The sequence below is a fragment of the Trachypithecus francoisi genome, unplaced genomic scaffold (genome assembly GCF_009764315.1).
Source record: "Trachypithecus francoisi isolate TF-2019V2 unplaced genomic scaffold, Tfra_2.0 Lachesis_group5, whole genome shotgun sequence".
Lineage (NCBI taxonomy): Eukaryota > Metazoa > Chordata > Mammalia > Primates > Cercopithecidae > Trachypithecus > Trachypithecus francoisi.
In genome coordinates this window covers 91,691,371-91,762,935 of record NW_022681470.1, presented here as the reverse complement: position 1 = coordinate 91,762,935, position 71,565 = coordinate 91,691,371, and the positions used below count along the sequence as shown (strand labels likewise).

The window sequence follows — 71,565 nt, the reverse complement described above, 5'->3', positions numbered from 1 at the left end:
AGTGATCTGCCCACCTTGGCCTCCCAAAGTGCTTGGATTATAGGTGTGAGTCAATGCACCTCTCCACTCTTCTTTTTTTTTTTTAACTATATGTACCCCTTCAGGTGTCCCCATCCCCATTCACTCAGATGCTTAAGCTAGAAACCTGAAAATTATGTTTGATTCTTTTCTATTATCATTTCCAACTGTACCATTGCTGTTTGATAAAATTACTCTTGATTCCTTTCATTTCTCTTTTTATTGTCGTGGCCCTATTCCAATCTCTCACTACCAGTCTATTCTTTTTTAAGGCTTTTTTCTAAATGTAATATATATGTACAGCGTAGTAGGTATAACAAAAGCATTTAGCTTAATTATTGTAAAGCAATCACCCATATAATCACCACCCAGATCATAAAATAGGATATTACAAGGATTCTAGAAGTCCTTGCCTGCCTCTTCCTCATCACAACTCCCTACTTCCCGGGTGTTAGCTTTTATGGTAATTACTTCACTTTGCTCTACCCATTCCTAATCAATATTGATTAGTTTTGCCTGTTTCTGAGCTAGATATTCATTTAATCAAATTATTCATATTCTTTTGTATTTTGCTTGTTTCATTCAACATGATGTTTGTGAGATTTATTCACGCATTCATTCTAGTTTATTTTTATTGCTGTGTTCTAACTATTTATTAAATTCATTCTATTGTATGAATGCATTACTTTTATTTGTCCATTGTACTGTTTATGGCCAGTTGAGTAGTATCAAGTTTTTGCATTATTACAATGATTTTCTGCATATTGTGAACATTTTGGTATATATAAGCACACACTTATACAGAAATTGAATGTTGGGTCACAGGGTAGTATATATGCACGTCAGCTTTAGTAGATGGTGCCAAAAAGTTTTGCAAAGTGGTTGAATCAATTTACATTCAGCCTCGTTCTCATTGCTCCACTTAAATTTAGCCATTGCTATCCGTGTGTAGCAGTAGCTCATGATTTTATTTGTTTTTCTCTTATTATTAATGAGGTTGACCATACTTTTACAGGTTTTTTGTCTTTGGATTTTCTTTTTTTGTAAAGTGCTCAAGTCTTGTGGTGATTTTTCTATTGAGTTGTTTGTCTTTTCTTTATAAATCTGTAGTTCTCTATGACTTGTAATTTTGGATACAAACCCTTTGTTGGGTTTCTGTAATGTAAATATTTTCTCTCACCCTGAGGCCCTGCTTTGCACTTTCTTCCTTGTTTCTCTGGATAAAGAGAAGTTCTTAATTTCAGTGTAGTCAAACTTACCAATCTTTTCTTTTATCTTTGCTGTTTTGTTTAAGAAATTTTCTCTACTCTAACTTACAAAGATATAGTACTAAGTTATGTTTTAAAACCCTGTTTCTCTTTTCTCATTTAGTTTTATGGTTCACTTGAAATTATTTTGTGTGGCTTCCATATGTAGTAATGAAGAGATTAAAATTTATTTTACTCTATCTTGATATTTAATTATCCCAGGATCAGTCATAGAAAGTTCTTCTGTTCTCTGTACTACATTTATTTTTTAATTTTTAATTTTTATTTGTCGTGGGTACACAGTAAGTGTATATTTTTATGAGATGCCTGAGATATTTTAATATAGACATGCAATGTGTAATAACCACATCACGGTAAATAGGGAATCCATCACTTTAAGCATTTATCCTTTCTGTTACAAACAACCCAATAATGCTATTTTAGTTATTTACAAATATACACTTAAATTATTATTGACTATAGTCACCATGTTGTGCTATCAAATACTAGGTCTTATTTATTCTTCTAACTATTTTTTGTACCCATTAACCATCCCTAGTTCCTCCTCATACCTCTACTATCCTTCCCAGCCTCTGCTAACCATCTTTCTACTCTATCTTCAAGAGTTCAATCGTTTTGATTTTTAGCTTCCACAAATAAGTGAAAACACGTGTTTGTCTTTCTGTGCCTGGCTTATTTCACTTAACATAATGACGTCCAGTTCCATCCGTGTTGTTGCAAATGACAGGGTCTCATTCATTTTTATGGCTGAATACTACTCTGTTATGTATGTGTATCACATTTTCTTCATCGATTCCTCTGTGATGAACACTTAGGTTGCTTCCAAATCTTAGCTATTGTGAACAGTGCTGCAACAAACATAGGAATGTGGATAGCTCTTTAATAAACTAATTTCCTTTTGGGGGTGATACATACCCAGCAGTGGGATTGCTGGATCATATGGTAGCTCTATGTTTAGTTTTCTGATGAACCTCCAAACTGTTCTCCGTAGTGCTTGTACTAATTCACATTCTACCAACAGTGTGTGAGAGTTTCCTTTTCTCCACATCTTCACTAGCATTTGTTATTGCTGTCTTTTGGACATACGCCATTTTAACTGGGGTGAGATGATAACTCATTGTAGTTTTGATTTGCATGTCTCTGATGATCATATGCCTGTTTGCCATTTGCATGTCTTCTTTTGAGAAATATCTATTCAGATCTCTTGATTATTTTTGATTAGATTATTAGATTATTTTCTATAGAGTTGTCTGATCTTCTTATATATTCTGGTTATTAATACCTTGTCAGAATGGGAGTTTGCAAATATTTTCTCCCATTCTGTGGGTGATCTCTTCACTTTGTTAATTACTTCCTTTCCTGTGCAGAAGCTTTTTAATTTGATGTGATCCAGTTTCTCCATTTTAGCATTAGTTGCCTGTAAAGCTCACTCATTCTTTGCTCTGTTTGATCTGTTCTGTTATTAAAAGATGCTGATGTATTCTTCCACATGCTGATTGCATTTTTCAACACCAGAATTTCTGCTTAGTTTTCTTTTATTATTTCGATCCCTATGTTAAGTTTACCTGATAGAATTCTGAATTCTCTCTTTGTTATCTTGAATTTCTTTGCGTTTTGTCAAAATTGCTATTTTGCATGATCTGTCTGAAAGGCAACATATCTCTGCTTCTCCAGTATTGGTCCCAGGTGCCTTATTCGGTTCATTTGGTGATCATGTTTTCTGAGATGGTTTTGATACTCACGGATGTTCCTTAGTGTCTAGGCATTTAAGAGTTAAGTATTTGCTGTGGTTCTTTGCAGTCTGATCTTGTTTGTACCTGTCTTTCTTGGGAAGGTTTTCCAGGTATTCAAAGGAACTTGGGACCCAATCCCAATAGTGCTGTGGTTCCTGCAGAGTCATAGAGGTACTGCCTTAGTGGTCTGGGATAAGTTCCAGAAGACTTCCCTGGATTATCAGGCAGAGACCCTTGTTCTCTTCCCTTATGTTCTCCCAAATAAATGGAGTCTCTTTTCTGTGCTGTGCAGCCTGGAGCTGGGGGTGACATGATGCAAGCACCCCTAAGGCCACCACCACTGACTGTGCTGGGTCAGATCTGAAGCCAGTCCAGCATTGGGTCTCACTCAGGGTCCACTGTAACCACTACCTGGCTACTGTTTATGCTCACTTAAGGCCCTAGGGCCCTACAGTTAGCAAGTTGGCAAGCCAGCCAGGTTTGTGCCTTTCTTGCCCTGGTCAGGTCCAGAGATGCTGTCTGAGAGCCAGGGACTGGAGTCAAAAACCTTAGAAATGTAGCTGGTATTTTATTCTATTGAAGCTAAGCTGTTCCTTGGTCCACAAGACAAAGTCATTTCCGCTCTTCCCCGCCCTTTCCATAGGCAGAGGAGCCTTTCTCAGTGGCTGCCACCATGGGCCCACGGGTAATTCTGTCAGGCCATTGCCAATACTCACTTAAGGCCCAAGGGATCTTCACTTAGCATGCTTAGCATGTGGTGAAAGCTTCCAGGCCTGGGACTCACCCTCCATGGCAGTGGGCTTCCCTCTGGCCCAGGGCAGGTTCAGAAATGCTGTTTAAGAGCCCAGGCCTGGACTTAGGGTCCCCAGGAGCCCACTTGGTGATCTACTCAACTGTAGATGAGCTAGTACCTAAGGTGCAAGACAAAGTCCCCTTTACTTTTCTCTTTGCTTTTCTCAAGCAGAAGGAGTCTTTCACCATGGCCTCCACAACAGGGAGTGTACTGGGTCCCATTGAAGCCCGGATGTCTCATAGTCTCACCAAAAGCCCATAGTGTATTGTCTGGGTATTGCTGCTGGTTATTGAGGGCCCAAGGGCTCTTTATTCAGCACGTGATGAATCTTGCCTGGTCTGGGTCCTTCTCTTCAAGGCAGCAGATTCCCTTCTGGGCCATGATGTGTCTAGAAATGTCATCTGAGAGCTAGGGCTTGGAATGGGGGACTTACAACTCTGCTCAATGCCCTACCCTACTGTGGCTAAGCTGCAAGACAAAGTCCTCTTTACTCTTTGCTCTCCTCTCAAGCAGAAGAAAGGAATCAATTTCTTTGCTACAAGCTGCACTGCCTGGGGTTTTGAAAGGGGTGATGCAAGCACTCCCTTAGCCCACTGGGCTGGTGTCTCTCTGGGTCACATGCTACCCTAGTTCCCTGGCTCTAAGCCCAACCCAGCACCAGGACTTGCCTAGGAATTGCAGTCCTTATGTCCTAGACTGTGTTTCAGGCCTATCTAGAATCCCAGAGCACTTTAACCCAGAGTGACAAGGTTTGCTGAGAAACTCAGGTTCTGACCACTGGGATGGGCTATTCCCCTCTGGCTAGGGCTAGTCCAAATGTTCCCTCCATGGGTGGGCACTGGCTGAACCCAGCGTGGTTTTTCTCTCAGTGTTATGACAGGGCCACACTGAGTTTAATGCCAAGTTCCCCAGTCACTGTGCTTTCCCTCTCGCAACTGCAAGGATTCTCTCTATGTGCCACCCAGCTGCTGCCAAAGAATCGAGGGGGGTGATGTTGGCAATTCAAAACCGTCTTTCCTACTCTCCTCAGTGCCTCTTTCAGTAATATAAAGCTAAAATCAGGTACAGTGATTGCTCACCTGATTTTGTGTTCGTGTGTGGTTGTTGAAATTTGCAGGAGGGATGATTGGTGAAGGTTTCTATTTGTTCATCTTCCTCTGCCTCCTCCTGTACTATATTTATTATAACCGAAGTGTATGCATATATATAGATCAGTTTCTGAATTACCTATATGATTACATTGATTCATTTATCATTGTAACTGTATCACCCTTTTATAGCTTCAAAATATATTTGAATCTGAAATATTTTGTCTTTCTCTTTTTTTTTCAAAACTATCTTGCTATTATTTGCCCTTTGCATTTGTATATGCATACCAATTTTAAAATCAACTGTTAAATTCCATAAAAGATAAACAAAAATAAAATCGTTCTAGGATTAAGATTGAGATTTCATTAAATTAATAGAGCAATTGGGAAAAATTGAGGTTATCATATTAAACCTTTAACTGCTATTATCATATTAAAACCTTTAACTGCTAAATATGATATGTTTCTCTATTTTCTAGCTCTTCTTTAATTTTTTCTAATGCTTTTATAATTACCTTTGTAGAAGTCTAAAATGTCTCTTCCTTATTCTTAGGTATGCTACCAAAAATAATATATATATATATATATATATATATAGTGCGTTTCATTTTTGTTGATGTGATAAAGACATTTACTCATTTTTATATACTAATTATTTTTATTCAGCAATCTTTCTAAACTCTTGTGTTAATTCCAACAATTTATCTATATATTCTTTTGGATTTGCTACATTTGCATTCATATTATTTGTGAATAATACTTGTTCTTTTACTTCTTGCTTACTCTTTGTATTTTTTTATTTCTTCTTCCTGTCTTTCTGCATCAAAAAGGGCCTCCAGGTACTGTTGATAAGAGTGCTGGGCCACTGTGATGTTGTGGATTTGTTTTTCTTTTACTCAGATTTCTCCTTTCGAGGTTTACATGGGAAGTTATTATTATGTTTCAAGACACAGACCAGAGTCATTTTATCTATGCCAATAGAATATAAATTAAAAGTCACCTATGGATATTTGCCATCTTATTGTGAAAATTAACAGCTATTGAATCATGATATCTAATCAAAACTGCATTTTTTCTTTTTCTTTTCTGTTAATCAGTCTTGCTAGATGTTTGTTAATTTCATTAGTCTTTTTATGGAAACAGCTACTGGTTTTGCTGGTTCTCCTTTTGAGTTTTTTTATTATTCTACTATTTTTTATTATTTCTTTACTATTCCCCCCATTTGGAGGGAAGAATTCTGTAGTTCCATTTACAAGCTTTTTGAGTTCAATGGTAGGTCCCTTGACTTTTTCTTTTTTTATTAATTCAATAAATAATTGTTAATTAATTCAATAAAATTTCCTCTCAGTTTTGCTCTAGCTGTATTCTATATTTTTTCACATTACACTTTTACTATCATTTTCTTGTTTTTTTAATATTCTTTATTATTTCCTCTTTAATTAAAGTATAATTTTGAGTAATTTTTTTCCTTTTGCAGATGAGACTATTTTTACTATCTTCTTTAATCAATTTTGAATTTATTGCGTTGTAGTTCAAAAACTTATAATGTTAGCTTTTATTGAATTTATAATTGACTCATTTGAATGCTCCATCTGTACTCCTAAACAAAGTGAATTTTTGGTTCCACGTAAATGTATCTATATTTGAATGTATTACTCACATCCATTCTTTTGTTTAGTTTTATTTTATCTGTTGGTTTCCAGAAAGGTTACATTAAAATATTCAACTACAATTATTGATTTAAATTTTCTTCTCCTGTGGTTCTGACTTGTTACTATATATTTGGAGACTATATTGTTACATGAGTATATAAGCATAATATACGATGTTTTTTGGACCCTAATATTTACTTTGAATATTGGTTCCTTATATTTTTTTATTCAACTTTTCAGAGTGTTTTAAATGTATAACAAGTGGTTAAAATAAAATTTTTGATTAGATATCATGATTCAATAGCTGTTAATTTTCACAATAAGATGGCAAATATCCATATGTGACTTTTAAATTATATTCTGAGATGTTCCATGACTCCTAAACTCCTCATCTGCTTAAGGAATATAAAAGCGTTCAGAGAGAGAGAAAAGAGATTGTTAAATGCACTTCCTTGGGCAGAGTTTTTGTATTGGATTTCTTTCTCTTATCTCCACTACAAGAGGACTGGTTTGGGGTGATAATTCCGGAACTTGCCTTGGCTCTGATACTCTTTCAGACAACTTTGAAATGTGTTTCTTGTTTTCAGAGAGCACAGTGGACTCTGATCTGACTCCTTTCTGAGAAATCTAAAGGGAAAGAAAGGGCAGATTAAGTGTTTTGATGATGGGCCTGGGAGACAGCTTTCTACCAATTAGAGCCTCCAAAAAAAGGAAAGACAACAGTTTTAAATACCTATATGCCGGCCGGGTGCGGTGGCTCAAGCCTGTAATCCCAGCACTTTGGGAGGCCGAGACGGGCGGATCAAGAGGTCAGGAGATCGAGACTATCCTGGCTAACACGGTGAAACCCCGTCTCTACTAAAAAATACAAAAAACTAGCCGGGCGAGGTGGCGGGCGCCTGTAGTCCCAGCTACTTGGGAGGCTGAGGCAGGAGAAGGGCGTAAACCTGGGAGGCAGAGCATGCAGTGAGCTGAGATCCGGCCACTGCACTCCAGCCTGGGTGACAGAGCAAGACTCCGTCTCAAAAAAAAAAAAAAAAAAAAAAAAAAAAAATAAATAAATACCTATATGCCTATGTCATCAGAAGCCTGAGCTTTTCTAATCCTGCCTTCCTATGCCAAAGTTGTTGATGCCAGCTGGAGGGGCAAAATGGAGAAAAGAGCTAAAATTAAGCACATTTTTACTCTGTTTTTACTGTAGGTTTTTTTGCATAAAATAAACTTAGGCTGAGAGAAGAGGAAGTTTCAAATTTTAGTTAATGCCTTGAACTTAATGTCCTAATTAGCCAATTGAGAGTTCAATATTTACCTTACCTATTACCTAAGAGTGAGCATAAAAACCATGGAACCTGCTTAAATTTCTAGGAGAAAGAGAATTTTATTACCACGACATTCCTTTTAATGGTAAAATGAGAGACAAAAATAGCTTCAGTTAGAAGTAGTACCCCAAATAGTATTATTTCAATTGAATTATATTAAACTAAATTGATATTATTTGTTTGTTTAGTGTTGTTATAGATATGTTTCTCAATGTATTGTTGGATTTCTAAAAATACAATCTAAGAGTCAATTCTTTGTTATTGTTAAGTTTAACTCATTTACGGTATTGTAATTACTAGGCTAATGGGACCTAATTTCTGCTGTTTTATTTGGTCATTTCTGTTTACCTATTTAAAAATGTCTACTTATGCCTACCAGTTTTTATTATAGAGTTTGAATTTTTAATATTTTATTTAAATTTTATTTAAGTGAAGTTAATTATGGCATTTGAAGGGGAGAATCTAATTCCACACAAAATGGAAGACTCTAAACCATACTCATTAAACTGTTAAGAAAACAAGTTGGTAAGAATATAGCAGAAGTCCACTTTAGATTATAAGTGTGATTACAACCACAGAGACCCTTCCAGGCTTGCATTCAGTGTTTTTGGAAGCTATTTCATTCTCTGATGCAAGGACAATAAAACTACAACTTGAGAGGAAATTAAGTCTTTGTAATAGTTCGTTTGCACATTGGTATAAAGAAATATCCAAGACTGGCTAATTAATAAAGAAAAGAGGTTTCATTGGCTCACAGTTCTGCAGGAAGCATAATGGCTTCTGCTTCTGGGGAAGCCTCAAGAGGCTTTCAATTACAATGAACGGCAAAGGGGGAATGAGATGTTTCAGATGGTCAGAGCAGAAGGAAGAGAGAGACAGGAGAGGTACTACACACTTTTAAACAGCCAGATATCCTGAGAACTCAATCACGAGAACAACACTAGGAGGATGGTGCTAAACCACTAAGCCATTAGAAACCATCTCCCACCAGGCCCCACCTCCAGCATTGAGGATTACATTTCAACATGAGATTTGGTGGAGACACAGATCAAAACTGTATAATTCCACCCCTGGTCCCTCCAAAATCTCATGTCCTTCTCACATTGTAAAATACAGTCATACCTTCCAAACAGACCCCCAAAATCATAACTCATTCCCACATTAACTCAAAAGTACAAAGTCCAAATTCTCATCTCAGACAAGGCTAGTCCCTTCCACCTATGAGACTGTAAGATAAAAAAACGAGTTAGTTACTTTCAAGATACAATGGGAGGTATAGGCTTTGGGTAAATACTCCCATTCCAAGAGGGATAAATTAGCCAAATGAAAGGGGCTATAGCAAGCAGGGAAGCCATTAAATGTTAAAGCTCTAAAACAATCTATTTTGACTGAAGGGGTGGCCTGCCCCTCCACACCTGTGGGTGCTTCTCGTTAGGTGGAACGAGAGACTTGAGAAAAGAAATAATACACAGAGACAAGGTATAGAGAAAGAAAAGCGGGGCCCAGGGGACCGGTGCTGTGCTTACAGAGGACCCACACCGGCACCGGTCTCTGAGTTCCCTCAGTATTTATTGCTCAAAAGATAAGGGAGTAAATCAGCAGTAAGACATACAGATACACGGAGATGTTCCATTTACCCAGGGGTAGGCAGGAGACAGATGTTTTTTTTTTACTGAGATTTAAGAGAATGGCACCGACCTTCAACCACAAGCAGGCTTTAGGCATTTGTTTAACAAAGCGCATTCCTTACAGCCCAAAATCCTTTAAACCTTTCATCACCACAGTGATGTCTCTTGCAAGGACAAGGTTGGGGGTAGGGTCACAGATTAACAGCATCTCAAATACAGAGGCAAATGGAGTCTCTTAAATTTACTTCTTTCTATATAAACACAGTAACAAGCTGACCTCTCTTTTCCCCACATTTGACTCCATGCCTCACCTCCAGGGCAGGCTGGTGCAAGGAGTGTGCTCCCAAAGCCTTGGACAGCTCTACCTCTGTGGCTTTGCAGTGTTAAGCCGTCACAGCTTCTCTATGGACTGGCATTAAGTGCCTGCAGCTTTTCCTGGAGCATGGTGCATGCTGTCCATGGATATACCATTCTAGAGTCTTGAGGATGGTGGCCCTCTTCTCACAGTTCCACTAGGCAGTGCCCCAGTGGGGACCTTATGTGGGGGCACCAACCCCACATTTCTCCTCCACATTTCCCTAGTAAAATCTCTCCATGAGGGCTCCATCCCTACAGCAGGCTTCTGCCTGAACATCAAGATTTTCCAAAGATCCTCTGAAATCTAAATGGAGGCACCCATGACTCAACTCTTGCACTCTGGAAGAAGGTACCCACAGGCTTAACACCATGTGGAAGCTGCATAGTCTCATGGCTTGCACCCTCTGAAGCAGTGACCCAAGCTGTATCTGGGGCCCTTTGAGCCATAGCTGAAGCTGGAGTGGCTGGGATTCAGAGAGCAATGTCCCAAGGCTGCACAGGGTGGCAGGGTCTGGACCCTAGACCACAAAACCATTTAGTCCTTCTAGGCCTCTGGCCTGTGATGGGAGGGGCTGTCAAGAAGGTCTCTGAAATGTCTTGGAGGCTTTTTGCCCATTGTCTTGGCTATCAGCACTTGACTCCTTTATACTTACGCAAATGTCTGCAGCCTGCTTGAATTCTTCCCCTGAAAACAGGCTTTTCTTTTCTACCACATGGCCAGGCTGCAAATTTTCCAAACTTTCATGTTCTGCTTCCCTTTTAAATATAAGTTTCAGTTTTACATTAGGCTGTTAGAAGCAGCCAGATCACATTTTGAATACTTTCCTTCTTAGAAATTTCTTCTGCCGAATACCCTAAATCTTCACTCTCAAGTTCAAAGTTTCATAGATCCCTAGGGCAAGGGCACAACGCCTCCAGGTTCTTTGCTAATACATAATAAAAGTGACCTTTTCTCCAGTTCTCAATAAATTTCTTATCTCTATCTGAGACCTCCTCAGCCTGGACTTCATTGTCCATATCACTACTAGCATTTTGGTCACGACAATTTAACAAGTCTCCAGGAAGTTCTGAACTTTCCCTCACCTTCCAGTCTTCTTTTGAGTCCTCCACACTCTTCTAACCTCTGTCAGTTATCTAATTCCAAAACTGCTTCCAAATTTCCAGGTATCTTTATAGCAATGCCCCACTTCTCAGTACCAATTTTCTGTATTAGCCCATTCTTGCATTACTATAAAGAAATACTTGATACTGAGTAATTTATAAAGAAAAGAGATTTAATTGGCTCTTGATTCTGCAGGCTGTAGAGGAAGCATGGCAGCTTCTGCCTTTGGGAAGGTCTCAGGAAACTTTCAGTCATGGAGGAAGGTGAAGGGAAAGCAGGCATGTCATATGTGGCCAGAGCAGGAACAAGAAAAAGAGGCAGGGGAGGTGCTACCACTTTTAAACAACCATATCTCATGAGAAGTCACTCACTATATAGTACCAAGGGGATAGGACTCAACTATTCATAAGAATTTCACCACATTATCCAATCACCTCCCACTAGGCCCCACCTCCAACACTAGGGATTACAATCTGACATGAGATTTTGTGGGGACACAGATCTAAATCATATCAGTCTTGAATCATTGGCTTCATCACCCTTGCTACCCACAAATGGCACAAAGGAAATAACGTACCACACCCTGAAAACTACTTTTGGTATAAAAGAGGTGATAGAGTGGAAAGAGACCATGAATATACATCTAAAAAAGTATCCCTCAGACATATTTGTACACACCATCAAGCAATGAGTCTCTCATTAGGATAGGAAACCAAAGTTCAGTTCTCAAGAAGTCCCAATTTCATTTACTCAATATAATTTTAGAAAGTGCCTACATGTTATCAGCTTCCACTTGCAGCCGTTTCTAAATGAAAAACAAAAAACAAAAACAAAAAAAAACCAGACATCTCTAGAAGGACCACCAATTCCTCCCAAATTTCTAACTGAAAGGACCTTTTGGGAATCAGATTCCTTCTATACCTCTGAAAAGGTAACATCTTAAAGATGAAACATCTTTAACCTAGAGATTTATCATAATATGTAGCAATACTTGCATCCTAGACATACAACATAAGAGGGTACATTAAATTTTGAAGGCAGCTATGCTGCACAATACTTTAAAATTAAATAATTGTACAGTATTCATTTATGCTTAAAATTCCAGTCTGGCTCATGCCTGTAATGTCAGCACTTTGGGAGGCCTAGGTGGCAGATCACCTGAGGTCAGGAGTTCAAGACCAGCCTGGCCAACATGGTGAAACCCCGTCTCTACTAAAAATACAAAAATTAGCTGGGCATGGTGGTGCATGCCTGTAATTCCAACTACTCGGGAGGCTAAGGCACAGTAATCACTTGAACCCAGGAGGTGGAGGTTGTAGTGAATCGAGATAGTGCCACTGCACTCCAGCCTGGGCAACAAAGTGAGACTCCATCTCAAAAAAAAACAAAGATCCAGTCTTCGAACAAACTTGTTTTAGACCAGCATTGACGTTTTTGTAATCTTGAAGGACTGACGGAATTAGTTTGATAACTGCTTTGGAGTTTGAATGTATCCTAAACCTCTCACAGGAGTTGTTCCCTTTAGCTGAGAAGCAGCTGTCAGCATCTATCTGCTACTTGGCTGCTGTTCCAAACCAAGTGTTATTGTTTCCTGCTGTCCACGCATGATTGACAGTGGTCTCCAAAGTCTTGCTCACCTTCCAGTAAGGGGAGCTGCCAAACACTGTCATTTATATTAGTTTAATGCTGGAATTCATCAGTCTTGAAGTCAACTGCAAAAAGTTGTTCTAGGTCACCTGGGACTCTTTGATCTCAAAATGTATTTGGCATCCAGCCAGCCAGTGCTTGTAACTCAGCACAAGAGCACCCTGGATGAAAGGCCTGGAGATGTCAAAATCTACGTTGCAGCCCAGGTCGATGTACTGTCACTTGTACCCTGTCTTGATTTTAGAATTTTGCCCCCAGTGTTAGATGAGGAGGCTGAATCACAGGTCAGCTTTAGTCCGTGTAAAAAGTTCATCTTCCCCAGTAACTCTGCACCTAGTGTCTTGTGAGTTCCACTTCTCTGCAAATGTCAGGCCATATTTGATCCATCTGTTCTTGGTTTCCAGACTACCTGTCACTTTGGTGGCCTCAGGATTGGCTGAGCCTGAGCTTGTAACAACCAGTCTATTCCCAGATTTTGTTTTCAAATGAAGCTTTATTAATCCTAATCTATACCGCTTGGTGAAGACATCCCTGGTAGATTTGTCAAGATCAGTGTACATGGGAGGGACAGCCATCTTCTGCTCAGTGGCAGCAACAGGACACTCAGCAGGGTAAGGTGGTGGATTTTCCTATGCTTCTCTAAAGGTCATTCTATTCTTATTTCTGGTGGTAATGAATAACAACATTCATTTACATGTCTTCAGAACAACTTCCTCCTGACCCTACAATCACATTATCATTCTTGAGTTTAAATAATATAATTTTATTTCACTTCTTCTTTCCATGTGTGTTTTTCATTGTTTAAACAACAAAATTTTCTTATTTTATTTATTCAAACTCACTTTCCCTATCTTGGGACCTATTTCTGCATTTATTTTTCATCTTGCTGTAGCACTTCCTCTAAAAGTGTTTTTAGTGGTTTGCATGTGTGTGTGTGTGCAGGCACGTCTGTGTGTTAAGATTCTGAGGGCTGTAATACCAAGGAAAAAATCTTCATTCACCCTCACAGTTAAATAAAAGTCCAGATACATGTAAAATAATAGGTTTGCCTTTTTTCTTTGAACACTTTGAAAACATTTTCCATTGACTTCTTACATTTAGTGTTATTGTTAAGAAGTCTTAGGCTATTCTCATTCCTGTGACTTATAGATAATGCTTTATGCTCTTTAGTATTTGAAAATTTTCCCTTGGTCATTGATATATCCAAATTTTACTTTAATATATATGTTTTTAAAATCAATTCAATTAGCAAATTATGATACTTTTCATTGTGAAATCTTTACTCCTTCTCTGATTTTGTAAAATATGAGGTTATTATTTTTTCCATAACTTTTCTTCTCTTATTTGTACCTGCATACAGTACATGAATCATACAGATATTGACACTTCCTTTGCCATCATTCACATTTCTTAACTTGTATACTCTCCTTCTCTGTACCTCTTCTTGGTATTTTTAGGAGAGTTTTTCCTGATCTTCCAGCTCACTATGTTTTTTTCTTTAGTATTATTCTGTATGCTAATCAATTCACCTGTCAGGTACTTATTTTGACAATTATAATTTTCATATTTATTCTCTCTCGGCTGTTATTTAACTTGTCATGATTTGGCGTGTTGAGGGAGTGTTGAGGATTAGTCTCAGGCAGAAAACCTCTAGAGCTCTAGCTGGACACAGTCATTCCCTAGTTGCCCACCCCACTGTGTATGGTGGTGGGGAGACAGGAATTCTCAGGAGCAGTACTCTTGTGCCTATTGCTATCTGCTTCCCACAGTGGCTGGGTTCTAATACTGCCCTAGTAATTACTCCACTGCCACTGGTTGGTGGAATAATTGCCCTGCTGGGATAGGAAATGATCAGTTCAGAAAAATCTAGGGGAGAGAAAAGATCTCACTTAGAAAGCATTCTCTTACCTCTCATCTGCCTCTTCCACTCTAAGCAGCTTCTGCTTCCCTGTAGTTGTTTTCCTATGTGTTTATGATAGTTTTACAGGTTTTTTGATAGGCAAAAGTTTGCCTCTTGTTTATTTGGTATTTCCAAGTTACAGTTTAATAGTAAGAGCCTGAAGCCATCTTGTCAACAAATGTAAGTTTGTTAATGCATAAAAAGTGCAAGTAAAACAAAATAAATCTGTGGTCTGAAACAGGATTAGATGGCTTTTTAAATTTTTATTTATTTTTATTATTATTATTATTTTTGAGACAGAGTCTCACTCTGTTGTTGCAAGTTCCACCTCTCGAGGTTCACGCCATTCTCCTGCCTCAGCCTCCAGAGTAACTGGGACTACAGGCACCCCCCACCACACCCAGCTAATTTTTTTTTGTATTTTTAGCAGAGACAGGGTTTCACCGTGTTAGCCAAGATGGTTTTGATCTCCTGACCTCGTGATCCGCCTGCCTCAGCCTCCCAAAGTGCTGGGATTACAGGTGTAAGCCATTGCACCTGACCGATGAGAGGGCTTTAAAAGACCAGACAGTGTCTGCCCAACCAGAAAAACTGTGTATTTTCAGAGCAGGTGTATGTGAAAGCAGAACAATCAGGGCCTGAGGAAACCACCGAGTATTTGCATATCTGAGAGTTCTCAACCTCACGTGTCTGAGACAGCATCTATATGCCTCCTGAGCTGGTCAGAAGGACAGTGTTACTGAAAATCTGTGAGAAAGGACCAGCAGGGAAACGTAGCAAATTGTCCACTGAATGAAGCTGCAAGAGAGAGAAGAATGAAAAGTGAGCACAGAGCAGTACATCATCTCTTTCCACTCTGTAATTCTGAGGGTTTTTTGGCACCTGTCCATAGCCTACTTCCCTGCTTTTTTTCAAATTCCTTTTCCCATATTTAATATATCCCCAAAAGTCACACCTTTCCCAACAACACTATATCCCATGCTGTATTTTATGCTCACAAGGAACTTTCCAACATATGCATTGCCTATTACCAACAGTTCTTCATTTTTCAGATGTTCAGCATCTCTAGCATTTATTACTTTCACTGCAGCTTCCACATCTTCAGGGCACTAGTATAATTTAAGACATAGAGTCTCAGGTTAAAATATCAATGGCATAAATTAGTAGCACTGCTATACACCAACAACAACCAAGCTGAGAATCAAATAAAAAATGGAGTCCCTTTTATAATAGTTGTAAAACTAAACAAACAACAACAATAACAACAAACCCTAGTAATATACTTAACCAAAGAGGTGGAAGATTTCTGCAAGGAGAACTACAAAATACTGCTGAAAGAAATCATAGATGGCACATATAGATGGAAATACATCCTATGCTCATGGATTGGAAGAATGGTTATGTTCACAATTTTGTGATTGCCCAAAGCCACCTACAGATTTCATGCAAATTTTATCAAAATACTGGCACCATTTTTCACAGAATTAAAAAAAAAAATCTTAAAATTCATATGGAACCGAAAAAAAAAAAAAAAAAAAAAAAGCCCAAATAGCCAAAGCAATCCTAAGCAAAAAGAACAAATCTGGAGGTATTAAATTACAAGACTTGAAATTATGCTACAAGACTACAGTTACTAAAACAGCATGGGTACTGGTATAAAAGTAGGCACATAATAACCAATGAAACAGAATAGGAAATCCAGAAATAAAGCCAAATACTTACAACCAACTGATGTTCAACAAAACATACAAAAACATAAATTGGAGAGAGGACACCCTATTTAATAAATGGTACTGGGAAAACTGGTTAGCCACGTGTAGAAGAATAAATCTGGATCCCTATCTCTTACCTTATACAAAAATCAACTCAGGATGGGTCAAAGACTTAATCTAAGACCTGAAACCATAAAAATTCTAGAAGATAACCTTGGAATAACTCTTCTGGACATTGACCTAGGCAAAGAATTTATAACTAAGACCTCAAAAGCAAATGCAACAAAAACAAGGATAAATAAATGGGACCTGATTAAACTAAAAAAGCTTCTGCACAGCAAAAGCAATAAACATCAGGGCAAACAGACAACCCACAGATTTGGAGAAAATATTTGCAAACTGTCCATCCAACAAAGGACTAATATTTAGAACTATAAGGAACTCAGACAAATCAGCAAGCAAAAAACAAAAAAAACAAAAAACAAAAAAAACAAAAAAACAAATAATCTCATCAAAAAGTGGGAAAATGACATGTATAGACATTTCTCAAAAGAAGATACACAAAAGGCCAACATATATATGAAACAATGCTCAATATCACTGATTATCAGGAAAAAGTAAATTAAAGCCACAATGAAATTCTACTTTAGTTTTGTAAGAATGGCCATTATTAAAAAGTCAAAAAACAGTAGATGTTGGCCTGGATGTGGTGAAAAGGGAACACTTAGACACTGCTGGTGAGAATGTAAATTAGTACAACCTCTATGGAAAACAGTATGGAGATTTCTTAAAGAACTAAAAGTAGAAATACCTTTCAATCCAGCAATCCCACTACTGGGTATCTACCCAAAGGAAAAGAAGTCATTATATGAAAAAGACATATACACATGTATGTTTATAGCAGCACAAGTCACAATTGCAAACAGATGGAACTAATCTGAGTGCCTATCAACTAATGAGCGGATAAAGAAAATGTGGTATACGTGCATACCATGGAATACTACTCAGCCATAAAAATGAATGAAATGATGTCTTTTGCAGCACTTGGATGAAGTTGGAGGTCACTATTCTAAGTGAAGTAACTCAGGAATGGAAAATCAAATACTCTATGTTCTCACTTAACAGTGGGAGTTAATCTATGAGTACATAAAAGCTTACAGAGTGATATAACGGGCATTGGAGACTCAGAAGAAGAACAGTAGGAGGGGGATGAGGGACAAAAATCTACCAATTGGGTACAATGTACACTAGTTGGGTGATGGGTGCACTAAAATCTCAGAATGCACCACTATATAATTCATCTATGTAACCAAAAATCACTTATACCTCCAAACTATCGAAAAAATAAAATATTAAGATGTTAAAAAAAGACACAGAGCTAGGGAGAGAACATACAGAAGAAAAGTGGTCTCTCCCATGTTCTGTAGGTTGTATAGGTCCTCCTTTCTTGATTTTAGGTCAACTTTTTGCTTAGGAGTCCATTTCTTCACTCTAAAATTATGTACAGAATGTGTCTACTAAGTATAGAGAAAGGAATTGTGTTTCTTAGCGAAGTTTTTATCTTCCCTTGTGTACAATTAAACAGTGATGCCAAAGGGTCTCATTGTTTAACACAAACTTTAATCTGTTATCTAAACTGTGTTAATTTCATTTTGGAAGGAATGGATTACTGGAGTGTGGTATTAAAAAAATACCAATAACATCTTGTATAAAGTTTCTTATAAGATCAGAACAGAAATTTAAGAAAAAGAAAGATTTCTTTTTTTCCTAGTGGAATTTGAAATGCATTGCTTCTACATTTTCTTGGAAATCTAGATCATCTCATTTTCTTCATGCTCAAATATCTCTGGAGACTGCATTGGAAGTGAGACCCAGCGTTTCTGCTAGACAATGGCCACAGACTTGAGCTCTGAGAAAATCTCAAAGATATCCAGATCCCAGGACCTCCATTCTCTTGCTGTTCCACATCTCATTCCAAGTCATCCAGCTCATAAAATGCCAGCAGCAATGACCACAGCTGAGGCCTCCTCATTCAGCTATTTGAGAGGGGATTGTCTTAGCGACTGACTTGAAGGGGTCTATCAAAAAGTAACCAAAAGCAAGGATCAGAAACAGCCCTTCAGAATATTTTACCTAGATGGAAAGCAAGAAAGTAAGATTCCGCCAATGTTTGATTTCTATTTTCTCACATAATATACCAAGAAAATAGAGATCGCTCTTTTCTATAAGATTGTTTTGATTATTTATCTCAATAGTAATGTATCATAAGCTGATAGACCCTCCACACAACCATCGGGATATCTCAGGGGAAATATTGCCAAGTGATTGTCTGACTGCATAGAGTAACAGTCTTTCATTTCTCTAAACTAGTAATACTACTCAAAATGTTGACTTAAACACAAAGATGCTCATTGTAACACTGTGTGTCATAATGAGTAATTGTCAATACTATAAAGGTCCTCAAATAAATCATTTACAAAATAAGTTCCTACATTTTCAAACATACCAGGCAATATACAAATATTTTAGAATAATACTTTATGGCGTGAAAACAAAACAAAATTATAAAAGAAAAAATCAGATTACTGTTATCATTATTTTTAAATTGTATATTTATGTATATGTGAGCACATGCATAGAAAATATTCTGGCTGATGGATATTGAGATATTAGCAATTATCTCAGAGTTAATGGAATAAAAGTGATTTTTAATTATCCTTTTTTATTTCTCATGTTTCTAATTTTTCTATAATAGATACACACACACACACCCCATAGGTTCTTGTGGCCCTTCTCAGTTCTAAGGGGTTCAGGTTCAGGGTCCAGATTCTCAGATTTCAGCAGAGGCAAGTCATATGTATGAATGTTAAACATGCGGAGGAAAGTTAAATGGTTAAGTGACATCTCCTCTTCAGATAGTCTCCATCTGAGACCAGAGAGGTCGCTGGCAACTTAACCATCAGTCCAGACCTTGAATTTCTGAAAGCCTGCAGTTCCCACCAGGTTCTGGCAAGTCAGAAATATGTAGATATTCTTAATAGATAAATGTGAGTTTGAGGTGGTTATTTGTGCAGGGAGTCGCTGAGCGGAGATACATTAAGTTGCCTATGTCCCCGTGTAAGCTTTGATACATTCCTTTGGAGCAATTTACTCCAGAGTTACTATTAATAAAGGGAGTATGTACTGTCTCCCAAGGATGGTTGGGTGTAAGTAATAGCTAAGAGTAATTTTTCACACCTGGGTGCAGTGGCTCACACCTGTATCCCCAGCACTTTGGGAGGCCAAGGCTGGAGGATCACTTGAGGTATCTGATGAAGGAGTTTGAGACCAGCCTGGGCAACATAGTGAGCCCTCATCTCTACCAAAGATTAAAAAAAAAAAAATTAGCTGGGTGTAGTGGCAGAGACCTGTGGTCCCAGCTACTTGGGAGGCTGAAGTGGGAGGTTCACTCGGGGCCGGGAGGTCAAGGCCCCAGTAAGCTGTGATTGTGCTACTGCACTGCAGCCTGGGCAATGGAGTAAGACTCCCTCTCAATCAATCAATCAATCAATCAATAAGTAGTTCCTCATTTCTAGGGTGATATCAGATGCTGCTATGAAGTTCATTTTGGATCTCCTGAACCAATGACTCATGCATGATTGGCTAGGAGGAATACACTAGGAGGTTGTCTAGGCGAACTCCTTTCAAACCTCTTGGTTCATGGACTCTTATTTTTAAGTTGACATTTAGAATGTTTCAGCCTAAATTTATACACCAGTGTATCTTGTTTTATTGTGCTTTGCAAATACTGTGTTTCTGAAACATTGAAGGTTTGTGGCAACTCTGCATTCAGAAAGTCTGCTTGTGCCATTTTTCCCACAGCGTGTGTTCACTTTGTTTCTCTGTGTTACATTTTGGTAATTCTCATAATATTTCAGACTCTTTCATTATTATTATATATGTTATGATTATCTGTAATCAATTCTCTGTTATAACTGCTTTGGGGCTCCACAAACCATGCCCACATAAGACAGTGAACATAACTGACAGACGTTGTGTGTTTTCTGGCTACTCCACAGACTGGCCTTTCCCCTCTTTTTCTCTCTCTCCTTGGCCCTCTGTATTCCCTGAGACAAAAACATATTGAAACTAGTCCAATTAATATCACTACAATGCCCTTTAAGCATTCAAGTGAAAAGAGGAGTCACATGTCTTTCACTTTAAATCAAAATCTGGAACTGACTAAGCTTAGTGAAGAAGGCATGTCAACAGCTGAGATGGGCCAAAAGCTAGGCCTCTGGTGCTAGTTAGCCAAGTTGTGAATGCAAAGGAAAAGTTATTGAAAGAAATTAAATACTCTACTGCACTGAACACATGCATAATAAGAAAGCAATACAGCCTCATTGCTGATATGAAGAGAGTTTTAGTGGTCTGGATAGAAGATCAAGTCAGCCACAACATTCCCTTAAACACTTAATACAGAGTGAGGTCTTTAACTCACTGAAAACTCTGTGTTAAGCTTTGTTAAAGCTTATTACAGAGTGAGGACTTTAATGCTCTTCAATTCTATAAAGGCTGAGAGAAGTGAGGAAGCTGTGGAAGAAAGTTTTGCAGCTAGGAAATGTTGGTTCATGAAGTTTAGGGAAAGAAGCCGTCTCAATAACAAAAAGTACAAGGTGAAGCAGCAAGTGCTGTGTGGAAGCTGCAGCAAGTTATCCAGAGTAGCTAAAATAATTAATAAAGCTGGTTACACTAAACAACAGATTTTCAACATAGTGCAATACCTATCCTGGAAAAAGATGCCATTTAGAATTTTCACAGCTAGGGAAGAGAAGTCAATGTCTGGCTTCAAAGAATCAAAGGACAGGCTGACTCTCTTCTTAGGTACAAATGCAACTGGTGACTTTAAGTTGAAGCCAATGCTCATTTACTGTTCTGAAAATCCTAAGGCCCTTAAGAGTTATGCTAAGTCTAATTTTCCTGTGTTCTACAAATGGAGCCAGAAAGTCTGAATAACAACACATCTGCTTACAACATGGTTTACTGAATATTTTAAGCCCACTGTTGAGACTTCTGCTCAGACTAAAAGATTTATTTCAAAATATTGCTGTTCATTGGCAATGTACCTGGTCACCCAAGAGCTCTGATGTAGTTATACAAGGAGATTAATGTTGTTTTCATGCCTGCTAATATAACATTCATTCTGCAGCCCATGGATCAAGGGGTAAGCTAGAGTTTCAAGTTAAGAAATACATGTTCCAAGACTATGACTGTCTTAGATAGTGATTTCTCCTATGGATCTAGGCAAAATAAATTGAAAATGTTCTGGAAAGGATTCACTATTCTAGATGTTATTAAGAACATTCATGATTTGTTGGAGGAAGTCCAAACAGCAACATTAACAGAAGCTTGGAAGAAGATGACTACAACTCTCATGGATGATTTAGAGGGGTTCAAAACTCCAGTGAAGGAAGTAACTGAAGATGTGGTAGAAACAGCAAGAGAACTAGAATTGGAAGTGAAGCCTGAGATGTGACAGAATCACTGCAATCTCATGATAAAATGTGAATGAATGAGGAGTTACTTCTTATGGATTAGCAAAGAACATAGTTTCTTGAGCTGGAATCTGCTCCCAGTGAAGATGTAAACAATGTTGAAATGAAAATGAAGCATTTTGAATATCCCATAAACAGAGTTGATAAAGCAGTGGCAAGGTTTGAGAGGATTGACTCCATTTTGAAGGAAGTTCGATTGTGGGAAAAATGCTTTCAAACAGCATCACATGCTACAGGGAAGTCTTTTGTAACAGAAAGAGTTAGTCAATGCAGCACATATCACTGGTATCTTATTTTAAGGAATTACTACAGCCTCTTTAGCCTTCAGCAACCGCTACTCTGACCAGTCAGCAGCCATCAATAGAGGCACGACCTCTCCATCAGAAAACAGATTACAACTCACTTCAGGCATATGAAATCATTAGCATTCTTTAGGCAATTAAGAATTTTTTAGTTAAGTACATTACTTTTATAGAATTAATTCTATTGCACACTTAATAGACCACAGTATTGTATAAACATAACTTTTTTTTAAATGTTCTCATAGCTTTAATTAAGAACACTTTTCAGGAAATAATATACATCACACCAAGTGTCCTTGCAGATTTAAGGTATTTGAAGAAATCTTCAGATAATTCAATGTATCTTTAACTCTTTTCTTTTTTTAAGTTTCAAATGTTATTTTAGATACAGGGAGTACATATGCAGGTTTGTTACATGGGTATATTGTACCCTGGTAATGAGCATAATACCCAACAGGTAGTTTTTTGACCCACGCTCCCCTCCCTCTCTCCCTGCTCTAGTAGCGCATAGTGTCTGTTGTTCCTATGTTTATGTCCATATATACTCAATGTTTAGCTCCCACTTATAATTAAGAACATGTGATGTTTGGTTTTCTATTCCTGCACTAATTTGCTTAAGGTTATGACCTCCAGCTCCATTCGTGTTGCTGTGGAGGACATGATTTCATTCTCTCTTATGGCCATGTAGAATTCTGTGGTTATATGTACCACATTTTCTTTTTTGTTATTTGACTTTTAAGTTCAGGGGTAACTGTATAGGTTTGTTATGTAGGTAAACTTGTATCATGGGGTTTTGTTGTATAGATTATTTCATCACTGAGGCATTAAGCCTAGTACCCATTGTTTAATTTTTTCTGATCCTCTCTCTCCTCTCACCCTCTACCTTCTGATAGGCCCCAGTGTGTGTTGTTCCTCTCTATGTGTTCATGTGTTCTCATCATTTAGCTCCCACTTATAAGTGAGAACGTGCAGTTTTTGGTTTTCTGTTCCTGTGTTAGTTTGTGAAGAATAATGGCCTCCAGCTCCATTCGTGTTCCTGCAAAGGACATGATCTCCTTTTTTATGGCCACATAGTATTCCATGGTACATATGCACCATACTTTCTTTATCCAGTCTACTATTGATGAGCATTTAGGTTGGATTCCATGTCTTTACTACTGTGAATAGCGCTGCAGTGAACGTATGCATGCATGTGTCTTTATAATAGAACAATTTATATTTGCTTGGGTAGATAGTGGTATTTCTGTTTTTAGGTCTTTGAGGAATTGTCACAACATCTTCTACAATGGTTGAACCAATTTACACTTCCACCAACAGTGCGTAAGCATTCCTTTTTCTTCATGACTTACCAGCATCTGTTATTTATTTATTTATATTTCTTTCTTTCTCTTTTTTTTGAGATGGAGTCTTGCAATGTTGCCCAGTCTGGAGTGCAATGGCTTGACCTCAGCTCACCCCAACCTCCACCTCCTGGGTTCAAGTGATTCTCCTGCCTCTGCCTCCTGAGTAGCTGGGATTACAGGTGCGCCACCATTCCTGCCTGGCTAATTTTTTGTATCTTTAGTAGAGACTGGGTTTCACCATGTTGGCCAGGCTGATCTCAAACTCCTGACCTCATGATCTGCCCACCTCAGCCTCCCAAAGTGCTAAGATTACAGGCATAAGTCCCTGCGCCTGGCCACGTCTGTTATTTTTTAACTTTCTAATAGTAGCCATTCTGACTGTTATGAGATGGTATCTCGCTGTGGTTTTGTTTTGCACTTCTCTAATGATCAGTGATGTTGAACTTTTTATCATATGATTGTTGGCTGCATGTATGTCTTCTTTTGAGAACTGTCTGTTCACATCCTTTGCCCACTTTTTAATGGGGTTGTTTGTTTGTTTTCTTGTAAATTTGTTTAAGTTCCTTATAGATGCTGGATATTAGATCTTTGTCATATTCAGTTTGCAAAAATTTTCTCCCATTATGTATGTTGTCTCTTTATTCTATTGATAGTTTCTTTTGCTGTGCAGAAGCTTTTTAGTTTAATTACACCTCATTCATCAATTTTTGCTTTTGTTGCAATTGCTTTTGGTGTCTTTGTCATGAAATCTTTCTTCATTCCTCTGTCCAGAAGGGTATTGCCTTGGTTGTCTTCCGGGGTTTTTATAGTTTTGGGTTTTACGTTTAAGTCTTTAATCCATCTTGAGTTAATTTTCGTATATGGTGTAAGGAAGAAGTTTTAATTTTCTGCATATGGCTAGCCAGGTATCCCAGCACCATTTATTAAATAGAGAATGCTTACCGCTTGTTTTTGTCAGTTTTGTTGAAATATTAGAGAGTTGTAGGTGTGTAATCTTATTTCTGGGTTCTCTATTCTGTTCCATTGCTCCATGTGTCTGTACCAGTACCATGCTGTTGGGCTCCTTTTTTTTTGGTTCCATGTGAATTTTCAAGTTCTGTGAAGAATGTCCATGGTAGTTTAATAGGAATAGCATTGAGTCTATAGATTGCTTTGGGCAGTATGGTCACTTTAATGATATTGATCCTTCCTGTCTATGAACATTGAATGCTTTTCCATTTGTGTCATCTCCAATTTCTTTGAGCAGTGTTTTGTAGTTCTCCTTATAGAGACCTTTCATCTCTCTGGTTAGCTCTATTCTTAGGTATTTTATTCTTTTTGTGGCTATTGTAAACGGGATTGTGTTCCTTGTTTGGCTCTCAGCTTGATTGTTATTGGTGTTTAGTGATGTTGGCAATTTTTGCACATTATTTTGTATCCTGAGACGTTGCTAAACTTGTTTATTAGCTTAAGGAGCTTTTGGGCTGAGACTATGGGATTTTCTAGATATGGAATTGTCAGGCCTCTGAGCCCAAGCCAAGCCATCACTTCCCCTGTGACTTGCACATATACGCCCAGATGGCCTGAAGTAACTGAAGAATCACAAAAGAAGTGAAAAGGCCCTGCCCTGCCTTAACTTTCACAAAAGAAGTGAAAATGGCCAGTCCTTGCCTTAAGCGATGACATTACCTTGTGAAATTCCTTTTCCTGGCTCATCCTGACTCAAAAATCTCCCCTACCCAGCACCTTGTAACCCCCACTCCTGCCTGCCAGAGAACAACCCGCCTTTGACTGTAATTTTCCTTTACCTACCCAAATCCTATAAAACGGCCCCACCCTTATCTCCCTTCGCTGACTCTCTTTTCGGACTCAGCCCGCCTGCACCAAGGTGATTAAAAAGCTTTATTGCTCACACAAAGTCTGTTTGGTGGTCTCTTCACATGGACGCGCATGATAGGAATCATGTCATCTGAAAATAGGGATAGTTTGACTTCCTCTCTTCCTATTTAGATGCCCTTTATTTTTCTCTCTTGCCTGAATGCCTTGCCCAGGAATTCCAATACTATGTTGAATAGGAGTGGTGAGAGAGGGCATCCTTGTCTTGTGCTGGTTTTCAAGGGGAATGCTTCCAGCTTTTGCCCACTCAGTGTGATGTTGGCTGTGGGTTTGTCATAGATGATTGTTATTATTTTGAGGTATGTTCCTTCAATACCTAGTTTATTGAGAATTTTTTTTTAACATAAAGCAGCGTTGAATTTTATTGAAAGCCTTTTCTACATCTTTTGAGATAATCACGTGGTTTTTGTCTTTAGTTCTGTTTCTATAATGAATGACACTTATTGATTGGCGTATGTTGAACAAATCCTTCAACCTAGGGATAAATTCTACTTGATTGTGGTGGATAAGCTTTTTAATGTGCTGCTGGATTCGGTTTGCTAGTGTTTTGTTGAGAATTTTCGAATCAGTGCTCATCAAGGATATTGGAAGTTTCTGTATTTTCTTGTGTCTCTGCCAGCTTTTGTCATCCAGATGATGCTGGCCTTATAGAATGAGTTAGGGAAGAATCCATCCTCCTCAATTTTTTGGAATAGTTTCAGCAGGAATGATGCTGGCTCTTTTTCATACATCTGGTAGAATTCAGCTGTGAATCCGTCTGGTCTTGGGATTTTATGTATTTATTTATTTTTTGGTTGACAAGCTATTTATCACTGACTCAATTTCAGAGTTTGTTATTGGTCTGTCCTGGGATTCAATTTCTTCCTGGTTCAATCTTGGGAGGATATATACGTCCAGGAATTTATCCATTTCTTCTAGATTTTCTAGCATGTGATGTACCACATTTTCTTTATCCAATCTACCATTGATGAGCACCCAGTTTAATTCCATGTCTTTACTTTTATGAATAGACTGGTGATGAACATACTAGCGCATGTGTCTTTCTGGTGTAATGATCTATTTTCCTTTGGGTATATACCCAATAACAGGATGGCTAGGTGGAATGGTAGCTTTATTTTAAGTTCTTTGTGATGCCTTCAAACTGCTTTCTACATTGGCTAAACTAGTTTAGTTTCCAAGCTGCAGTGTATAAGAGTTCCTTTTTCTCCACAGCCTTACCAGCATATATTGTTTTTTGACTTTTTATTAATAGCCATTTTGACTAATGTGAGATGGTATTTCATTGTGGTTTTGATTTGCATTTCTCTGGTGATTAGTGATGGTGAGTATTTTTTCATATTTTTTTGAGCATTTGTATGTCTTTTTTGAGAAGTGTGTGTCATGTCCTCTATTCAGTTTTTAATGAGGTTATTTGGTTTTTTGCTTATTGATTTGTTTAAGTTCCTGAATATTAGACCTTTGTTGGATACATAGTTTGTGAATATTTTCTCCTACTACATAGGTTGTCTGTTTACTCTGTTGATAGTTTCTTTTGCAGTGGAGAATCTCTTTAGTTTAATTAAGTTCCACTTGTCAAATTTTATTTTTGATGCAACTGCTTTTGGGGGCTTAGCTAAAAATTCTTTGCCAAGGCTGATGTTGAGAAGGGTATTTCCTAGGTTTTCTTCTAGAATTTTCATAGTTTTGGGTCTTACATTTAAGGCTTTAATCTATGTTGAATAGATTTTTGTATATGATGAAAGACAACAGTCCAATTTTATTCTTCTGCATATGGCTAGTCAGTTATCCCAGCACCATTTATTGAACAGGGACTACTTTCCCCATTGCCTGTTTTTGTTAGCCTTGTCAAAGACCAGGTGGTTGTGGGTGTATGACTATATTTTTGAGTTTTCTATTCTGTTCCATTGGTCTATGTGTCTGTTTTTTACAAGTACCATGGTTTTTTGGTTACTGTCACCTTATTGTATAGTTTGAAGTTGGGGAATATGAAGCTTCCAGTTTAGTCCTTTTTGCTTAGGATTGCTTTGGCTCTTTGGGCTCTTTTTTGGTTCCATATGAATTATAGAATAGATTTTTCTAATTCTATGAAGAATGACATTGGTAGTTTGATACGAATAGTGTTGAATCTATACATTACTTTGGGCAGTATAGCCATTTTAATGATATTGATTCTTCCAATCCATAAATATGGAATGTTTTTCCATTTATTTGTGTCGTCTTTGATTTTTTTCAGCAGCGTTTTGTAGCTCTCCTTGTAGAGATTGTTTGCCTCCTTGGTTAGCTGTATTGCTAGATATTTCATTTTCTTTGTGGCTGTTGTAAATGGAGATTGTGTTCTTGATTTTACTCTCAGCCTAGCCATCATTGGTGTATAGGAATCCTACTGATTTTTGGACACTGATTTTGTATCTAGAAATCATTTATCAGTTCCAGGAGCCTTTTGGCAGAGTCGAAGGTTTTCTAGGTAGAGGATCATATTATCAATTGAGAGAAATAGTTTGACTTCCTCTTTTCCTATTTGAATACCCTTTATTTATTTCTCTTGCTTGATTTCTCTGGTTAGAACTGAACTTGGAGTGGTGAGAATAGGCATCACTACTTCATTCCAGTTCTCAAGAGGAATGGTTCTAGCTTTTGCCTATTCAGTATGATTTTGGCTGTGGGTTTGTCATAGCTCTTATTATTTTGGGATATGTTCCTTTGATGCCTAGTCTATTGACAGTTTTCTTTTAATTATGAAGGGGTGTTGGATTTTATCAAAAGTTTTTTCTGCATCTATTGAAATGATTACATGGTTTTGCTTTTAATTCTATTTATAGAGTGAATCACAGATATTGATTTGCATATGTTGAACCAGCCTTGTGACCCAGGAATAAAGCCTACTTGATGGTGGTGTATTAACTTTTTGATGTGCTGCTAGATTAAATTTGCTAGTATTTTGTTGAGGATGTTTGCTTCTATGTTCATCAGGAATATTAGCCTGAAGTTTTCTCTTTTGGTTATATCTCTCCCAGATTTTGGTATAAGGGTGATACTGGCTTCATAGGATGAGTTAGGGAGGAGCCCCTCCTCCTTAATTTTTTGGCATAATTTCAGGAGGATTGGTACCAGTTATTGTTCATATGTCTGGTAGAATTCAGCCATGAATGCCTCTGGTCCAGGACTTTTTTATTGATAGGTGTTGTATTACTAATTCAATTTCAGAGCTTTAATTTGTCTATTTCAGGGTTTCCATTTTTTCCTGACTCAATATTGGAAGAGTGTATATTTCAAGGAATTTGTCAATTTCCTTTAGGTTTTCTAATTTGTGTGCAGTGAGTTGTTCATAGTATTCTCTGAGTATCTTTTGTATTTCTATGGGATCAGTTGTAATTTCATCTTTGTCATTTCTGAGTATACTATTGGTATCTTCTCTTCATTTTTCCTCTGTTAACCTAGCCAGCAGTCTATAAACCTTGTTTTGTTTGTTTGTTTGTTTGTTTGTTTGTTTTTGTTTTTGTTTTTTTGAATATCTAACTCCTGGTTTCACTAATCTTTTGTATGAAATTTTGCATTTCAGTTTCATTCAGTTTTTTCCAATTTTAATTATTTATTTTCTTCTGCTAGCTTTGGAGTTGGTTTGTTCTTTTCTCCAGTTCCTTTTGGTACAAACTTAGATTGTAAATTTGGGACCTTTCTAACTTTTTGATGAAGGCATTTAGTGCTATAAACTTTCCTTTTAACACTGCTTTAACTGCTTCCTAGAGTTTTGGTAAATTGTGTCTCTAGTTTTTTGTTTGTTTGTTTTCTTTTCTCTCTCTTTCTTTTTCTTTTTCCTTTTTTCTTTTTCTTTTTTTTTTTTTTGAGAAGGAGTTCCTCTACCATCCAGGCTGGAGTGCAGTGGTGTGATCTCGGCTCACTGCAACTTCTGCTTCCTGGGTTCAAGTGATTAAAGAATATTTTGATTTCTGACTTAATTTTTATATTCACGCAGGAGTTATTCTGGAGCAAGTTGTTTAATTTCCATGTGTTTGCTTTTTCTGAGTGATCTTCTTGATATGTATTTCTGTTTGTATTGTACTGTAGTCTGAGAGTTTGCTTGGTATCTTTCCAATTTAAAAAAATTGTTGAGACTTGCTTTACGTTCAATCATGTAGCTGATATTGGAATATGTTCCAGGTATAGATGAGAAGAATGTATATTCTGTGGTTGTTGGGTAGAGTGTTCTGTAGATGTCTACGTTAGTCAAGTGTCTAATTAGTCAAGTGTCAAATTTAAGTCCAGAATTTGTTAGTTTCCTGCCTCAGTGATCTGTTTAATGCTGCCAGTGGGGTGTTGAAGTCTCCCACTGTTATGGGCAGCTGTCTAAGTATTTACATAGGCCAAGAAGAACTTGCTTCATGAATCTGAGTGCTCCAACATTGGGTGTGTGTATATTTATGATAGGTGTCTTCTCATTGGATTTTACCCTTTATCATTCTGTAATGGCCTTCTTTGTCCTTCTTAATTTTTATTGGTTTAAACTTTGTTTGTTAGAAGAATAACTACTGCTTCTCTTTTTTTGTTTTCCGTTTGCATGGTAGATCTTTCTTCATCCCTTTGCTTTGAGCCTATGAGTGTCATTACATATGAGGCAGGTCTCTTGAAAACAGCAGATGGTTGGGTTTTGTCTTTTTATCTGTCTTGCCACTCTGTCTTTTAAGTGGGGACAGTTAGCCCATTTACATTCAGTGTTAGTATTGATATTTTGATTCTGTCATCAAGTTAGCTGGTTGTTATATAGACTTGATTGGGTAGTTGCTTTATAGTGCCCATGGGCTATGTGCTTAAGAGTGTTTTTTTAGTTGTAGGTGTTATTCTTTTGGTTCCATGTTTAGCACTCCCTTAGAGACCTCTTATATAGCTGGTCCAGTTGAAACAAATTCTCTCAACATTTGCTTGTCTGAGAATGATTTTATTTCTCCTTCACTTATGAAGCTTAATTTGACAGTATATGAAATTCCTAATTAGAATTTCTTTTCTTTATTGACATTGGAAAGAGACCCCAATCTCTTCTCACTTGTAAGGTTTCTGCTGACATGTCTGCTACTAGCCTGATGAGCTTCCCTCTATATATGACTTTACCCTTCTTTCTAGCTGCCTTTAAGATTTTTTTCTTCTGCACAAAGGCTAATATCCAGAATCTATAAAGAATTTAAAGAAATTTACAAGAAAAGAACAAGACCATCAAAAAGTGGGCAAAGGATATAAACAGACACTTCTCAAAAGAAGACATTTGTGCAGCCCACAAACATATGAAAAAAAGCTCATCATTATTAGATGCTCATTAGAGCAATGCAAATCAAAGCCACAATGAGATACCATCTCATGCCAGTTAGAATGACAATCATTAAGAAGTCAGGAAACAACAGATGCTGGAGAGGATGTGGAGAAGTAGGAATGCTTTTACACTGTTGGTGGGAGTGCAAATTAGTTCAACCATTGTGGAAGACAGTGTGGTGATTCCTCAAGGATCTAGAACCAGAAATAGCATTTGACCCAGAAATCCCATTACTGGGTATATACCCAAAGGATTATAAATCTTTCTACTATAAAGACACATGCATGTGTATGTTTATTGCAGCACTGTTCACAATAGCAAAGACTTGGAACCAATCCAAATGCCCATCAGTGATAGACTGGATAAAGAAAATGTGGCACATGTACACCATGGAATACTATGCAGCCATAAAAAGGATGAGTTCATGTGCTTTGCAGGGACATGGATGAAGCTAGAAACCATCATTCTCAGCAAACTAACACAAGAACAGAAAACCAAACACCACATGTTCTCACTCATAAGTGGGAGTTGAACAATGAGAGCACACGGGCACAGGGAGGGGAACATCACACACTGGGGCCTGTCAGGAGGTGGGGGGCTAGGGGAGGGATAGCATTAGGAAAAATACCTAATGTAGATGACAGGTTAGTGGGTGCAGCAAACCACCATGGCACATGTATACCTATGTAACAAACCTGCACGTTCTGCACATGTACCCCAGAACTTAAAGTAGAATAAAAAACATTTTTTTTTCTTTTGCATTGACCTCAGTGAATCTGATGACTATGTGCCTTGGGAATGGTCATCTTGTATAGTGTCTAGCCAAGGTTCTCTGTATTTATTGGATTTGTACATCAATCTCTTTAGCAAGATTAGCGAAATTTTCATGAACTATATCCTCAAATATGTTTTTCAAGTTGCTTATTCTCTCTCCTTCTCTATCAGGTATGCCAATGAGTTATAGATTTTGGTCTTTTTACATAATCCCATATTTCTCAGAGGTTTTGTTTATTTTTATAAATTCTTTTTTCTTTATTTTTGTCTGACCAAGTTGGTTCAATGAACTGGTCTTTGAGCTCTGAGATTCTTTCCTTAGCATGTTCTATTCTGCTGTAAATACTTCCAAATGTATTATGAAATTCTAGTAGTGAATTTTCAGCTCTAGAAGTTCAGTTTGGCTCTTTCATAAAATGACTATTTCTTCTTTCAGCCCTTGGATCATTTTACTGGATTCCTTGAATTTCTTGGATTGGATTTCAACTCTCTCCTGAATCTTGATGAGCTTTTTTGCCATTCAGATTCTGAGTTCTATGTGTGTCATTTCAGTTATTTCAGAATGGTTAGGAACCATTGTTGGGAGGCTCCAAATGAATCGACTCATTTGAAGGTAAGGAGATATATTAGTCTGTTCTCACATGGCTAATAAACACATACCTGAGACTAGGCAATTTATAAAGGAAAGAGGTTTAATTAACTCACAGGTCCATATGGCTGGAGAGGCCCCCACTATCATGGCAGAAGATGAATGAGGAGCAAAGTCATGTCTTACATGGCAGGAAGCAAAGAGAACATATGCGGAGAACTCCCTTTTATAAAACCATCAGGTCTTGTGAGACTTATTCATTATGATAAGAATAGCACAAGAAAGACCTGCCCCCATGATTCAATTACCTACCATCAGGTCCCTCCCACAACACGTGGGAATTATGGGAGCTACAACTCAAGATGAAACATGGGTGGGGACACAGCCAAACCATATCAGGGGACATTCTGGCTTTTAGAATTGACAGAGTTCTTGTGCTAATTTTTTCTAATCTGGGAGGGTTGGTGTTCCTTTAACTGTGGCGTAAGTTGGATATAGTCAGTTAGCTTCATTTCTGGATGCTTTCATGGGGTCAGGGCTCTGTATAGGATCTTTATGTGTGGTGAACTCTTGCACTTGGTTTCACAAGTGTATATATAAGCAGGGTAATTTTTGGTCTTGTCATTTGCACTGGAGTTCAGTAGATGGCACAGAGAGTAATGGCTGGTAGCTAGGATAATACTCAGCCACAGAGCTCTTTGGTACTCTCTCATATTCCAGACATGCTCTGCAATGGGAGGTGGGGGAAGATTGCTTGCTCACTAAGTACATTCCTGGGCTTTGGGGGAGCCCACTCTGGTCACTGGCACCATGTGGCATTTCTTTTGTTAGGTGTTCCAGGCTGTGTGTGCTCTCCTGGGCAGAGGCCCTGGCACGAAGATAGGCTGTACCTTTTCTGAACCAGCCCTGTAAAGGGAAGCATGCCTCATTCCTGACTCAGCCCAGGGACTCATGCATCTTGCCCCTCTCAGTGCTCTGAGAGTGGAGACTCCTCCCCTACTTCAATTCCAGCCAGAAATCTTGACTTGGTACTCCTAGGCTGTGCGCCCCAGCCCTGGGGACGCCAGGACATCCTGCAGCTCAAGGTCAGGCTTCAGCTGCACTGGAGAATGCAATGTGCTCCCAGGTCACTGGAAAATTACTCAGGTGGAGCAGCACACTCAGGTTGGGCTATAGAGGCTGCAGTATACATCCACTACTGTGAGGTGGCTAGTGGGGCATGGCTCCTGAAAGGAGCCACTGGGCAGAAGGGCTTGCAGAACAAATACACCCTGGTCCCATAGGGTCACTGGTCTTACTCTCTCCCTGGCTCGGCCATCAGCTGAGGCCAGTGCCTGCTGGAGGGTGATGGGGAGCCCAGAGGGATTGGAGCCTATGGCTATGCTTTGCTGGAGCTGCCCAGTGCACAAAAGCTGCTCCCAGGCTTTGTATCATCTGAAGTCTGTCTCTGCTCCCTGGGGAGATCCCCCTGCCAGTTCACATGTAAATGGGGGACACAAGGCCCCTGTAACTAGGGTCACAGAGGTCCATGGTGAGAGTGAGCTGTCTCTCAGTCCCCCTGCTCATCTATTTCCCAGGAGCCACTGGGGCTGGGAGCTAGCCCTGGTGTTCAGATACCTCACACAGGGCTCCCAGCTTCCTCCTTCAGCATCTGCTTCAGTGTCACCTCTTTATACACTCTTGACATTTTCTCTCCATAGATCTGACCAAACTGTGCTGATTTACTCAATGATTTGTCCTCTCTAAGTGGGGGTGGTGCTTCTTGGCTGAGTCTATTAGAGAATCTTGTCCAAAAACCCAATTGCATATTCTTGAGCAGACTACTCAATCTCCCTATCCCTCGGTTTCCTCAACTTTAAATGGGGGAATAACCTATAAAATAATTATGAAGATTTAATAAATATTCATAAATTGCCTAGCCTCTGGCATATAAGTAGCACATTATAAGTGGTTATTACATAAAATATGCACAATTATTACTCATACTTCAAATTCAGTATAAGAAGTTTCAAAAAGCTGAGAAATGAGGATCTCTAATCAAATAACTTTCAGATACAGCAATCAGAATTTTAACCACAATGCCTCTTTGCTTAACCATCATATAATTCCCTCTCCTGACAAAGATAGTTCACCAATGGCAATAACATAGGTGACTATGGGCTTGGGTTTGATATTTAATTTGCCCAGAAATAATTTAGTATGCTGTACAAGCTACATAGAATAATTTTAAAGTTCATTAGAAAAAAATAAATAATCTAGAATGGTTATAATTATTGTAACTATTCAAATTTTTATATTGAAATGATTCTATATACATAGGAAACTGCAAAATAATGTACAGAGAAGCCCTGTGTAAGCATAACTCAACATCTTTCTATGAGAACATCTTGAATAACAGTACAGCTCTATCAAAACCAAAAAATTAATATTGTTACCATCCACAAATTTTCTTCAAATTTTACTCATTTTTAAAAGTCGTGTGTGTGTGTGTGTGTGTGTGTAGGTTTGCGTGTATGTGTGTGTGTGTAGTTTTATGCAATTTTATCCCATATGTAGCTTTATGTAATGACCACCATAATGATCAGGAGAAATAACTGTCATCACCAGAGGACTCTCTTTTGCTACATATTCACAGTCACACTGGCCTTCCTCCACTCTTAATCTCTGGTTTCAATCACTAATCTCTTCTCCATCCATATAATTGTGTTATTTAAAAATGCTATATTAATGGAAGTGTGGAAATAAATGGAAATCCATTTTTTTAGATAGATTTTTTTCACTTAGTACATTCCTGGAGAACCATCTTTGTATATATCAATAATTTCTTCTTTTCTATCGCTAACATTCCATGGTATGAATGTGCCAAAACTTGTTTATTCATTCAGTGAAGGACTTTGGGGTTGTTTCTAGGTTTTAGTTATTATGAATAAAGATTCTATAAACGCACATATACAGATTTTTCATGAACATAGGTTTTCATTTTCTCTGGGATAAATGCTCAGTAGTGTGATTGCTGGTTCTTATGGTATATACATGTTTAAAAAGGAAATGCCAATTGTTTTCCAGAGCGGTTACCATTTTATATTCTCACCAGCAATGAATGAGTGATCCAGGTTCTTTGTCTCCTTGCCAGTATCCCTTGTATGCCAGCACTGAGAAACCTTATTCGCGTGAATAGATAGAATGGAATAAAAGGACTTTTTATTTTAAAAAAAAAATAAAAGTTTTACACGATTTTTCTAAGACTTGTCTGAGGATCATTAATGTGTCTTTATCACTTAAAGACACCTTGTTTAAACCAAATATACAGGAAACATTGAGAAAAATAAGAATACACCAACCTGCTTGACTGTCTTTCTTAGAAGCTCACTTAAACAGTGATCTCCTTTAACTGGGCATTGGTCCTGTCCAGTGATGGCAGTAGGTAGGCACCATGCCCATGCCTTCAGTATTCTGATAGCTGCTGGCTCTAGGGTTAATTGTAGGGATGAGGTTACACCATTTTTTGATAACCCCATGGGACATCCCAACTCTCAGTCCTGGATGCTCAGAGAATGTCATATCTCCTTGTAAGACGATGCGATTACCATTTTTCATTTTAGCCATTCTGATGGATGTGTACTGATGTCTCATTGTTAGTTTAATTTATACTTCTCTAATGGCTAATGTTGAATAACTTTTCATGTGATTATTACCTGTTTTCTGTATGTAAATCCTCTTTGGAGAATGTTCACGTTTTACCCATTTTTAACTTGGATTGTTTATTTTTACTGTTGCATTTGATAGTTCTTGATAATGTCTAGATACAAGCCATTTGTTGGATATTGGATACTAATATTTTATCTAAACCTTTAAATCGCTTTTTCATTCTATTAACAGGATCTCTTACAGAGTAAGATTTTTAATTTTGAAGAGATCCAATTCAGTGACTTTTTCTTTTATAAATCTTTTCTATTATTTGTTTTAGTGTCAACTCTAAGACCTCTTTACCTATTCTTAGTTCATCCCAAAGATTTTTTTCATGTTTTTTTCTAAATTTACTAAATTTTTACATGTTACACTTGAGTATGTGATCCATTTTGAATTAATTTTTATGTAAGATGTGAGATTTAGATTAAGGTTCATTTCCTTTGCTTACGGATGTCCAATTTCTTGAATACTATTTATTGAAAAGGCTACACTTCTTCCTTTCAATTGCTTCATAGACTGTCAAAATCATTTGAGCATATTTGTGTAGGTATGTTTTGGAGTCCTCTGTCCTGTTCCACTGACCTATGGGTCTATCCTTCCACCAGTAACATCCTGTCATTATTACTGTAGCTATATAATAATCCTTAACATCAGGAAGAATAATTTCTTCCACTTTAGTAATTTCTCTCAAAACTCATTTTGCTATCTATTATTTTTAACAATGGCTAACAAGGAAATATCAGCTATAATATAATAATACATCTTAAACTCTAAAAATAAAATTAGCATGATAGCTGCCAAGAATGGATAGACCAAAATAATGGAACAGAATTACAGTTCAGAATAGACAGTGAAGATGAGAAAAAGTGATATGTATATAAACTTAACAAATTATGGCCAGGCACACTGGCTCATGTCTATAATCGCAGCACTTTGGGAGGCCAAGGCTGGAGGATCACTTGAGGCCAGGAGTTCAAGACTGGACTGGGCGACATTGTGAGACGCTCATCTCTACAAAAATATTTTTAAAATTATCTGAGCATGGTGGCATGTGCCTGTAGTTCAAGGCAGTAAGCTATGATCATGCCACTGCACTCCAGTGTGGGTGACAGAGCAAAACCCTGTCTCAAAAAAGAAAAAAAAAAAAGAAAAAAGAAAAAACAGTAAAGAAAGTATCATAAAGAAGAGAGATATTTATTTCAAGATTATTATCATCCTCGTGATTATTTTTATTTTCATGCTGAATTTCTTTTCTTTACATATTACCATTAAAATGACCAAAGAAACAAAAATTAGGAGAAATGTACATAAGCACAATGACACATATAAAACAGAAATTTTGAGAGATTTCATGTAGATGGAACCAAATAAATGGAAATACCTTTGAGTGTCCCTAGGAAAGACCTTCATAGGAATTAAGCATCCTAAACATCCACCACCTAATTTCTGATCTCTGAGCATCCGGGACTGAAAGTTGGGATGTCCCGTGGGGTTATCACAAAATGGGACAACCTCATCCCTACGATTAACCCAGGAGCTAGCAGCTATCAGAATACTGAAGGCATGGGCATGGTGACTACCTACCGCCATCACTGGACAGGACCAATGGGCAGTTAAAGGAGATCACTGTTTAAGTGAGCTTCTAAGGAGGACAGTCAAGCAGGTTGGGGTATTCTTATTTTTCTCAATGTTTCATGTGTATTTGGTTTAAACAAGGTGTCTTTAAGTGATAAAGACACATTAATGATCTTTAGACAAGTCTTACAAAAAATTGTGTAAAACATATTTTAAAAAAATAAAAAGTCCTTTTATTCCAGTTTTTTCATGTGAAGATTTCTCAGTGCTGACATGTGTCTATTTTAAGAAAATTAAAATAGAATTCAGGGTTGAGATTTTTGCAAACTTACATTCTATATGCCTAACACTTGGTTCTTGTAGATTTTCAATAAATGTCTGGTGAATCAGTTGACTAAATTTATTCAAGGATACATGTTTCAATTCTAAAATGTTAAAAAGTACTCCACTGAGTCATTAAGAGGTGGATTTTAATATAATTTACCTTTTTATGTTTAATAATTTTTGAAAAAATCTGTAATTTATTTCCATGGTTTTGGTCAGTTTTGTACCTATACTAATTCTAAAGATAATTCAATGCAGAAGAAATGTTTTAACACAGAGGCTTATGATCACAGAAATTTTTTAAAATGAAAGTGATCAGTAAAGTATTTTCAGAAATAAAGATGAATTATATTGCACCTAAAATTTTGAATGAAAAAATACCAGTGAAAATGTGCATTCACAGCCATAAAATTAAAAAAAAAAAAAAACTTGCACAAAGTGAAGGGAACAATAGGGGGCAAGGTGGTCATGGTTAATGGGTACAAAAAAATAAAAAGAATGAATAAGACCTACTTATTAATAGCATAATTATAATCAGTAGTAACTTAATTTTATATTTTATAGTAACTTAAATAATGTAACTGGATTGTTTTAAATGCAAAGGATAAATGTCTGGGAGGATGGACACCCCATTCTTCATGGCGTGATTATTACACATTGCATGCCTGTATCAGAACATTTCATGTACCGCATAAATGTATACACTTACTATTTATCTCATGTACCCCATAAATATATACACTTACTACATACCCACAAAAATTTAAAATTTTTCTTTGAAAAAGAAGAGAACAATAGAAGCTGGAGCCTCCTGGAGGGTGGAGGGTGAGGAGAAAGTGAGGATTGAAAAATTACCTATTGAGGGCTGGGGGCGGTGGCTCCTGGCTGTAATCCCAGCACTTTGGGAGGCTGAGGTCTGTGGATCATGAGGTGAGAAGATCAAGACCATCCTGGCTAACACAGTGAAAACCCATATCTACTGAAGATACAAAAAATTAGCTGGGCATGGTGGTTGGTGCCTGTAGTCCCAGCTACTCGGGACGCTGAGGCAGGAGAATGGTGTGAACCAGGGAGGTGAGCTTGCAGTGAGGCCGAGATCATGCCACTGCACTCACCAGAGCGAGACTCCGTCAAAAAAAAAAAGAAAGAAAGAAAAAGAGAAATTACCTATTGAGTACTATGCTAATTACCTTGGTAACAAAATAATCTGTACACCAAACGCCTGTGACATGCAATTTACCCATATAACACACTCACACATGTACCCCCAAACCTAGAATATAAGCTGGAAGGAAAAAAAGGAAAATGTGCATTCACAGAGAAAAGAAAATATGACAGTATCAAATCCATAAAGTATTTATATTTTATTCAATATACTTATAAAAGTAATATCATAGTTTATTGCAAATGCTCATATTTACTATGTGAAAAATCACATTTTTGCAACTGTAGACATACCTTGGTGATATTGCAGGTTCAGTTCCAGACCACCAAAATAAAGCAAATATTGCAATAAGGCAAGTCACAGATTTTTTGGTTTCCCAGGGCATATAAGTTATGTTTACACTCAACTCTATGCACATAAAGAAGAAAATCTGGAGGAAATGGCTAAATTCCTGGAAACATACAATCTCCCAGGATTGAACCAGGAAGGGGCAGAAACCCTTCCTAGACCAATATCAAGCTCTGAAGTTGAATTAGTATTAAAAAACTTACCAACCAACATAAAAGCCCCAGACCAGATGGATTCACAGCTGAATTCTACCAGATGTACAAAGAATAACTGATACCAATCCTGCTGAAACTATGCCAAAAAATCAAGGAGGAAGGGCTCCTTCCTAACTCATTCTATGAAGCCAGCATCAGCCTCATACAAATATTCTGGCAGAGATACAGTGGAAAAGATAATTTCAGGCCAATATTCCCTATGAACATATTTGCAAAAATTCTCAACAAAATATTAGCAAACTGTATCCAGCAGCACATAAGTAAGTTAATACACTACTATCAAGTCCTGTTCTCATCACCTCACAGTAGATGAAGATGAGACCTTGTATCTCTTGCTTATTCTTCCCTCAACCCTTTACACACTGATTGCTTAAGAGAAGGTAGCAGAAATAATTTATTTGCACAATGTCTGAATGTAGTAACAGTTCAATGAATATTAATGAGTAAAAGAGGATATTGGAGAAGGAACATGATCAGAACAAAAATGATGACAGGAGGTGGCTCCTGAAGCATGTTGTGGCTGTGGCAGGTGATAAGCCTTGAGCATTTACATAAGGTTTTATGGCAAGTCTTAATGATGCCCCATCCTTGTTGTTGATCTTCCCTTCTGATTCCTCCAAGTGTTATGATTTCTTCACAGAAGAGTAGATGACTTGGGAGTCCTGGGAGAGACACACAGGAATAAGGAAAGAAGTGATCAAGAAAATAAATAGGGTGGAGGACGGAAAGATGAACTTCCAAGGAGTCTAGCTCACCTTGTTCTCCAGAAGTGTCCTGATGTTTGCTGTTAAGAAAAAAGTAATAGTTCTGAGCTCTTGCATTCTTACTTAGGCCTCACTCCCAGACTTTATGCCCCAGGGCATATAACTACTATGCTTAGTGTGTGGAATTCCATTTTCTCCTGTTCTGTAAAATCCTTTCTTAAAGTTGTTAATGCTGAAGTCCTTCTAAGAGTCTATCCATCTTCCAAGCCCTCCACCAGCACTTACTAACGAAGTGCTTCTCTTCTCTAATGCAACTTCCCATAGGTCATTGTCTTTATACTTTTTTCCTCTTGACTTCTCTATTACAGCACTCTGTCAGGGCTGTTTCCTGTTGTTTCTTTATGTTCCTGAGATAACCAACCATGTGTGGTTCTCCTCAGTACATAGAAGGAAATTGGAGTAGAATCATAGATAACAGAAGACAGCCTCTGAATCACACAGTGTTTTGAGTCTGGTTGCAGGAGCTGTTTAGTGATGTCTGCTTCTTTTCCCCCTTTTCCAGGTATGCACAGTGGGATGACATCCCCTTCCTTCCCCTGAAGATTTACAGCCAGAAGCTTGGAAAATAACTGCACTTTTTGATTCTGCTAGGCTGGTCAGACAGAGAAAAACAATGATAGAGTAATCAACTCCCTATAGGAAGTTGAAGTGACATAAATCTAAGCAAGGAAGGCAGAGGACCCAGCTTCAGAGGCTCAGAGGAGAGTAGCTAGATGACTACTGACCAGGAAATCAGCCAAGCTGTCAAGAGCCACTGGCTCCATCAGAGGCAACCAGGAGCACAGAACAAAGGATAGCTTTTAGGGTTGTTAGTATAAGGGTTATAGTTTTAAGGGCACTGGAGCAGAAGCTTAAAGGACACTCCTCTGCACTGCTGCAGGACTCAGCAGTTCCTGCAAAACTACATGTCGAAGTGAAAATTCTCTAGGTCATGTTGATTTATTCAGTTATTCCTCCCATCCCATACGAAGACTGCAGATCCTTCAAAGGAGACACTTTAATGACCCTGTTCACCTGAGAGAATTCCTCTTGGACTTTAGACATGCTCACTCTTGCCTGACTTCCTTCTTTTGCCTTGAATCTTAGATTCTCCCTGACTATCTAACCCCATTCAAATGAAGACTTATTAAACCATCTCCCTATTTTTTTTTAAGTTTGGTTTCTTCACAAGAGCCTACCTCCAGGTGTCTCTTGCTCCCTCCTGGATCAACAGATTTCCTATCAAGGGCAAGCGATGTATTAAAGCCTCTATTGCTGGCCGGGTGCAGTGGCACACACCTGTAATCCCAGCATTTTGGGAGGCTGAGGCAGGTGGATCACTTGAGGTCAAGAGTTTGAGTCCAGCCTGGCCAACATGGTAAAACCCCGTCTCTACTAAAAAATACAAAAATTAGCTGGGCATGGTGGCACATGCCTGTCATCCCAGTTACTCAAGAGTCTGAGACAGGAAAATCAAGCGATTTGACAAGAACCACTCTGCAGTTTCTCACCTGAGCTTTCTGGCTGCTGGATGCTCCAGACCTGAGAATAAACCACATCCACATCTACAGAGCCCACTGCAGGGAGAAGACAAGAGTTCACAGATGTTGGTGGCCAAGGGTTCACTTCACACACATCTTCCCCGTCCCTGGCTTAATGATTATATCCTTCCTTCCAACCCCAACATGATTCTGAGAGAGTCATTTATTTATTGGGCCTCAGGGGTTGAGGTGCCTAGACCACCTAATGGTCTCTACTCCTGTCTCCTCTTTCTTTTCTGCCTCAGCCTCAGAGCCCCTCCCAGTGGAGACACTCACCATTGACATACACTGGCTGCAGCTCCTCCATTTTTCGGATTGGGCTTGAATAAGTGAACTCTTGAGGATTCAGCCTACAATCAGCTCTGTGAGAAAGTGAATTAACTGCATGATAGTCCCCAGGGCAGTGAGTGAGAACAGAAGGGAGACTGGCTGAGGAGAGAGCAGGTAAAAGCCCTGCAGTCATGGCTCTCTGCTTGGGTGATTTTATGGCCCTTTGTATAGACTGTCTACTTGGATATGGCCAAAATGTTCTGTTCCTTATCTTTGGCTTTTTCAAAAGTTATACATAAGACAATGATATTGCTCCAGAATCTATTTTTTTCTTATAAACTCTCATAAAACTTTGCCTGCCTTTTTCTCATTACTTTATCTCTCTCACTCCTTCTTGTACTCTGGACATATACTACATACAGTATGTCCCTTGAGCACAGTATGTCCCTTGAGGAAATACATATTTTGTGGGTATGTTCATTCCTCTAAATATCTAACAAAAACTTACTTATACATTAAAGATATTCAATAATCTTGAATATATGAATTTATATGTTAATTTAAGTGTATGTAATCCTATACAAGATAACACCTAGGATCATGTGGACCACCTTAAGACAGTGCCTTGGTGGCATAAATGTAATGCAGTAGAGACAAGAGTAAGTATTATAGAAAGATATCATGTTAACTACATAGCCTCAATCTCAACATACAAGCAGAGTACAGTAGGTATTTAAAACTGAATGAGGGACACCTCTAGAATTAAAATTTTTACTAGGAAGAGTTCTCACCTAGGTTCATTAGCGGCAGAACTTTCTCCTGAAATGCAAATAAAACAAAATTCATTTCAGAGAAGGAAGCTTTATCTCTTAAAATTTTGACATGATTTAACTATGTATAATCAGCTGGTAAGACATAGGATATAGAAGAGTAATCCAATTGTATTTCATCTAAATGGCTGCTTATATATTCCAACACAACTAGTTGTCAGTAAAATAATTCATTCTTTTTTTCCCACTGATTTAAAATGCCACTTAAAATGGCAAACCCTGCATGCACTGGTAACTGTTTCTTGATTTTCTATTCTGTTCTATTGTCTCTTTGGCTATTCATGTACCAGTACAATGTTGTTTTAACTATCATAATGTATAACATATTTTAACCGTTGATGACTGATTTTATTTTATTGCTCTTCTGTATTAGATTTTATGCAGCCATTCTTAATATTTAAACGTTTGATATTTGCAACACCTTGTCTGTAGGAGTGACCTTGGGGCTAGGCTGGATATTGACATTTGTAAGGCAAACTAGGCCATATCTTGTACCTTTTGCTTTGTGGAGAGATGTAAAACAAGAAACACAGCATATTAGCATAGATGTATCAGCTGTGTCTTTAGAGAGAATCCTCATAGTGATCCAGGAGATATTTTCTAGTCCTCCAGTTAATACCTCAGAAACAATGCACATAGATGTGTACAGGGGCCACCCTGGCTCAAAAGCTTCATGCTTGGTAGAAATCAGTATCACTTGTAATACCCATGAGTGTATGTGTGTAGCTTCCAGAGGTCACCACTACAAGAGACATGCTAAATTTCAAGAGTTACATTGCACTTGGGGATACCCCAGCTGTGCTTCCCATCGGGCTTATATAATCCTAGTCAAAGTCCTCCCAGTTTAGATGCAGTTTGCCAATCATGGAAAATACTGCTAGTAGCTCAGTCAATATTTCAGCTTTGTTAGGCTTTACAGAAAATAGTGCTAGAAAATTAACTTTGATTTAGTTTGCCAAGAAGAAGGTAAAACTTCTTTATAATTAGCTTGTTTAGTCTTCAAGGAAAGGCATGACCTCAGAATTGTCTACCAAGCCAAACCGTCGTTAAAGCATAAGTTGGGGGAGTCAGTCATATTCAAACATGTATTAAATAAATGTATATGTTTCCAACAATTCCTTCTTGAAGAAATTATTTTAAAATGGACTTCAAAAATAGTTCTACTATCTAAACACTTTTGAATAATAACAAAATCTGGTGATACATTGGTTCACAAAGAAAACCTCCAAAATATTCCAAAACTCGACATGGTACACATAATATTCCTTGATCATAATGGAACTGGTAATTCACAACAGAACTTGAAAAAAATTGACATATGTCTATAATTTATCAATTTAAAGGAAGCAAGTCTTAAGCAACTGAATACATATACAAATATATAAGAAAAGAAGAAGACTATCCAATTTGTTTAAAAGAATAAAACTAACAAAAATAGAAGGCAATAACTAACAAAGATAAAAGCAGAATTTTAGAATTAGAAAGAAATATTGGTAGATAAAATAATAAATTCTAAGAGTTTTACCATACAGGAGATAGAGGCACTATCTTTCTAGATGATTACATTTCAAAGGAACGGCTCCCAAGTCTTAGAGATAGACATTTCTGGGTTGTAAAACTGGCAAGAGTCTAAGAGAAGATTTATATCTCAACGAGGCGGAGAAAGAATTTACAATTGCAAGTTCTCTGGGTCGGGCGCGGTGGCTCAAGCCTGTAATCCCAGCACTTTGGGAGGCCGAGACGGGCGGATCACGAGGTCAGGAGATCGAGACCATCCTGGCTAATACGGTGAAACCCTGTCTCTACTTAAAAATACAAAAAACTAGCCGAGCGACGAGGCGGGCGCCTGTAGTCCCAGCTACTCGGGAGGCTGAGGCAGGAGAATGGCGTAAACCCGGGAGGCGGAGCTTGCAGTAAGCTGAGATCCGGCCACTGCACTCCAGCCTGGGTGGCAGAGCAAGACTCCGTCTCAAAAAAAAAAAAAAAAAAAGAAAAAAGAAAAGGGAGATGAGGAGCCTATAGTCAATTTGAGGACAATATTAAGGCCAGCTTGGTGTGGGGAGGAGAGCCCTGTGTAGACACATGCCTGAGGAATCTTAAGGAGCAAACCTTCTCTTGAAAAGCAGATAAAGGAACATTTATTTCAGGGGAGATATGGTCATCTGCCGGAGGCAGGAGCTGCATATTTACAGGTGGGTGCAATGGTGTGCAAGTGTTTCTTGTGGATGGATCTGAGCCCTGTGGAAGAGAGGCATAACTTGAAGCCATTTCAAAATCTGGCCAAGAGGACTTCCTGAAGAGGTATGGGGTTCCAAAATAAGGGTGGAGGGGAAGGGGAAGAAGGCTTTAGATTCTTAAAAACTGAAGAGAGATGTTAAGTGTTCAGCTGGAGAAAAATGAATCACCTGCATCACAAGATGCAGGTAGGTAATGTTAATAGTTGGGGGGCTCTGGAGAATTCAGAGACACACCCCCAAAATAGGAGCTGATTTTCTCAACCCAGGAAACCTGGAAAGTCAGCTTTTTTGGAGCCAGGAAATCAATGCCAACCATGGGGGCTTCAAAAACAGAAGCAACTCAAGGAAAGAGAGAAACATCTGGCCAGAACCCTTTCTGTATTGCAGAAGGCTGGTCTGAAGAGGGTCTGAACTGAGTGGTGGGAGGTGGGTGCTTTAACTTTGAGATTCAGAAAGCTGATTAATGAACAAGCACTCTATGGAGAAACTATGTTTTTGTTGTTGTTTGCCTAAAATTATATAGGAATGATATGGTGTGGCTGTGTCCCCACCCAAATCTCATCTGGAATTCCCACATGTTGTGGGAGGGACCCAGTGGGAGGTAATTGAATCATGGGAGCAAGTCTTTCCCGTGCTGTTCTCGTGATAGTCAGTAAGACTCACAAGATTTGATGGTTTTAAAAAGAGGAGTTTCCCTGCACAAGCTTATCTCTTTGCCTGCCGCCATCCACACAAGATGTGACTTGCTCCTCCTGGTTTTCTGCCATGACTGTGAGGTTTCCACAGTCACGTGGAACTATAAGTCCAATTAAACCTCTTTCTTTTGTAAATTGCCCAGTCTCAGGTATGTCTTTATTAGCAGCATGAAAACCAACTAATACAAGGAGTAAGTGGACAGAGTATGGGCCTGCCTGTGATTTCAACCAGAGTCAGGGAAAATATAATCCTCCAAGAGTGAGTATGAATGGGTGGTAGAAAAGGAAGATAAAAAATTAAGTTTTATGGTTGCACTCTAAGAGCACCCTTGTTCGATGAATCAGTTATCATACCAAAAATTAATCAATATCTCAGGAGTAAACTTAGCAAGAAATGATGAAAGCCTATATAAGTAAAACTCTAAAATACTATGACTCAAAATTTACCAAAAGTAGACACACCCTTGGATAGAAAAATTTCTCATTACAAAGCTGTCAATTCTTCCTTAATTAATCTCAAAATTTAAAAGAATCCTAACAAAAATACTTTATTGAGAGACACTGATTATTGTTTGTGGGGAAAAATAAATAAGCAATAATATCCAGAAAAGTTCTGTAAGAATAACATAGTCATGATGGGAACAACTTTGATGGAAGAAAAAAATGTAATGTTATAAAGCAAAGGCATACAAGTCACATACACAAACACACGTATGCACATACTGATATACACACAAACAGAATAGGGCTTCAAAGTTAGATCTGAATACTATCAGATACTTAGTATAGCTGAACTGCTTTTATCCATAACACTTCTGTCGCTGTGTGTGTGGGGTTTTTCTTCCCCATACCAGCCAATTTTCCAACTCTTAGGACACTAATCACAATTAAACTCAGTTCTGACACTACTCAGAGTTAGTGCAGACCCCACAGGTAAAGGGGCGTGTCCCGCAAAACTGCCCCCTGCTCCAGATGCCAATAATATGTCATGGGCCTCATATCCTTCTGACCAAATGGCTATAAATTGGGGATTCCCAGGACTCCTTCCTCAGTTTCAATAATTTGCTATATAGAACTCGAAGAAACACTTCCGTTACTCTTACTGGTTTATTACAAAGGATATTATAAAAGATACAAATATACAACCAAATGAAAAACATTAGGTAAGACAATGTCTGGAAGTGTACTGGAGTTTCTGTTCCCAAGGGAATGGGGTGCTCTACCCTCCCAGTACACTGATGTATTCACCAACTGGCAAGTTCCCCAAATCCCATTGTTTAGGATTTTTATAGTTGTCCAATTACACAGGTATGATTGATTAAATCATTGGCAATTGGTGGTTAGATGAATCTTCAGTACCTCTCCTGTCCTCAGAGGTCCAGGGGTGGGGTTCGAAGTTCCAACCCTCTAATCAGAAGGTTGGTGTTTCTGAAAACCAGCTCTCATATTGAAGCTATCCAGGAGCCCCTCTGTTGAGGGTCATCTCATTAGCATACCAAAGACACTCAACACTCAAGGAATTCTTAGAGTTTTAGGAGCTCAGCAGTCAGGAACTAGGGACAAAGACCAAATATATCAAATAATTTCTTCTTATATCACAATACCATAGGATATTATAAAGGCATCACTTTACTTAAAAAAGATAAATAAATTGCACAGAAATAACGAAATAGCTATTTGAAAAAAAAAGATTAGATTCTAGTTCAGTACTTATTCAAAAAGATTTCTGGATGTGTCACAGATATTTGAACCAGAGCAACTCCATCTTGAATAGGAGTTGGGTAAAATGAGGCTGAAACCTACTGGGCCCTGTTCCCAGACAGTTAGGCATTCTAAGTCACAGGATGAAATAGTAGGTTGGCACAAGATACGGGTCATAAAGACCTTGCTGATCAAACTGGTTGCAGTAAAGAAGCCAGCAGAAGCCCACCAAAACCAAGATAGAAATAAGAGTGACCTCTAGTTGCCCTCACTGCTACACTCCCACCAGTGGCATGATGGTTTACAAATGCCATGGCAATATCAGGAAGTTATCCAATATGGTCTAAAAAGGGGAAGCATGAATAATCCACCCCTTATTTAGCATATCATCAAGAAATAACCATAAAAATGGGCAATCAGCAACCCTTGGGGCTATTCTGCCTATAGAATAGTCATTCTTTTATTCCTTTACTTTCTTAATAAACTTGCTTTCACTGTACTGTATGGACTCGCCCTGAATTCTTTCTTACTTGAGATTCAAGAACCCTCTCTTGGGGTCTAGATCCAGACCCCTTTCCAGTAACAGACGGATCAAAAATTTAAGCATAGGCCGGGTGCGGTGGCTCAAGCCTGTAATCCCAGCACTTTGGGAGGCCAAGACGGGAGGATCACGAGGTCAGGAGATCGAGACCATCCTGGCTAACACGGTGAAACCCCGTCTCTACTAAAAATACAAAAAAAACTAGCCGGGTGAGGTGGCGGGTGCCTGTAGTCCCAGCTACTCGGGAGGCTGAGGCAGGAGAATGGCGTCAACCTGGGAGGCGGAGCTTGCAGTGAGCTGAGATCCGGCCACTGCACTCCAGCTTGGGCGACAGAGCGAGACTCCGTCTCAAAAAAAAAAAAAAATTTAAGCATAAATATAAAATGACATAATTCTAGAAGAAAATATGGGTCTGGCACAGTAGCTCACACCTGTAATCCCAGTACTTAGAGAGACCAAGACTGGTAGATCACTTGAGCTCAAGAGTTCAAGACCAGCCTGGGCAACATGGAGAAATCCCATCTCTACAAAAAATACAAAAATTAGCCAGTCACGGTGATGCATGCCTGTGGCCCTAGCTACTCAGGAGGCTGAAGTGGGAGTATCACTTGAGTCCAGCAGGTTGAGGTTTCAGTGATCTGAGACTGCACCATTGCACTCTAGCCTGCGTGACAAAGCGAGACCCTGTCTCAAAAAAAAAAAAAAAAAAGGAAAGAAAAGAAAAGAACAAAAAAAACAGAGAACATTTTTATCATCTAAGAATGGGGAAGACCTTCCAAAATAGGTTACCAAACCCAGAACTCATAAAATAAGATATTGATAAATTAGACCACACAAAAATAATTATTTTTATAGTAAGAATTTCAATATGAAAGGCAATGCAAAGTGCAGACTGCAGACTCTTTTCACTATTCATACCTCAGACAAAGAGCTAATACATTTAGTATAAAAATATAATCTACACATCCCTAAGAATGAGATTAAAAACCCAACGTAAAATGATTAAACTATGTGAACAAAGAGCTCACCACAAACAGAAACATAAATAAAAACTACAGGGCATTAATGCTTCTCAATTGAGAAACAAGCAAAAAGTCAAAACTTACAACACTGTGTGGCTAGTGTGTCATAAACAAGCATGTTTATGACATGTCCTTATGAGAGCATAATTTAGTACAACTATGAGTAACCCTTGACAATATCTATCAAATTAGAAAGGTATCTAATTTGAATCTAGAAATTTTATTTATAGGAATTAATTCTACAAGCATACTGTACATGCAAGAAATGACATCTAAAAGAAAAATTATTGTAGCATTGTGTGTCATGGAAAACAACTTGAGATCATCTAAATCTCCATCAATAATGAATCATTGACATTAAGATAACTATTGCAAATCCATGAATAGAATGCTTTGCAACCATTAAAAAGATATTACATTTCTATATATATTTATATCAAACAATTCTCAAATAATATTCATAGAAAAGTGAAGTGTAGCATATAGTATGTTATTATTTGTGTGAAAATAAATAATATGTATGTGTACAAGGACATCATGTAAGTCTAAAATATCTCTGGAAAAATAAATGAGATATTGCTAATAGTGGGAGCCTCTGAGGAAGGGAACCAAGAGGTCCAGGAATAGGTGTGAGAGAAAGGATTACTTTTTACTGTCATATTCTTGGATATTGTTTGAATGTTTTACCAGATGTATTTGTAACATATTTATTCAGTTATTTATTTTAAAGAAGAAATAACATATATTGGGCCACTCTGAAAGGGACTATATTGATAGTTTATTTTAGTTTATTTTAGGTTGACATAGAGGTATTATGGTCCTCATGATAAGAGATTAGCCAATGAAAGAAAGCATTACTTTCATTAGGCAAGAGCCACTGCCTTGTCCTTATATTTCTTTTTTTTTTTTTTTTTTTTGTGTGTGTGTGTCGGAGTCTCGCTCTGTCGTCCAGGCTGGAGTGCTGTGGCCGGATCTCAGCTCACTGCAAGCTCCGCCTCCCGGGTTCACGCCTTTCTCCTGCCTCAGCCTCCCGAGTAGCTAGGACTACAGGCGCCATCACCTCGCCCGGCTAGTTTTTTGTAGTTTTTAGTAGAGACGGGGTTTCACCGTGTTAGCCAGGATGGTCTCGATCTCCTGACCTCGTGATCCGCCCGTCTCGGCCTCCCAAAGTGCTGGGATTACAGGCTTGAGTCACCGCGCCCGGCCACTTGTCCTTATATTTCTATGCTGTGCAAGGCTCAAAAGTTAATGACTTAGGGTATGGCTAATTTATATAGGAGTCCGAGGACCTTCATGGAAGGAAAGGGATACTCTGACTTTCTTTAGTTATTAAATCATCTTTTGATAAATTGAGGTGGTCCCAATTAAGTCATCTACTTGAAAGAATAAATTGTCTTAAGTGAAACTCACCATGAAATAAATTGTCAGTTTGGGATATCTGGCCAGGCATGGAGTGTAGCATGGTGACTCCAAGGCAAGAAGATCGCTTGAGCCCAGGAGTTCAAGACTAGCCTCAGCAATATATAAAGTCATCTCCAGAAGTAATTAAAAAATTGGCAACGCATGGTGGTTCATTCCTGTGGTCCCATCTACTTGGGAAATTGAGCCAAGAGGATCACCTGAGCTTGGGACATCAAGGCTGCAGTGAGCCATGATCATACCACTGCACTCTGGCCTGAGTAGCAGAGTGACACTTTGTCTGGAAAAAAAAAAAAAGGTTGGATATCTGAAGGTCAAAGCCATGAACTGAGATTGAAAACTTCTGAAGCAGCCTAATTTTGGAAGCAAATTTAGTAAACAATAATTTTGTGTGGTTATGTGCTTGTAAACTAAAAAGTAATAGGAAGATAGTATGTGAGGTAACATATATGTTAATTAGTTCAATCTAGCAATTCCACAATGTATACTTATTTGAAAATATCATGCTGTACATAAATACATACAATTTTTATTTATCAATTAAAAATTAATTAAATTTTTTTTAAAGTTACAAGAGTGGGAGTGCAGGTCAAAAACCATGTGGTAGATCCACACAGTAAAGGCTCTCAATTTGTTCCTATCTTCTTGTACGCATTGTTTTGCAATGTGACTCTGTCATTTGTCAGCAAAGAGGTAGACACTATTTCTCTACCACTTGCATTTGGTTATGACCATACGACTTACTTTTTGATCAATAAGACAGTAACAAAAGTGACAAATTAGGAGGCTTATATTAGTACTTGTCCTTGCTTTGGCACATTTATAGACTAAATGTTTGTGTCCTGCCCAAATTCCATATATTGAAGTACTAATGCCAAATGTGATTACAGTTGGAAATAGAACCTTTATAGAAGTAATTAATTTTAAGTGAGGTCATAAGGGTGGAGTCCTGATACAACAGGATTAGTATTCTTATAAGAAAGGATGGGTTGATGGGTACAGCAAACCACCATGGCACATGTATACCTATGTAACAAACCTGCACGTTCTGTACACGTACCCCAGAACTTAAAGTATAAGTTTAAAAAAAGAAGGGACAACAGAGAAGTTGCTCTTTCTCTCTACATGTACGCAAAAAGAATTCATGTGAGCACATAGCAAGATGGTAGCTGCCCACAGCTAAGAGAAGAGGCTTCAGAATGAAACTTATCTTGCTGGCATCTTAATCTTAAACTTCCCAGCCTTTAGAATTGTAAGAAAATTAATTTTTGTTCTTTAAGCCACCCAATCTGTGGTATTTTGTTGTGCTATCCCAAGAAGACCAAAACAGACACCCTACACTATCTTCACAGGAAAGAACAACTATTCTCTTTTGTAAGTATAAAACAGTTGAAGATGGTCTTGGTGTATCATGGCGTAGATCTGAGGTAACTGTCTCATTTTGTGGGTGAGGAAACAGAGCAGAGGTGGCTACTCACATAGAGGGTTGCTATATCACCCCTGAAAGAGCGGTGATGAGGCAGGAAGCTCTATAAAAGAATAAGGAACTGGGAAAGATATTTTGGGAATAAAGTAGCAGAGAGGGGTGCAGAAGTGTAATTTCACACTTACTTAGATCATCTGTTTAAAAAATAAAACTTCCATTGAACTTGAGAATAGTGGCTTGCACAAAAGGGAAAAAAATACCTAGGAATACAACTAACCAACAAGGTGAAAGAACTCCACAGCAAGAATTACAAAATACTGCTGAAAGAAATCAGAGATGACACAAACAAATGAAAAAACATTCCATGCTCATGGATAGGAAGAATCAGTGTTGTTAAGATGGCCACACTCTTCAAAGCTATTTACAGATTCAAGGCTATTCCTAGCAAACTACCAATGATATTGTTTATAAAATTAGAAAAAAAAATTCTAAAATTCATTTGGAACCAAAAAAGAGCCCCAATAGCCAAAGCAGTCCCAAGCAAAAAAAAAAAAAAAGAAAAAGAAAAAAGAAAAAAGCTAGAGGGATAACACTATACAACTTCAAACTATGTCACAAGCCTACAGTAATCAAAACAGCATGATACTGCTACAAAACAGATACACAGATCAGTGGAACATATTAGAGAACACAGAAATAAAGCCATACAACTACAACAATCTGATCTTCTACAAAGTTGATAAACACAAGCAAAGGGGAAACGACTCTCTATTTAATAAATGCTGATGGGATAACTGGTTAACCATATGAAGAATATTGAAACTGGACCACTACCTTTCACTGTATACAAAAATCAACTCAAGATGGATCAAATTCTTAAATGTAAAACCTAAAACTATAAAGATTTGATATGGTTTGGCTGTGTCCCCACCTAAATCTCATCTTGAATTGTAGTTCCCACAATCCCAACGTGTTGTGGGAGGGACCCAGTGGGAGGTAATTGAATCATGGAGCTGGTTACCATCATGCTGTTCTCGTGATAGTGAGTTAGTTCTCATAAAATCTGATGGTTTTAAAAAGGGCTTTTCCCCCTTTGCTTGGCACTTCTCTCTCCTGCCACCCTGTGAAGAAGGACATGTTTGCTTTCCCTTCTGTCATGATTGTAAGTTTCCTGAGGCCTTCCCAGTCATGCAGAACTGTGAGTCAATTAGACCTCTTTCCTTTGTAAATTACCTAGTCTTGGGTATTTCTTTATAGCATTGTGAGAACAGACTAATACAAGACTCTAGAAGAAAACCTAGGAAATACCGTTCTGGACTTTGGCCAAAGATAAGACTTCATGATGAAGACTCCAAAAACAAGTGCAATAAAAACAAAAAATTGACAAATAGGACCTAATTAAACTAAAGAGCTTCTTCACAACAAAAGAAGCTAACAGAGTAAATAAACAATCTGTAGAATGGAAGAAAATATTTGCAAACTGTGCATCCAACAAAGGTTTAATATCTAGAATCTACTAGGAACTCAAACAAATCAATAAGCGAAAACAAAACAACCCTATTTAAAAATGGGCAAAGGACATGAACAGACACTTCTCCAAGAAAGACATATATGCAGCCAAAAATCATATGAAAAAATGTTCAATATCACTAACCATTAGGGAAATGTAAATCAAAACCCCAATGAGATACCATCTCACACCAGTCTGAATGGCTATTAAAAAGTCAAAAAATGAGATGCTGATGAGGTTGCAGAGAAAAGGGACCACTTAACACATTGTTGATGGCAATGTAAATTAGTTCAGCCACTGTGGAAAACAGTCTGGATATTTCTCAAAGAACTTAAAATAGAACTACCATTTGGCCAAGCAATTTCATTACTGGGTATATTCCCAAAGGAATATAAATCATTCTACTGTAAAGACACATGCATGCATATGTCCATTGTAGCAATATTCACAATAGTAAAGATGTGGAATCAACCTAGATGCCCATCAATAGTATACCAGATAAAGAAAATGTGTTACATATACACTATGGAATACTATGCAGCTATAAAAAATGAGATTATGTCCTTTGCAGCAACATAGGTGGAACTGGAGACCATTATCTTAAGTGAACTAACACAGGAACAGAAAACCAAATATCACATGTTCTCACTGATATGTGAGAGCTAAACGTTGAGTAAATATGAACACAAAGAAGAGTACAACAGACACTGGGACCTATTTGAGGGTGGAGGGAGGGAAGAGAGTGAGAATTGAAAAGCCACCTATTGGGGCCAGGTATGATGGCTCACTCACTCCTGTAATGCCAGCACTTTGTGAGGCTGAGGTGGGTGGATTACTTGAGGCCAGGAGTTCAAGACTAGCCTGGTCAACATGGTGAAATGCCATCTCTTCTAAAGAAAAAAATACAAAAATTAGCTGGGCATCATGGCAGGTGCCTGTAATCTCAGCTACCCAGGAAGCTGAGGCAGGAAAATCGCTTGAACCCCGGAGGTGAAGGTGGCAGTGAGCCAAGATTGTTCACTGCACTCCAACCTGGGAGACAGAGTGAGACTTCGCCAATAAAACAATAAAAGAAAGAAAGAAAAAACAGAGAGAGAGTGGGAGGGAGGAAGGGAGAGAAGGAAGGAAGGAAGGAAGGAAGGGAGGGAGGGAGGGAGGGAGGGAGGCAGGGAAGGAAGGGCTGCCTATTTGGTATCATGCTGATTAACTGGGTGACAAAATTATCTGTACACCAAACCTGCAAGACAACTAATTTACCCATGTAACAAACCTGCACATATACCTCTTGAACCTAAAATAAATGTTGGAAGTAAAAATAAAATAAAATACTGGCTTAAATGTTTACTATGTGGAAGAAAATTAATGAGTTTCCAAAATTTATTTCACCTGTTGTAATAGATAAGCATAAGAAAGCATTTTACAAGAGCTTCAAAGCTATCATTGAGATTCTGATGTGCCCCATGTTTGTCCTGTATCTGATAGGTTAAAATAAATAACACCTTACTGACATAGGTGAAACTTAAGCGAAGAGAGTAGGTAAAGCCAGGAGGTGCAACAAAGTTAGGTTTGAGGCCTAGTAGATATAGGTTCTGGTCTGCCCTCTACTGGCTGAGTGACCACAAAAATAAACTCACTTAAATTCCCCAAGATGGTTAGACGTAGAAAATAAGATACTTAGGCTAGGAGTGGTGGCTCACACCTATAATCCCATCACTTTGGGAGGCTGAGCCAGGCAGATAGCATGAGCTCAGGAATTCGAGACCAGCCTGGGCAACATGGTAAATCCTCATCTTCACAAAAAATTAGGTGGGCATGGTGACATGGGCCTGTAGTTTCAGCTACTCAGGAGACTGATGTGGGAGGATGGTTTGAGCCTGGGAGATCGAGACTGCGTGAGCCAAGATCGTGCCACTGCACTCCAGCCTCAGCAACAGAGCAAGACCTTGTCTCCTTAAAAGTATACACTTAAAAATAACTTTTGATAATTACAGATAATATATGTAAACCTGCCATATGTGGTTGACACAATAATTGGGTCATTGGTAATTTTTTTTGACTTGCGAAATATTAATAGGGCTCAGTATGACAAATCACTCTGATTTGTCTAAATTCTTGACATTAAAAATAATATGTTACAAAAACAAATAGTCATGCTGGAAATGTGAAAAACATGGCAGCTTAAGGAATATGTTGGTTGTAAAAGGTAGATGCCTTCAAACTTCCAGTAGTGGTTACTGAATGCATTTGAACCAAATCTTCTACTAAGGACAACTAGAAAAACTGGGCAAAAGAGTTTTAAAGTCTGTTTATAAACATTGAAGTGGTAATAAGATAGTGAAGACTTGCAGAGACAAGAGAGCAGAGAGGATCAGGGAGCATGAGGACAAGCCCATCCAACATGATGTTGTCCTTCCTCTAACCATGCCAGAGCACACAGAATGGGGGCCAGGGAATTGCCCAGCCCAGTGCACCACGATGGCGCCTAACACTCTTCCAGGGGACCTGAGGTTGGGCTTACCAATTCTGCCACTATTATCACAACTGATACCTACCCGCATGCACCATCTGCAGGTCTGGAGTCTGACCTGCCCAGCCTATCACAGCCACTACCAACACCAGTATGCACTGTTTGGGACTCAGAGGGTGGACATGCCACTGCCAGTGCCACTGCCATTGCCCAAACCATGCTGACTGCCCAGGGGCCTGAGAATCCTTTCACCTCCCTGGCCCAGAATTGCCACTTTGGGTATGTGACTAAGTCACTTGGAGGACCAAGAATTGGCACATTTTTTTAACACTTTTATTCAAATTATTGGGGTACCAGATGGCAAAGACAGAATGAAAAGTTTAGAAAACCTATTTAACAAAATAATAGATGAAAACTTCCAAAGTCTAGCAAGAGATTTAGACATCCAGATACAAAACCTCTTAGATCCCCAAGCAGATACAATGCAAAAAGGTCTTTTCCATGGCACATTATAATAAAACAGTCTAAAGTCAAACACAAGGACAGAATTTTTTAAATGGCAAGGGAAAAGCCTCTAGTCACCTATAAAGAAAAACAAAACAAAACAAAACAAAAACACACTGCAACCTTCCAGGCCAAGAGAGAATGAGATGAAATATTCAAAGTGCTAAAATAAATAAAATGCCAGTGAAGGAAACCAAATCCAGCAAAATATCCTTCATAAATAAGGAGAAATAAAACCTTTCCCAGACAAGCAAAAGTTGATGAAACTCATCACCACTAGCCCAGCCCTGCAAGAAATGCTTAAGGGAGTCCTAAACCTGAAAGCAAAAGGACAATACTTACCATCATGAAAATGCATAGGTATAGCCAGGAGGTGCAACAAAGTTAGGTTTGAGGCTTGGTAGTCAGGTACTGACTGAAAAAGCATTGCAAACCACTTAAATTCCCCAAGATTGTTAGATGTAGAAAATACACACTAAGAGAAAAAACAACAAGGTATACACAAAACAACCAGACAACAATTAATATGACAGGAAGAAAACTTCACATATCAATAATAATCTTGAATGTAAATTGATTAAATTCTTTACTTAAAATATACAGGCGGGGTGCAGTGGCTCACGCCTGTACTGCACCCCGCCTGTAATCCCAGCATTTTGGGAGGCCAGGGCGGGAGGACCATTTGAAGTCAGGAGTTCCAGACTAGCCTGGCCAACACGGTGAAACCACATCTTTACTAAAAATACAAAAAAATTAGCCAGGCGTGGTGGCAGGTGCCTGTAATCCTAGCTACTTGGGAGGCTGAGGCAGGAGAATCACTTGAACCTAAGAGGTGGAGGTTGCAGTGAGCCAAGATTGCGCCACACTCTGCACTCTAGCCTGGTGACAGAGCGAGACTCCACCTCAAAATAATAAATAAATAAATAAATAAATAACAGTTAAAAAAAAAAAGACAAAAATAAAGGGATCTATCCAGCAAGAGGTTATAAAGGATATATATGTACTTAACACCTGAGCACCCAGATTCATAAAGTAAATATTACTTAAAAAAGAGAGATAGACTTTGATACAATAGTGGGGTAATTCAACACTTCACTCTTAGCATTAGACAGATCATTCGAATAGTAAATCAACAAAGAAACATTGAAATTAAACTGCACTTTAGACCAAATAGCCTTAACAGGCATTTATAGAACATTTTGTTTACATTTACAGAATACACACTTTTCTCACTTGTACATGGAACAGTCTCCATAATATACCATATGTTAGGTCACAAAACAAGTCTCAACAAATTATTAAAATCAAAATCATATCAAGTATCTTCTCAGACCACAAGGATATGAAACTAGAAATCAATACCAAGATAAATTTTGAAAACTGCACAAATAAGTGGAAATTAAACAACATGCTCCTAAATAACCATTGGGTCAATGAAGACGTTAAGATGGAAATCAAAAATATCTGAAACAAATTAAAATGGAAATGTAGCATACTAACACCTGTGGGATACAGCAAAAGTAGTGCTAAGAGGAAAGTTTATAGCAATAAACAACTACGTCAAAAAAGTAGAAAGAATTCAAATTAGCAATCTAATGAAGCACCTCAAGGAACTAGAAAACCAAGAACAAACTAAATTAAAAATTAGCAAAAGGAAAGATAACAGAGCAGAACTAAATTAAATAGAAACCAAAAAAAAAAAAAAGTACAAAGGATCAATAAAACAAAAGTTGGTCCTTTGAAAAGATAAACAAAATTGATAAACTGCTAGCTAGACTAAACAAGAAAAGAAGACCCCAATAAACATAATCAGAAATGAAAAAGCAGACATTACAACTGACACCAAATAAAAAAGATCATCAGAGATTATTGCAAATAAACAGGAAAATCTACAGGAGATGGATAAATTCCTGGAAACAGACAATTTACCAAGATTGAATCAGACAGAAATAGAAAACCTGAGTAAACCAATAATGAGTGGCAAGATTGAACCATTAATAATCAGCTTCCTAACAAAGAAAAGTCGAGGACTGGATGGATTTATTGCCAAATTCTACCAAATGTATAAAGAATTAATAGAAATCCTCCTCAAACCATTCCAAAAAAATTGAAGAGAGGGGAATTCTCTCTAACCCATTCTACAAGGATAGAATTACCCTGATACCAAAATCAGACATGAATACAATCAAAAAAGAAAACTACAGGCCAATATCCCTGATGAACATAGACACAAAAATCTTCAACAAAAGATGGAGAGGGGCGCAGGGAGAAAAACCTAACTTCTGAAATCATTTGTTCCATGGAGCATTTACTGATTGCAGAGAGAACACCAAGAGTCTTGTGCTTTTGACAGTGTTTTGGGGTTTGGAGACATAGCAGTTTCGAACTCATGGTGTTGTATGTGGAAATTTTTAATATATGTTTAAAATTCTTTGACAGTTCTCCCATTTAGAGATGAATGAAGTCTGTGCCCTCTCCACTGATACCTGGGCAAGTTTGAAGCACCAGGACATAATAAAATTGCCGTAGAAGTGACACAACATCATACCTTTTGGAATTCATTGATTAAATGTATTGCAGCTTCATTATCACACTTGCTTTTTGGAGCCTGAACCAACATATTAAATGTTTGACTACTTTAAGGTCATCATGCTGTGAGGAAATCCAGGCCATATTGAGAGGCTGCATATATGTGCTCTAGTTGACTCTTAGCTGAAACTGCAAACTATAGCCGGCATCAACGGCCAGACATGTGGGTAAAGATGGCTTCTTATGGTCTATATCATGGATCCAAGAATTCAAGGAGTCATTGCTCTTTTCATAAAGAAGGTGGCTAATAAGAAATGGATAAATAAAAAGAAAAAAGAGCACATTAAACTGTTTGCGTTCCTTTAAATCTGGCTCCTTACTCCATTTTGCTCTGTTGTACATAAGCTAATTATGCCAGTTGAAAATTACTAAATGGCAATTAAGAATTAGACTTTTTAATTTAAAAGTCAAGCATGGAGGGAATGTGTAAATAATTTAATCTCAAGTGACTATGCACGGGGAACAACGACATCATATTGTGTAATTAGCAGTGTGACCACATTGAGCATTGCACAGAGTCCTGCAGAATTGTGAAGCATAAAAAGAAATTACTGGATTTTGGAGCATTTTCTTTTCTTTCTTTCTTTCTTTCTTTTTTTTTAAATTTCAATCTATATCAGTAGTGGAAAGGTCATAGCAAAATATGGAAAATCCAAATAGTAGATACAACCTGATATCTTGTGGAACAAGGAATACAACAGCAAAGCAACACCAGTGAAACCAAGGACACCAAACAGTCCCCAGAGAACTCCGGCTGTCATGAGGTCTCTTCTATGGCCATCAGGTCCTAAGGAAAGAAAGCAGTACTTCAGCCCCAGAGGTTAAAGCCTTGGGCCCTTCATATAAATGCTATATAGGGATGGTAAACACAAATTCATGTAAGAGATCATTGAAGTGAAGTCTGTACTCTTCAGATTGGTGTGGGGAGAAGAGAAGCAACTGGACGCTGAGATCACCTTCCCCCTCTTCACACACAGCAGACATCTCCAGGCTGGTGAGACACAGTCATTGTCATCAAACTTTGTATCCAGGTAACACCTACCCACCTGAGATGGAGACTGGCACTGCCTCACTGTGCTGGGCCCCCAGGCCATTGTCAGCCTCACAGGAGTAGTTTCCAGAATGTTCTGCAGTCAGAGAGAGGTTGAAGGGGGCCCCTCCTCCAGAGGGGGCCGAGCTGTTCCCCAGGGTGACATCCTCATGATAAAATCGGTACAGGATTGGGGGAGAGCCTCTCAGGGCCTCACAGTGAAGCTCCAGCAGGTCCCCCACTGCAGTCTGGGCCCCAGGAGACCTGAGGGTGAGGACGGGGCGAGACACTGGAACTGACAGACACAGAGGGACTATCAGAAAAGATTTGTGATGCTGCAATAGATTCACAAACTGCCATCCTGTAGGCTCAGCAAAGGGCCCGGCCCTGTGGTTGTTGCATACTTTCCATTCTCACATTTCCACTAAAACAGTTAGAGGTAATTTTCTCAACAATATATTTAGATGTTTGAGGGGAATATCAGTTCTGGGTGCTGCCTACAGACACGGTCATCTGCTGTTTTCATCTGATTGTTTTCCTGTGCCCATCCAGTTCCCTTCATATTTCTTTCTTTTTTTCTTTTTTTTGTATCCTATAATTTTTTATTAGGAAATAATTGTGAGATTTCTATATTATAGTTGTTCCTGGGAAAACTGATACATAGGAGCATTTCTAAGCATATATTTAGGTATGTTTGTTCAGCCCAGTTCAGGACTGTAGGACTGGGTTAGAATGGAAACGGCTACTTGATTACACCACCAAGTAATTTTGCACACCAGTAAATCACCAATAACATGGCTCCAAATGTCTCCCTTTGGGTGCAATTTCGGCAAGCTAGAAACACTCTAATCACTTTGAAGGAGATGACATAAAATGAAGTGGGTTGTTACCACTGTGAACCTTTTAGATCCATGACACTCCCTGGCCCAGAGCCCAAAGGTTTCATGTAATAGGTGTTTTATTATCCTCTTTTAGGATTGCAAGAATGCTTTTGCTTCATAATCAATTACAGCCCTCTTTATATTTCCTTCTACAGAAAGAAACAGGTCAGCAGTCTAATCTGCAAGGGTAGCTCATTTTCAAATTGCTTTTGGTTCTCCACAACACTAATCCCTGGGGCCTCCTGAAATTTCCTCAGAACTCCTGTGTACCATGACCTTGGTTTGGGAATTTCTGGAAAATATGAATGAGAGTGTCACTCACTTCTCACAGGGATATTCACCACTTTGCTCTGGATAGACTCATGGCCGTTGTCAGCTCTACAGTAATATTTGCCGGCATCACTCTCCTTCACAGCTGGGATTTCCAGCTCTGCTGACAGGGAATGCTGGGTTTTCATTCCCAGACTGGTTCCTGTGGCCTCTCTGTACCAGGAGAATGTGACATTTCCTGTACCCGCAGTCACTGAGCAGAGCAAGATCAGTTTTTGTCCTTCAGTCACCTGTCCCCCGGGGGTCCAGGTCTCCAAGCTTACGTTAGAGATGGGGATTCCTAGATATATATAAGATAACAGATGAGAACTCTAAGGGAAATCCTGGCGACAGAGTTTGACTGATTCCATTCTCTAATGCAAGGAGTGGGAATGTGGAGATTGTATAGATAATCCATCATAAACATTTCTATGGAGGTAGGGAATCTATAACAATTATCCTTGAGGAATGTGGATAAAGATATTTGTATGTCCTAACCCTGGTCAATTTCATGGGTAGTAATATTTAAAGAATTTGTGATGGATCAGCCACTCTATGGGACAGGAAACTGTTCAATTTTTTGGATGAGTCACAGACACCTGTTGCACAGAATATAGAGGGGCACTGATATCTTCAGTCCTGCCTTGGAAAAGTCATTATTCCTAACCAATAGTCCCAATAATAATTTCTCTATCATTCTTAATTTCAAGGTTCAACCAAATACAACTTCTCCTCTGACCACTCTGCTCATTCATATCTGCTTTTCCTGATGCTTCAGGTAGTACTATATGTTTATATAGATATATAAACATATATATATGTAATCTTTCTTTTTTGTTGTTAAGTAATATTCACTGACCAAGCGTTCATTGACCACTGACTGTATGCCTTGGCATTTAGTAGTGGGTGGGGCACTTCAAAAGGCAAACCACCCTTTATATATACATATATATGTATACATATATATACATATGTATACATATATTTATACGTAGCACCACCTTGTCTTCTAGTAAGTCAGTTTGTGTTGCAATCTCATCATGTGGAGACATTTGGAGAGCCATTAGACAGCAGGTGGTTTGCCTTTTGAAGTGCCCCACCCACTACTAAATGCCAAGGCATACAGTCAGTGATCAATGAAGGCTTGATCAATGAATATTACTTAATTAACAACAAAAAAGAAAGATTATAAAGGGCTTAGTCCGTTTCTGATTCTTATGCAGTAGGAAGCCTGGAGCAATCTGGAGGGGTTTTCTAGGTTAATTTTCACTTTCCTCAAGGACAGTAGTTGAACAAAGAAACAAAAAGACTAGTAGTTCAAGCTGAAGCTACAGCACTCCTATTTTTTTCTCCAGGCTCAGCCTCACTAATACTTGCTTTGCACGTGAATCTGGGATTGGAGGCTCTGTTTTCTGATCCTGTGAGTCACCGTTTCTGCCTCACACCAGTAAGATCCTGTGTCTTCACTCCACATGGCAGGAATCTGGAGCTCCGGGGAGCTGCTCCAGCTTGACCCCAGGACCTGATTTTCTCTGAAGAAGCAGAACTGGAGTTGAACATCCAACCTCTGTGGAGAGAGCTGGGTCTCACATTTCAGGCTCACTGGACCCCCTTCGATGGGCTGGAAGGAGCTGGCTGTCAGCACAGGATGTTGAAAGAGCTCTAGAGAGACGGATCACAATAGTCCCCAAAGCAGTGAGAGCTAAGATTCCTGCTGAAAAGCCCCTGGTAAGAAGCAACCCCAGCAAACTGGACATTCAGAGCCAGACACCTCTCACCCATCATGGCTCCCATGATGGTCGAACCACAAGCACTCCCGTCTATATCTGGCCCATGAGCAACTTTCCCCTACCAAGTACCCACCCTGCTTGCTGCCATGGTCTCTTACCCAGCCCATCCCACAGAAGTGAGAGTTTTACCTTGGACTTTTATCTTTACTATATTTGAAGTTTTATCCCTGAAAATGATGTTTCCTTTGATACTACAGAAATAGCTACCACTGTCACTTAAAACTGCACTTTGGATAAGGAAATCTGAGACTTTTTTGAAAACAGATAACTCTTTGTTATCCTTGTGGTAAGCCATCTTCTGAATTTTCCAGTTCTGCTCTCCCTGGCATTTCAGAACTATACTGTCTCCCTCGAAGACAGAAGAGGGCGCCACAAGGGTCAGCGAATCTGCAAGAGAAGGAGGGAAACTGGATTTGCAATTTCTGCAGAGAACCCAGACAGACTCCATTGGCAGTGAGGTGGTCTCAGGCATAGCCTCTACTTCTTTAGATAAGGTGGAGGTTCCAATCCATGCCTTAATAACTGAGAGTTTCATCCCATGTTTCCTGAGGGGATATCTTAGCTTGTACTGCTATCACAAAATTCCATAAACTGAGTGGCTTATCAATAACAGAGATTTATTTCTCACAGTTCTGGAGGTTGAAAGTCTGAGATCAGGGTGCCAGCATTGTCAGGTTGTGGTGATGGCCATCTTCTAGGCTGCAGACTGCCAACTTTTCGCTCTACACTCACATGGTGGAAAAAGAATCAGCTAACTCTCTGGCCTCTTCTTATAAAAGTGTTAGTCCTATTCATGAGGGTTCCACCCTCATGATCTTATTACCTCCCAAAGGCCCCACCTACAAATACCATCACATTGGGATTAGGTTTTCAACATATGAATTTGAGGGAGATACAAACATTCAGTCTATTGCAGGGGTGTCAAGGTAAACATGGTTTTTTAAATGTTCATGAAGGAGTGTTCTGACAAACTCCTCATCTTCAGCCTTCTCCATCAGTGACACCACACAGGGAAACCATTGCCCTCAGTGGGTACTTCATTTTCTCATGCCCCATGCCTTCATCCAGCCCTCAGAACTCTACACTGTGTTATAAATTCAGGTCCCATGCCCTCTCCTTACCTCACCAGATAAAAACCATCAAGTGGTGTGGATTATTGGGAATAAGCCAGTTACTGAAATAAGATCCAGTATCTTTAATTATCTACTCGAATTCTCTACTCAAATGCTTTCAGAAAATTTTTCTCATCCATTCAGAGAAGTAGAGATTATTTTTAATCCAAGGCTCAGTTCCTAAAGAAGGATCATATAAAGAAAAAAACTATTGCCAAAGACAAATGTCCTCCCCAGAGGTTACTTTCCTTAGATTGATCACAGGTTCTCTAATTTTGACCCTGTCGCTTCATGTATTTATGGTACCAGACTATGTTTTGTGTCTATGACATCTTCATGATATTTTATGATTGTAGTAGGGGATTCTGGCCACAAAGTAAGGAATTAAGTTATATCTCAAATAAAAATCTTCCTTATCACTATTCAATTGTATCATGACTGTCAGATGTGTAGTAGAAGGAAGCAGAAGTCAATAACATAAGAGATGTGATGATTCACAAAATACTACTGCAGAGCTACAGCCAAAAAGCCACAGGAAATCTGTGGCATTTGGAAGTATAATTTTTGGCAAAATGTATGGTTTGCTACTGGCTATTTCAACAGAACCAGAATTACCTGTTGGACGTTGGGGAACAGTCTGATTTTATATGTGTGTGTGTGTGTGTGTGTGTGTGTGTATATATATATAATTAGAAGGGCAGAAAAGGTGGGTTGGAGAAACAATTAACTTAATTCAAGACTTGCGCCCTCCTTTGCAAATGGAAACTAGATCTCATGGAAACTCCACCGTGGGACTTGGAATCAAGCCAACTTTTAAACCACTGGTACAGTCTTCCTCCACAAACAGGAAATATTCCTGTAGAGAACACCTCTGGGGATAGGAAGAGGCATCATGATTAGTGAAGCTGTTGAAAAGGGCATGACAGGCAGCCTCACTGGCTCTGGCTGCCACTGACAAAGTGAGACTTTGATTTGGTCGTTAGGAATTATTCATATCCTCAAACTGCTTGGTAAGAGGCAGACAGCCCCAAGAGCAAGCCAGAGGATGGAGAGCAGTGAGGAGTGGATGATCCTGAGTCCATAATGGCAGACCAGCAAGTGGGAGCAGCAGGGTGAGCCGACTTGCAGCTCCGAGAGGAATCCGCTGGGGAGAGACGCTAAAGCTCGGAGGCCTGGAAGTGAAGATGCAGCCAGAAAGTGTCATCATCACCACCAGGAGATACTGATCGATTTCAGTTCTCACAACATTTAACCTAATGGTGAAGAGCCAGATCACAATGTTTTGAATCCAAGTCTACTATCATTGGCTGTGTGATACTGGACAAAGCACTTTATTCTTTGGACCTTGGTTTTGTAACCAAGTATCCTATTTTTCTAAGAAAAAAAAAGAAGTATTTTTACCTTTTTCATGCAATTATAATTTTTACCTTCTCTCCATCATCCACTCCTTGCACTGAAAGCATATCTAGCTATGTGTTTACTTCAGAGGTTCCAGAGACAGAAACTCGAACCAGGTGCCTCTAGAACTCTCTCCCACCAGAAGCTTGCCTCAATTTACAACCTAGTTCTGCCCACACTGGTGCCAGCCAAATCACTTGACAGATGACATCCAAAGCAAGTCACATAGACTGGCACCACCCCGCTCCCTCCCCTGCAGGCTGTTCACACCAAGTCCCCCTTTAAAAGCCCTTGCCTTCTGCCCCAGAAGTAGAAGTGGTACCCTCAAGGCAGAAGCCTGTACTACTTCCCCTCAGCTAAGTTTTGGAATTAAAAAGTCACTTTCTTTCTACCAGATCTCTCTCTTATTCATTGGACTTTGCAAGTAGTGAGAAGCTGGACCTGTGTTCAGTTACAGTTTCTCATCTAAGAGATGGAACAACAAAGAGCATTTGCCTCTCGGGCTGCCTTAAGGATTCTGTGATAGAAGCACACAATGGTGCTGGCATTTATGGACCACTCAGTGAGCCACAAATCTTCACAACCATAGGGGGGATGTCTTTGTTGCAGAAGCTAATGATGGCTGAAGAGGAATAAGAGGACATCATAACTGCACTTCAAGAGCAACCAAAATAATGGGTTTCAGGTCTGTGAGATGGGGTGGACTTGGGGATACTGAATAAATGAAGGTGACTTGAAGTCAAACCCCCTGAGAGTGATGTCCTACCTATGGAGTAGACATAAGTTGGTCCATAGTTTCATATCAGGAAACTCCAAAGAGTCAGAATAGGGTTTGTGTGAGAGTTTGTATCCACTTGCTTCTAGCATGACTGTGACTGCTCTGATGCCAACCACCTGGCAGTTTGGAGGTCTCAGCAGAAGAGTGCTGGCTCTACACTGGCTGTCATTGTGGTGCAACCTCAAGAGTTCTAATCTGTGTGCACCATTAGCAGAGTGCAAGGAGTCAGAGGTCCTAGAAGGAGAGGGCAACAAGTCTCAAAGCTGACTTGTTCATCCTCAGGGAGTTCCAAATCCTCCAGCAACTGGTTGAGAGTGGCTCTACCTACAGAGGTGCCCAATAGAATCATGCTGACGCCCAGAGAGTACAGAGGAGAACTGCAGCGGAGGGACAATGGTAGGGGGCTGGGAGAACAGAGAAGTTCTCTGTAGAGCAAGTAAATAGGAGCACAAAGATTTAACTCAGAGCAAGATGTACAGGATTGAAGAGTTTTTTCACAAGAATTTCAGTGAAAAATATCTTTACCAGAGCAACAGCAAAAACAAAAAGCAAATGGTATTTCTCAGAGCTTTGCATGCAAGGGCAAGGTTGCAGGTGGTAAGTGCAGTGTATAGGTGGGGCTGAAAAGAGGAAATGGGATAGAAGACTGCGTTGAGGCAATGGATGGGGACAGAAAGACCTTTTCAGCTGCTCTGCTGAATAGCATTTTCAAACCTTGGAAGGGAGTGTATTTCTCAACAGACCAGCAATTTTTCCCTGGAGACAAGACTGGGGTTCAGAGGCCAAGTGACTGCGCCAGCCTGCATAGCAGGTACGTAGCAAAGCCATGATTTCAGTTTGGTCTTTCTGGCTATATAAGTCCTGCTCTTTCCAGTACGTCATGCTGAACTAAGTTCTCTCTTACTCTCTTTAAAAAGAAAAGATCTCAAACTTCTGAAGAACATCTCAGTTTTCTGAGAAACTCTTGCTAAAGGAAAGGAAAGAGAATGAAGTGGCTGTTGCCCTGTTCTCTGAACGGTTGTAGGTGATTCACTTCAGGGAGCCTGCTGCCTTGGCATGATTCCACTAATGGTCAGAAACCTCCTGAGTATTGATAAAGGTTTCCTCTAATTTCCATCCAGACAGATAGTGGAGGGATGGGTATCACAGGATGGGACTCCGGGACCGTATGTGGGACTGAATGAATGCAAGAGACCAAACTTTCTCCTGAGCAAGCTCCAGGTAGGACCCTTGAATGTCTCCCTGGACACTCCTGTTCCATTCAAGGTGAGACCGGGATCTGCTTTTCCCCACACTGTTCCTTAGAGCCAAAAGAGCCCCTTCCACTTGGTAGCCAGCATTCAATGGGCAAGGGAACAATTCTCCCTTTCTTTAGATTTTGTCTTGGCTCATGTGAAGATTCTGTATATAGAATAGAATATTTTTCCCATTGACTTTCTTCACTGAGCACAGATTTAATTCAGAAAGAGTGAAATAAAATTATCTTTATTTCACTCTTTATGATTAGAACAGTAATACATGTATTTTTTAAAAATCAAAACTAAATACTAATTCTAGAGCAGGGGTTGGCAAATTGTGGCCTGTGAGCTGGCCAACACTGTTTTGGTAAATGAAATGTTATTGGAACACTGACATCCTCATTCATTTACATATGGTCTATAGTTGTTTTCCTGCTACCACAGCAATGGCATTGAGTAATTATGGCACACACCTGAAAAGCTTAGCCTATTTACTCTCTTGCCTTTTACAGGAAAAGCTTGCTGACTCCTGAGCTAGAGCTAGAGAAGCAATGAGGACACATGTTTATTCTGACCCTGCAGAAGTTTGTAGTTCTGACATATTCCTCTATAAATAACTGTTTTAAGAGCTGTGAAAACATTCAGCATTTAGCCAGACAATAATGAGGTATTATGGTCCTATGGGCAGGAAAGCAGTTCTCTCCAAATTGTTCTTCTCTTCAATCTGCATGCTTTCTTTCAGATGTTACTGCCTTCTTAAAACCAGGCTTTTAAAGAAGAGGCAAGCATACAGGGTTTTGAGAAGGCTAGGTGGTACCTGGTCACTCAGACATGCAAATGGTGTTGGAAACAGGTTGCGTGACCTCAGAATATGTCAGCCTAGAAGGCAGTAATATTAGGACATCTTCACAGGCTTTCCAGAGCCACCTCTATAGAATCCTGGGGTAGCTGGGTGACTGATATGCCAGAGACCAAGAACAACAAAGACAAGGAGGACTCACCTGCCTGTTCAGTGACTGCAGCTGTGAGGAGATCAAAAGCCAGAGATTAGCACACAGCACTTGCCCTCATAATTTATAAATTTACATTACTGTGGTAAATTGCTCAAAAACTTCTTTCCATTTTTCCTTTCTTTTCTATTTCCCTGATCTTTCATTACTAATAATTCAATCTCCTTTGAGCACACATCTAACTCATTAATTGTAGTCACAAGGCAAGTTGCAAACCCAATGCTTGACTAAAGGGATTGTCGAGAATACCCACGTTGGATATTTAGTGACTCTCCTTGATTTCATTTTCCTTCCACCATCCCCACCATTCTGTCTCACACTCAGACTTTTCAAGTAGTAGATAGACATGACAACATGATCACAAAGGGCTCATCAAGAAACATACACTGTGAGAGTTCCAAGAAATCAATAAATCAGTCTCTTTCCTGTGGTCATATTTCATGTTAGAGCCCTTTTATTCCAATAACAAATATTTATTTAGTGCTTACACAGCATAGGGAAAGGAATCTTATTTACTCTCTCACCCAGGCTGGAGTACAATGGCACAATCTTGGCTCACCACAACCTCCACCTCCCAGGTTCAAGCAATTCTCCTGCCTCAGCTTCCCAAGTAGCTAGAATTACTGGTGCCTGCCACCACACCCAACTAATTTTTGTATTTCTAGTAGAGATGAGGTTTCACCATGATGGCCAGGGTGGTCTCGAACTCCTGACCTCAGGTGATCCACCTGCCTTGGCCTCCCAAAATGCTTGGATTACAGGTGTGAGCCTCCGCACCCAGCCAGGAATCTTACTTTCTAGCAGCAGCTGTCATGTCCCTCATGGTCCACGATTAAACAGAGGAGTATTAGCAAGGGGTCTCATTGCATCTGCTGAACCCAAATCTTACAGATAACAATTGAATAATCGGTGTTCATGGAGGAGAAGGGCAGTGCTAAATGCTAATATTATGAACATTTTACTATGAGAATATTATATTACTCAATGAGATCTAAGATATCAAAATAGCAATTCATGACCAGCAAATGGTAAAGTGGTCCACCTTGAACATTAAGCATTGTGCTTAACGCTTAATGGATGTGCTGCAATTTCACTGTCCTCAGCCTACTTCTTTGCATCTGCCTCTGAAGCCCAAGCTGCAGGCAAAACCTGAGCATCCCCACCAGTCCCTGGGCTCTGATAAAACCTCCGACCTTTCGGGAGCAGTAGACCTCATTCTGTTGCCACCTCACTTCTCAGTCAAATTATCGAACTCACCAAAGATGACCAGCAATGACCACAGCAGCATGAGGACCTAATCCAGCTATTTGAAAGGAGATGTACTCTTCGCCGCCAACTGGAGCCTCTGAGCAGGCGATGAAATGTGCTTTTCAGAACAGGTTTTGTATAATTAGCAAAAAAGGAAGTAGAATAGTGCCACAATGTTCAACCATTATCTTTGTCCTGGAAGGGCTAAAACAATTGTAGCTGATCCTCTCAATGCCAGAGAAATTTTGTATCTTGACACTCATGATAATATCTGGCATTTACATATGGGTTGTAGTGAGTCAGACACAATTCTAAGTGCCTCGTGCTTACAAAGTTATTTATTACCTTCAGCAAGTTACTGAAGTTGGCACTATCCCGTTTCACATGATTGAGGAAATTGAGGCATTAGTAAAAGTAAGTGTCTTAGTCCACTGGGGCTGCTCTAAAGAATACCTTAGAGTGAGTAATTTATAAACAACATAAGTTTATCACTCATAGTTCAAGAGGCTGGGAGGTTTAAGATCAAGGCACCAGTAGATTCAGTGTCTGATGAGAGCCTATTTCTCATAGATGGTGACTTCTATGTGTCTTCACATGATGGAAGGGGCGAACAAGCTCCCTCAAGCCTCTTTTACAAGGACACTAATCCCTTTCGTAAGAGTTCCACCCTCATGACCCCTAAAGGGTCATGTAATAAAAGGTGGATACGTTTTATTACTATTGTATTGAGGATTAAGTATCAACATAAGAATTTTGCCAGGACACAAACATTCAGACCACAGCAGCAAGTGAAATGACCGAGATCAGCATAGTCAATTTCTAGTAGTAACAGATCTGGGATTCAAACCCAGGCAGCCCAGTTCCACAGTCTAGCTCTTAAACATTGTACCCTATTATCTTAGTATATTGCTTCTCAATGTTCTTAAAATAATAAGACCATTGTTTCAATAGCTCATATTTCTTAAGTAAAATTTTTCTTAGTCAATCGCTGACTTTCTAGAATGAGATTTTACTAAACTTCAAAACACTTGCACTATATTGCTGAAAACATTGCTATCTTTCTAATCTGTAATCAAAATATTGCCTATTTTTAAACTGCATTGCTTTTTGTACCCCAGGCTGATCCTAATATAGTTATCTCACACAAAGCAAAGCATGTGTTACGTCAACACCTATTATCACGCTCACTTTGATCAGATGTAGTCCTAGTGGATGTTGTCTCATAAATGAACCTTATGCAGGATGAAACTCTAAACCACAGAATCACAGGTGCTTATAAATAAGGGACTGACGGAAAATATTCATAGACTCAGTGTTACCTGTTCAGGTACTTAACATTCACCTGAATACTTAACATTGAATTGTTAACAATTGAATATTTAACATTTTATATTATCATAGTTTTACTTTGAGAAATGCTAATATTTATATGTGATGGTCATTAAAGCCTTGCTTATAATAATGTTAAAAGAAAATACTAAAAATATCTCACAAGGAGAGATGTATGTTAAAAATAAGTTACATGTCAAAATACTGTGGAGAACCAAACAGCTGTTAAAATAATTCTGTGGAATAATATTTAATAGCAAGATGTCTAGGATATATGATTACAAAAAAAAGTGGGCCGGGTGCGGTGGCTCACACCTGTAATCCCAGCACTTTGAGAGGCTGAGGCGGGTGGATCACGAGGTCAGGAGATCAAGATCATCCTGGCTAACACGGTGAAATCCTGCCTCTACTAAAAATACAAAAAATTAGCCAGATGTGGTGGCGGGCACCTGTCGTCCCAGCTACTCGGGAGGCTGAGGTAGGAGAATGGCGTGAACCCAGGAGGCAGAGCTTGCAGTGAGCCAGGATTGCGCCACTGCACTTCAGCCTGGGCAACAGAGCGAGACTCTGTCTCAAAAAAAAAAAAAGAAAAAGAAAAAGATAAAAGGAAAAAGTGACTGCAGAGTACACTTTATCTGCTGCACATCATCCCCCGCTCTCCAATAAAAAGTGTCTGAGACAATTAGCAACACAGAGT

The 71,565-nt window shown here is 38.9% G+C and overlaps 1 protein-coding gene across 3 annotated transcripts; it reads right to left on the bottom strand.

Moving 5' to 3' along the window:
- Window positions 1-39,616: 39,616 nt before the first annotated feature.
- On the bottom strand, window positions 39,617-71,252 carry FCRL2 (Fc receptor like 2). 3 transcript variants are annotated; one of them, XM_033197325.1, is made up of 12 exons: window positions 69,549-71,252; window positions 68,283-68,303; window positions 62,885-63,142; window positions 62,343-62,627; window positions 60,979-61,266; window positions 59,792-60,070; window positions 59,416-59,532; window positions 42,596-42,623; window positions 41,811-41,896; window positions 41,505-41,570; window positions 40,006-40,034; window positions 39,617-39,912 (listed from the first exon to the last, which is right to left on the bottom strand). In XM_033197325.1, the coding sequence occupies exons 1-12, from the start codon at window positions 69,577-69,579 to the stop codon at window positions 39,874-39,876; spliced, it is 1,527 nt and encodes a 508-aa protein (XP_033053216.1). In that variant the 5' UTR covers window positions 69,580-71,252; the 3' UTR covers window positions 39,617-39,873. The 3 variants fall into 3 exon arrangements, with proteins under 3 accessions (XP_033053216.1, XP_033053217.1, XP_033053218.1); XM_033197326.1 differs by lacking the exon at window positions 68,283-68,303; XM_033197327.1 differs by lacking the exons at window positions 39,617-39,912; window positions 40,006-40,034; window positions 41,505-41,570; window positions 41,811-41,896; window positions 42,596-42,623 and adding an exon at window positions 58,028-58,989.
- Window positions 71,253-71,565: the final 313 nt, after the last annotated feature.

Bases quoted from the DNA above. Each gene is read 5' to 3' on its own strand.
- FCRL2 (XM_033197325.1), bottom strand. From the start codon at position 69,579: ATGCTGCTGTGGTCATTGCTGGTCATCTTTG. The intron at 41,897-42,595 runs GTGAGAACTCTT...ACTTTCTCACAG, and splicing joins TCTGCCGCTAATGAACCTAG to AGCTGATTGTAGGCTGAATC. The intron at 41,571-41,810 runs GTGAGTGTCTCC...TTCTCCCTGCAG, and splicing joins GCAGCCAGTGTATGTCAATG to TGGGCTCTGTAGATGTGGAT.